This window comes from Ornithorhynchus anatinus, chromosome 7, assembly GCF_004115215.2.
Source record: "Ornithorhynchus anatinus isolate Pmale09 chromosome 7, mOrnAna1.pri.v4, whole genome shotgun sequence".
Lineage (NCBI taxonomy): Eukaryota > Metazoa > Chordata > Mammalia > Monotremata > Ornithorhynchidae > Ornithorhynchus > Ornithorhynchus anatinus.
In genome coordinates, this window is record NC_041734.1 from 51,383,001 (window position 1) to 51,455,089 (window position 72,089).

General features: G+C 44.6%; 1 long non-coding RNA gene and 1 other non-coding gene across 2 annotated transcripts; both read left to right on the plus strand.

Moving 5' to 3' along the window:
• Positions 1 to 33,414: 33,414 nt before the first annotated feature.
• On the plus strand, positions 33,415 to 33,487 carry TRNAF-GAA. Its single transcript has one exon. It is a non-coding gene; the product is annotated as a tRNA-Phe (tRNA).
• Positions 33,488 to 44,839: 11,352 nt separating this feature from the next.
• LOC114813331 lies at positions 44,840 to 46,846 on the plus strand. Its single transcript, XR_003761051.2, has 2 exons — positions 44,840 to 45,019; positions 46,592 to 46,846. It is a non-coding gene; the product is annotated as an uncharacterized LOC114813331 (long non-coding RNA).
• The last annotated feature ends 25,243 nt before the right edge of the window (positions 46,847 to 72,089 follow it).

Genomic DNA, 72,089 nt, shown 5'->3' on the forward strand with positions numbered 1-72,089 from the left:
TGTAAAATGGGGATTAAGACTGCGAGCCCCATGTGGGATATGGATTGTGTCCAACCTGATTATCTTGTATCTACCCCAGTGCTTAAAACAATGGCTGGAACAAAGTAAAGCCCTTAACAAATTCCATAAAAACAAACAACTACTCAGCAAAAAGTCTGCTCATTTAGCTACAGAGGGAAATCAAGACGACCTTAATGGGATCTTCCTTACAATGTCAGGTTGATTGTTGCTTAGTACTCTGTTCCAACACCATCTGCAACAACTGAAAACAGAGCAACCTTTTCTTATTCTCCAATTAATCCATTTTCTATAAATTAAGGGAAATATTTAGTCCGAGATTGAGCAAGTCTGTGCCAAATGAGTTTGCTGGTATTTTCTGGCTGGCTTAGAAACCTGGATAATAAGGGATTTATTTAAGCATTTGTAAATTGACGTATTTGTCTTTCTAATGCTATATTTCTGTGATCCTAACACCGTAGTAATTTGGAGAAAAGACACAGACATTCTTTACTGCAATATGAAAATGATAGAGAAAAATGTCCCCCAGAGGGATGGAATAACACCCGGGGGAATTAATGACAGGTCGCTTAACTTAGTATTGTTTAAGTCTTTGCCTATCCTAATGAGAGGCTGTATTTGATATCATCAGTGCCATCAAAATACAAGTGTGTTTAAGTGCTTCCGGTGTGCCAGACACTCTGCTAAGTGGTGGGGAAGATAGAAGCAAATCAGGTTGGACACAGTCCCTGCCCCAAATGGGGCTCACAGTCTTCATCCCCATTTTGCAAATGAGGGAACTGAGGGACAGAGGAAGTGAAATGACATGTCCAAGGTCACCTAGCAAAATGGTGGAACCAGGATTAGAGCCCAGCCCTTTCTGACTCCAAGGCCTGTGCCTTATCCACTAGGTCACCCAGTTTCTGCCCCAACGGAACTCACAATCTGCTTAGGGGGCGAAGAGACAAACCCTTAAACAATTAATAGCGTAACCTGAAACTTTTAAAACTGGCCCAGCTTGGCAACATTTCTCTGAGCAATCATTTTCCCGCCTTCTTCTCCTCCCCTCCTCCCTCAGGAGGCAGAAAAGTCTCCAATAATAGCTTAGGAAGGTCACAGTCTTCCTTTGTCACATCCCACTGCCCTCCAGAACTCTAAGTGCCATTAAGGGGCGATGGCGGGGGGGGGTTGATGAGGCCTCAGAGCCCCAGTGCTGACCAATCTCCTTCTTGTAGATTGTGAACTAAATAAGTCTTTTGGAGGAGACTCAGCTCTCACAACCACAAAGGAGGTTAGTGGACACAGCAATCTCAGAGATCTTCAACTTGCTATGGAACCGTCCATGAATAACTCCATTGTACTCTTCCAAGTGCTTACTTTAGTGCTCTGCCCACAATAGGCGTTCAGTAAATACCATCGATAGATTTAAAAAATTGAGACCCTTTTGGCACATAATTCCATGAAATGTGGGGAGCAGTTTTCACAGACTGCTCCCGGTGCCGTAGACATTCTATATTAAACACGAGTCAGGTGGATTCTCTGCTCCCATGCTGCGTGAATGGTGGCTTAAAATAGAACGGGTTTCAAAACTGGAGCCGCTTCTATTTAAAGCCCTGTTGAGGGGAGTTTTGTGACCAGGAAACCACCAAAGCTTTTTTTTTCCCTGGCATCCCCAGCTACCGGAGCCCCTTGGCTGCCCAACAGCCAGTCGCTGAGAGATGGCTAATCTACCTATATCATCTGGATCCAGATATACCTGGTTGTCCTTCCCAGTAGAAGACACCGTTGATGGTGACATTCACCTGCAAATGTGCAAAGTTGAGCAGGCCAATGGGGGACCCACAGTTCCCGACCTCATTGAGCACACAAAAAGGTTGCCCTTCATTGGGATGTGTTAAGGTTTTCAGAGCCTGGTGTATTTTCTCTTTTGCCTCCTTGTTTCTCATTTCTTACAAAACTTTTGCTGCCTTTTGGATGGCAGGGCCCCATTTAGGACTAACCTCAGAAGTTAAATCCCTGTTTGCAGCTGGGATGCAATATTGTTTGAGACTTTATTTGATCAAGTCTTTAAAATGTTTCCTCCGTCCTCTGCTTTGGACTAAAGAGCCCTTCTTAAAGGGGATGGGAGTAATTTTGGAGTCCCAAAGAGTAACAAGGAGGTTCTTTCTTGGGAATTCTTACTGCTACACCACCGCTGGGCTAGAGCAAAAAGCAGCCAAAAAATCCAAACTGAAACGAACTCCAGGGAGCGGAAGAAAGGTCCTACTCAGCCCGGCCACTTTCCTCAGAGAGTTGCCCAGAGAAAAGGGGTTTTAAGTGACAGCGGGGGCAGAAAGTGCAGGAGCTCTTTCAAGTGAATGAAAAAGTGGCCAGAAGAGACCTCCGTTAGAGAGCCAGCTCCTGGTAGGTAGGAAATATGCCACTTATTTGTGCTGTACCAAATTTACCAAGTATTTAATAGTTTTTATTGAGCTCTTACTGTGTGCGGAGCACTGGATTAAGTGCTTGGGAAATTACAATAGCATGGGTAGGCATGATCCCTGCCACAAGGATCTTTTAGTCTACAGGGCGAAACAGACTTTAAAATAAATTACAGATATGGGAAATAGTAGTGTACACAGGGTGCTTTGGGGCTGGGATGAATATCAGAGTCCTTAAGAAGCACCCAACCAAGTAGGCAGTCGACACAGAAGGGAAAGAAGACGGGTGAAATAAGGCTTAGTCAGGGAAGGCCACTTGTAGGAGATGTGATTTTAGAAGGACTTTGAAGGCAGGGTGAGTGGTGGTCTGTCGGATATGAGAGAGGAGAGAGTTCCAGGCCCGAGTGAGGACGTAGGTGAGGGGTCGGGGTTAGGATAGGCAAGATCGAGGTACACAGAGTAGGTGGGCACTAGAGGAACAGAATGTGGGCACTGGAGCGTGGCTCAGTGGAAAGAGCACGGGCTGGGGAGTCAGAGGTCATGGGTTCAAATCCCCGCTCCGCCTCTTGTCAACTGTGTGACTCTGGGCAAGTCGTCACTTAACTTCTCTGTGCCTGTCACCTCGTCTGTAAAATGGGCATTAAGACGGTGAACCCCACGTGGGACAACCTGATCACTTTGTATCCTCCTCAGTGCTTAGAAGAGTACTTTGCAAATAGTAAGCGCTTAACAAATGCCATCATTATTATTATTATTATTATTGAAGAGGGAGATTAGCGAGGGGAGGTAGAGTGGAGAGAGCTGATTGAGTGCCTTCAGAGCTGATGGTCAGGAATTTCTGTTTGATGTGGAGGTAAGTGGGCAACTAAATTCCATTACTGCTATTAGTTCTCATCCGAAAATATAAACTTTCCTATTGCACTGGTCTCTTGGAGGGGCCATGCCATACAGCCCAGCCAATGGGGAGGCCTAATTTGGGGGAACAAGACAGAACACAATGGGATCGGTCCCTGGAAGGTTTGTGATCCACCCTCTAATGGTTAAGAGGAAACTGAACTGTTGGGGAAATACCTTCGGGTCCTTGAAAGAGCTAATACTGGCAGACACCTCAGGTACTTCAAGGAACATAGTTGTAACAGTAAAATATCAGACTCTGACTAGTTTACCAATCGGTTACCGTAACTGTTGAGTGTTCACAGTGGTGACGAAAGATGGCAGAGTACAGTTTCATTCATTCAATTGTATTTATTGAGCGCTCCCTGTGTGCAAAGCCGCTATACTAAGTACTTGGGAGAGTGCAATATGACAATAAATAGACACATTTCCCACCCACAACAAACTTACGGTTCCTTGCCAACTCATTTTCCTCTCTCTCCACCCACCCCCACTTCCCTTTGTCCCCCTTTCCTCTCTTCTCCGGCCCTTCCCGGGCCCCACCCACCTTAAAATGGCCAGTGAGCAGGGCTTCCGTGATCATCGACATCCACAGTTGGCTGGGGAGGGGTCCCAAACCACTGAGTTTTCAGAGGAATTGCTGCCTGTTCAGGAGTCTGAGTAGCTGGGAGGTTGTGCTAGTCTTCGAGGTGTGTAACTGCAAAACTGTTTATCTCCTCTATTTATCTCCTCTGGTCCTATCTTTTCCCTGCCGTGGTAGGTCTTTCACATCGGAATGTGTTCTTACTGATGGCCCTAGGAACTTAATACAGATTCAATTTTTTATATCTCAAGCGTCTAACAACAGTAATAATGATGGTATTTGTTAAGCGCTTACTATGTGCCAAGCACAGTTCTAAGCACTGGGGTAGATACAGGGTAATCAGGTGGTCCCAGGTGGGGCTCACAGTCTTACTCCCCATTTTAGAGATGAGGTGACTGAGGCATAGAGAAGTTAAGTGACTTGCCCAAAGTCACACAGCTCACACGTGATGGAGCTAGTGGTGCTGGGATTAGAACTCATGACCTCTGACTCCCAAGCACATGCACTTTCCACTAAGCCACTCAGCTAACAAATATAAATAGATATAAATATTATATACTATATAATAAATATTAATAAATGTAATAACTGCAGTACTAGTTAAGTGCTTACTATATTCTGAACACTGAGTATATAATAATTGTGGTCATTAATAGCCTTTTACTATGTGCCAGGCACTGTACTAAGCGCTGAGTGGATGTAAGCAAATCGGGTTGGATGCAGTCTTAATAATAATGTCGGTATTTGTTAAGCGCTTACTGTGTGTAGAGCACTGTTCTAAGCAGTGGGGTAGATACAAGGGAATCAGGTTGTCCCACGTGGGGCTCACAGTCTTAATCCCCATTTTACAGATGAGGTAACTGAGGCACAGAGAAGTGAAGTGACTTGCCCACAGTCACAGAGCTGACAAGTGGCAGAGCCGGGATGCGAACCCACGACCTCTGACTCCAGAGCCCGTGCTCTTTCCCCTGAGCCACGCTGTTTCTCTCACAGTCTTAATCCTCATTTTACAGATGAGGTAACTGAGGAACAAGAGAAGTGAAGTGACATGCCCAGGACCACAGAGCAGATAGCTGGCAGAGCCAGGATTAGAGCCCAGGTCCTTCTGTCTCCCAGACCCATGCTGTATTCACTAAGCCACACTGTTTCTCTTGGGAGGGCCGCTTATCGCTTGAGCACTCTGTGGCCTAGTTCCAGCCCTACACTGGGAACCGGGGGTGGGACGGGCACGTGGCCTACACGAAAAAGGAGCAGTTCCTCAAACACAGTTTAATCACATCTCTTCTAGGTTTTCTGGCTCTCTCAGCAGTTTCACTCTCAAACGCAATCCTTCCAAAGGAGAGGCAAGGCCTCCTAAGATACTTGTTACATTTTCAAAATCAGCCTGCTCAGAGGGAAGGAAGGCTGTGAGAGAGTTGCCCTTGAGGTCGCTTTCTGCAGGCAAACTCTCTACTCTCTGAGGGGTCCCTGTCTGTTTGATCAGAAGTTCTTTCTTCAAGTGAGGCCCCCCTGACCATTTCTGTCCAGGCCCTTTTCCAAATCGATTTTGTTCCCAGATTTAGAGTGGAATGGTGTCGCCGTCTTTTAGATGCACTAGAAATCAATCCACATCTGTCCTGGAGCTTCCTTGCTCCTGTGGAGATGTTATGGGAAGAGGAGAGAGGTCCTTTAACTAGGCCAGATCGGGGCGAGGGCCTCGTGTTCCTGTCAGAGGATCATTCTTCCCGTGCTAATAATTGTGGTTTTTAAGCACTTATGTGCGAGACACAGGAGTAGAAACAAGTTTATTAGGTTGGACACAGTCCCTGTCCCCTTGGGTAGACTCTTCCCTCACTAAAGCCTTGTCCCAAATAGCACCTCTCTGTTTTTGATCTTCTTCTTTGTTTGCAAACCTTCAAGAAGCTTTAGTTTGAGGAGAGCAACCCCTCTCGCTATTTCTGCCCGCCAAACTGAATTTTCTACTACAACAGGGTGGCCCAGCAGAGAGAGCACAGGCCTGGGGATCAGAGGACCTGGGTTCTAATTCCAGTTCTGCCAAACCCTGCTGGGTGATCTTGGGCAAGTCACTTAACCTCTCTGTGTCTCACTTACCTCATCTGTAAACTGGGGATTCAATAACTGTTTTCCCTTCTATTTAGACCGTGAGCCCCATGAGGGACAGGGACTGTGTCCAACCTGATTATCTAATATCTACCCCAGCACTTAGGAGCATGATTGGCCCATACTAAATGCTTAACAAATACCACCGTTTATCATTGTTAATAATAATTGATCCAGGGTTATATTGCACTGTTTGAAACTGTGCTTCCCCATGTTTTAATAAAACATTTATTGTTTCCTCCTGGCATCAACATGACTCTTATCAGTTCACCATTCAGTAGCTGCTTGGTACTCATCAGTCATTCATATTTACTGAGTGCTTACTATGTGCAGAGCTCTGTTGTGAGCCCCACGTGGAACAACCTGATTCCCCTGTGTCTACCCCAGTGCTTAGAACAGTGCTCTGCACATAGTAAGCGCTTAACAAATACCAACATTATTACTAAGTATTGGGAGAGTACAATATAACAATAAAAAGACACATTCCCTGCCCTCAACTAGCTTACAGTCCAGAGGGGGAGGCAGACATAAATAAATTACCGATATGTACATAAGTGCTGTGGGGCTGGGAGGGAGGATGTGTAAAGCGAGCAACACAGAAGGGAGAAGAAGGGAGTTGAAGAAAAGGAAAAGAGGACTTAGGGAAGGCCTCCGAAAAGAGATATGCTTTCAATAGGGCTTTGAAGGTGGGGAGAGTAATTGTCAGATATGAAGAGGGCGTGCTCCAGGCCAGAGGCGGGACGTGGGCAAGAGGTAGGCAGTGAAATAGACGAGACTGAGGTACAGTGAGATGGTTGGCATTAGAGGAGCCAAGGGTGTGGGCTGAGTTGTAGTAGGAGAGTAGCAAGGTGAGGTAGGAGCGGGAAAGGTGATTAAGTGCTTTAAAGCCAATGGTGAGGAGTTACAGTTTGATGTGGAGGTGGATGGGTAACCACCGGAGGTTCTTGAGCGGGGAAACGCGGCCTGAATGTTTTTGAAAAAAAAAAGATCCGGGTAGCAGAGTGAAGTTTGGGCTGGAGTGGGTAGAGACAAGAGGCTGGGAGGTCAGTAAGGAGGCTGAAACAGTAATGAAGGCTGGAGAGGATAACTGATTGGATTAAAATGGCAGCAATTTGGATGGAGAGGAAAGGGCGGATTTTAGCGGCCTAGTGAAGGATTTGATAATGGTTTGAGTATGTGGGTTGAAGGAGAAAGAGGAGTCAAGGATAACGCCAAGGTTACAAGTTTGGGATACACGAAGGATGGTGGTGCTGTCTACAGTGATGGAAAAGTCAGGGAGAGGACTGGGTTTGGGTGGGAAGAAGTTTCGTTTTAGACATGTCTCTAAATGTTTGTTCTGTCCTCTCGCTTTGTGAATTACCTATTTCATTTTGCCATACAGCAGTTGCTTCTGTATCTTGCTATTGTCCATTCTCATCTGTCCAGATCTTTATGTACATTTTCTCTCTTATTCGTACCCGGTGTTAGGGTGTATGAGCAGATTTTTTATGGTATTTAAGTGCTTAGTACAATACCTGGCCCACTGTAAGTACTTGTAAGTACAAATAAGCTTTGGGATAGATGCAAGATATTCAGGTTGGACACAGTCCCTGCCCCACACGGGGCTCTCCGTCTAAATGGCGGGAGTGGGATTTAATCCCCATTTTACAGTTGAGGAAACTGAGGGACAGAGAAGTTAACTGACTAGCCCAAGATTACACACCAGACAAGTGGTGGAGTAGAGATTAGAACCCCAGCCCTTTGACTCCCAGGCCCGTACTCTTTCCACGAGGCCATGCTGCTTCTCGGTGGTAGCCATTCATTCTTGTTTGGGAATAGGAAAATCAGTCAGTCACTTGCACCTCTGAACATCTTCAGAGGCTTGAAACTGAGAAATGTCTGATGCAACTTTGACAGCTAAAAGATGTGACGTCTAAGAGGGCAATAACCCTCTCTAGAGGGGGTATCCAGCACCCGTCTCCCTCTGTGAGGGACCCTTCCTCAGAAAGTCTATTTTCACTCAGTGTCACAATGTCAACTCCACACCTGGCCACTTCACAGCCCATATGCCTTAGAGTGTCCTGATTTTCAATAGTTACATGCTGGATATTTGTTGGAGGATATATCAACCTTAGCGTTCAATAATGTGCTTCATATAAGTGTATTTTTTAGTGCCTTTTCCCTAAAGATCATACTTTGTGCTTGAAAATAAGGAGTGATGCTAATTTGGGGGTTCATATAGTTATGTTACTCTTAATTCTGCCATAACATGAATTTTCATGACACCTTTTGGCTAGAATGCTGGTAGGGAATTAGGGAATGAAAGAAGCCTGTTTGAACTCAGTCAGTTGGTTGTATTCATTAAGCACTTACTGTGTGCAGAACACTGTGTATTAAGTGCTTGGGAAAGTACAAAATAACAACAAAAAAGACATATTCCCTGACCAGTATCGAAAGAAATGGTTTCTGCTCAAGTTCTCTGGACATGAAAAGGACCTCGATGTGGACTTTCCTTAATGTGGGATTTTTCAAGAACACAGCCTTTATAGGAGAACTAGGCCTACTTTTTGTGTGTGTGTGTGAGTATAGGGAGGGAGGCTAGAACTCAAACAAAAGCAGCAATTTACCTGTTTCTCCACTTTTGAGAAACAACTCATTTTTCAGAGGACGGGTCTTTAAGCACAATCAGGATATCGATTTGATCATTGTTGTCAAAATTTCAAAGAATCCATAAAGTACCTCTGAATACTTTACCTACGACTGCCTATGGATTCGGGCTCTGATTTTCAGCACCCATGAAAGGCGATATCCAGACAGAAGTTTCCATTCAATCTCTGGTGTGTTGTACGTGATGGATTTCCAATCCTGGTATTTAGTGACTAGCAAAGTACAATGAGTCTCCCCAGTCAACATTTTAATATTATTGAAATATCTCCCTGAGTCCCCGGTACAATTTTCCAAATACGTGAGAATAAGAGAACAAAGGGCATCAAGCTGTCTCTCCTAAAACTTATCATCCATCTCTCCTCTCCAAAATAAAGCTCTTTTTGTACAGCCTGATGGGTAGCAAGAGAACTGATGACATTCTGTGTTTATTTAATCAAACTTGATCCATTATCAATTATTCATGCCCACCCTCCGGTAGAGAGATGCCACTTAGGTCGTTTTTCACCATTTGCAGATAGGCGATCCTAGATTCAATTGTGAATTAGCTGTATGAGAAAAGTCACGTCGAATGTGTGCCATTTCACGTCTTTTATGTAATTTAATGAAATTCAGCCTCATTTGGCTAAGGGTAATGTCATTCTCCAGATTTGAGAGTATACCAGTTACATATGATATGGCTCTCACTGATTCAAAATAACATAAACCAGTGGGTCCTGGTTGAGAATATTTTGCCTTTAAAATTGTAATTGTCTGTGTGTTTATAGGGGAGGGTGACACCCCAACTCCCTTAATCCCGTGCGGGGGGAGTAGTCTTTCTGACTTCACTGGTAATCAGTCTCTACCCTGAAGCCAGGGGACTTTTTAATATTTAAATACTGCTCTTTAGGTTTCCAATTATGCAGATTCCAAATAGAAGGTAAAAGTTAACAATTAATTAGCATTGGCCCACGTGTCTGAAGCCAGAAAGACTTTTGTAAGGACTTTTTGCCCTGTGCAAGCAAGCATTTGAATTAAAATGGAAATTATGGTCACAACCTTATCATCCTTTTTCAATCAACCTTATTTATTGCACACTTACTGTGTGCAGAACACTGGACTAAACATTTGGGGGAGCACAATAGAACAGACACACTTCCTGTCCACAAAAAGTCTAGAGGGTGAGCTTACAAACTGGCATTAAATACAGTACCATTCTGATCCAGATATGGGTGACAAGGGCTAGGTCTACTATTTGTGGGTCACTAAGAGTGCTAAATTCCAAAATAATGTCTGCAAAATCACAGGGGCATAACCCTTTCCCCGAGTAAATTTGGTGCAACCTTCTCACTGTGCCTCGATCTCTCCTGTCTCGCCGCCAACCCCTAGCCCAAGTCCTTCCTCTGGCCTGGAACGCCCTCCCTCCTCAAATCCGACACACAATTACTCCCCCCTACTTCAAAGCCTTATTGAAGCTGATCTCCTCCAAGAGGACTTCCCAGACTAATCACCCCCTTTCCTCCTCTCCCACTCCCTTCTGCATCTCCCTGACTTGCTCCCTCTGCTCTTTTCCCCACCTCCTCAGGCTCCATCGCACTTATGTATATATCTCTAATTTTATTTATTTGCGTTGATGTCCGTCTCTAGACTATGAGCTTGTTGTGGTCAGGGATTGTCACTCTTTATTGTTGTTTGTACTTTCCCAAGCACCTAATACAGTGGTCTGCACATAGTAAACATTAAATAAATACGATTGATTGAATGAATGAATGCAATATGAGGCTTTTTTTTTTAACGGACCATCATCTTTTCAGAAATCAGAAAATTGCTAAAAGTTTTTCAGTGCTATCGAATGCCTAATGCTCACAAAACTCAGGATGCGGTGCTAGGGAAGAGAACGGTAAATAAGATCGGATCTTATACGCCAAGCTCCGATGGATGGTGTGGAGAGGCCCGAAGAGGGTGCCATTTCCTTTCTAACACCCTCCCCAAGACCCTCTTTGGTCTGCGGGTGATGATGATCAGAACCTTGATTGCTTACTGGGTTGGGAGGGATGTCTTGGGGCTCTAGCATGTAACAGTGAAGAGATGGCTTATGGAATTCTTGGTTTTTCTGGTTTTGGTCATACCTTGCCAGCTCTCCAAAAATCAGCTCTTAGAGGTTCAAGGTTAGGGCTTTGATAGTCACTCCAGCTCCACAGCACTTATGGAAATATCCGTATTCTCTACTTATTTCCTCTGTATTTATTTTAAGGTCTGTCTCCACCATAGACCATCGCTCCTTGTAGGCAGGGATTGCATCTACCAACTCTATTATTATTGTATTCTCCCAATCAGTACAGTCCTCCGCACACAGCAAGTGCTCAATAAATACCACTGAATGATTGACTGGAAGAGAGGACCAGTGCAGCAGAAATGATATTCCAGGATATGCACTAAGAATAGAGGGAATGCTGTTATTAAAGAAACAGCGTGGCTTAGCAGATACAGCCCGGGCCTGGGAGTCAGAAGGTCAAGGGTTTTAATCCCAGCTCCGCCACATGTCTGCTGTGGGACCTTGGGCAAGTCACTTCACATCTTTGTGCCTGAGTTACCTCGTCTGTAAAATGGGGATTAGGAGTCCTGTGTGGGACAGGGACTGTGTCCAACCTAACTTGTACCTATCCCAGTGCTTAGAATAGTGTTTGACACATAGTAAGCACTCAAGTACCATTATTATTATTATTATTATTATTCCCGGGTTTGACCAATGATCCATTCAGTGGAGTCAGCTGTATAAGTGAGTATATACTGTGTGCAGAGACTGTACTAAGCACTTGGGAGAGTAGTGTTCTGCCTCTGGTTATTGCCACAGGATTATGATGATGATGATTATCAATAATATTTATTGAGCACCTACCCTGTCCTGAGAGAGTACAGTAAAATTTCATTCATTCATTCAATAGTATTTATTGAGCGCTTACTATGTGCAGAGCACTGTACTAAGCACTTGGAATGTACAAATCGGTAACAGATACAGTCCCTGCCCTCTGGCGGGCTTACAGTCTAATCGGGGGAGAGGGACAGACAAGAACAGTAGCAATAAATAGAATCAAGGGGATGATTTGCAAGTATGATCCCTGACCTCAAGAAGTTTACAATCTAAGAGAGAAGTTAGACATTAAAATAAAACATAGGAGGAAGCAATAAAGTATATAACTATGTAAGTGCTCTGGGCACCTGTGAGAATTTAAGTGCTTTCAGTGGCACAGAAGTTCTGAAATGGAAGTTTGGGGGCTATAAGGTAGGCTATGAGGTTTAGAAGCAATATAAGCTTTATATTAGGAATATAAGATTTTATATATGAGATATGAAATAATTTTCACATTTACTACATAATTATTATGTACCAAGCAATGTGTTGATCTCTGGGATGTATACAAGATAATCAGAGCAGGCACAATCTTTGTCCCATCAGGGGCTCAAAAGCTAAGATGTGGAGACACCCGGTATCTTATACCCATTTTACAGATTGAGATGGAGGTCCAGAATGATTGGTGAAACGGAATGATGGTTATCCAACCTCCATATTGTCAATTAGTGTTCTTTCATTTTCTAACCAGGTCATCCATCCATTATTCCTCTCTCTGTTTTTTTTTTCTTGTGAGCTATACTATGGAAACAATATTTCCATGTACACCATCTACATTCATATTGATTTTTCTCAAATTAACTCTATTTTTCTCATAGATGAAAGCTCACATTAAACTGTGCCCTCTTCTGTGTTTTTCTCCTTCCCTTGGGGAATGGTTGGGAAGAAGAGGTCTATCCAGCAGAGTTTGCTCCAGAGAGCACAGTTGTTGAGCAGCGGGAGCTTTTCAAGCGACAAAAGAAGCCACAGGATCCAGGAAGTTGCTATTAGTAGTTACTGGCAGCTGCTTCTCCTGTTAAGAGACTCAGGCCAGGGTCTGAGAACAAATATTTAAATAGAAGCAGTGAAAATTAAATAGCCTAAAAACAAATTTTTGATACCTTCAGAAATTGAAATCCGTTCCAATTTAAAAAATCCCAAAAAACATTTTGGGGGGAAAGTCATGGAAAGCATTCATTTGAGGGTATTTATTTAATGCTTCCTGTGCACAAAGTGAATAAGTGAATGCTTAACTCATAGAGCATGCGGGCCTATATGTACCCAGGGGCTTTAGGGGGTTATGACTACAGTGAAAAACAATAATTGGGACGGGGGCCTCAGTTTGCAGACTTCTTACTGCTCAAGCTGTTCAAAGTCCAACCGACATAACCTCCTTACCGTGGGCTATAAAGCACAAAAGCAGCTTGCCCCTTCCTACTTTAACTCACTGATTTCCTACTAGGAAATCCTACTAGCGTGGCTTAGTGGAAAGAGCCCGGGCTTGGGAGTCAGAGGACTCCACTTGTCTGCCACTTGTCTGCTGTGTGACCTTGGGCAAGTCGCTTAACCTCTCTGTGCCTGTTACCTCATCTAGTAAAATGGGGATTAAGACTGTGAGCGCCACGTGGGACAACCTGATTACCTTGTATCTACCCCAGTGCTTAGAACGGTGCTTGACACTTAGTAAGTGCTTAACAAATACCATAATAATTATTATTATTACTACAGCCCGGCTCTCATTCTTCACTCCTCTGATGCCAGCTTGCTACCTGTGCCTTGATCTAGTCTAGAGAAGCAGCGTGGCTCGGTGGAAAGAGCCCGGGCTTGGGAGTCAGAGGTCATGGGTTCGAATCCCGGCCCGGCCACTTCTCAGCTGTGTGACCGTGGGCAAGTCACTTCACTTCTCGGTGCCTCAGTTACCTCATCTGTAAAATGGGGGTGAAGACTGTGAGCCTCACGTGGGACAACCTGATTCCCCTGTGTCTACCCCAGCGCTTAGAACAGTGCTCGGCACATAGTGAGCGCTTAACAAATACCAACATTATTATTATTGTTATTATGGGTTCAAATCCCAGCTCTGCCACTTGTCAGCTGTGTGACCGTGGGCAAGTCACTTCACTTCTCTGGGCCTCAGTGACCTCATCTGTAAAATGGGGATTAACTGTGAGCCTCACGTGGGACAATCTGATTACCCTATATCTACCTCAGCACTTAGAACAGTGCTCTGCACATAGTAAGCTAGTAAGCGCTTAACAAATACCAACATATATATATATGGTCTATCTCACAACCTACACCTTTTCCGTGTCTTCCCTCTGGCCTGGAAATCCCTTCCGTTCCATATATACCAGACCACCACTCACCTCCCTTTCAAAACCTTATTAAAATCACATCTCCTACAAGAGGGCTTCCCTAATTAAGCCTTCATTTCCCTACTTCCTCTCTCTTATGAGTCGTCTATACACTTGAATCTGTATCCTTTAAGCACTTGGCATTCGTCCCACCCTCAGTCCCACAACACTCACGTACGCCTCGTCTTTCGCTGTCGAGTCGTCTCCGACCCATAGCGACGCCGTGGACACATCTCTCCCAGAACGCCCCACCTCCCTCTGCAATCGTTGGTGGATCCGTAGAGTTTCCTTGGTAAAAATACGGAAGTGGTTTACCACTGCCTCCTTCCACTCAGTAAACTCGAGTCTCCTCCCTCGACTCTCTCCCGTGCCGCTGCTGCCCAGCACGGGTGAGTTTTAACTTGTTGCAGGTGGCCTTATGTTGGTATTTGTTAAGCGCTTACTATGTGCGGAGCACTGTGGGACACAGGGGAATCAGGTTGTCCCACGTGGGGCTCACAGTCTTAATCCCCATTTTACAGATGAGGGAACTGAGGCGCAGAGAAGTGAAGTGACTTGCCCACAGTCACACAGCTGACAGGTGGCAGAGCTGGGATTCGCCCTCATGACCTCTGACTCCAAAGCCCGTGCTCTTTCCACTGAGCCACGCTGCTTCTCTTCCACTCGCTAGCCACTGCCCAAGCTAGGAATGGATTGGATATGCCTCTCCGTAGTCGAGACTGGTAGACTCCTGGAAACTCTCCAGGTGTGACCCTGAGAGGGGACTTCCGTACATATCTGTAGCTCATTTAAATGTCTGTCTCCCCCTCTAGACTGTAAACCCGTTGGAGACAAGGAACGTGTCTACCAACTTTGTCGTATTGTACTCTCCCAAGCATTTAGTACAGTGCTCTGCACATAGTGAATACTCAATAAATACCGCTGATGAAGTGATTGATTGATAACCTTTCTTTCCAATGTTCTAAAATCTACTGAGGCCACGCATTACCTCAGCTTAAATCCCTTCTGGCCCCACTCTTTCAGGACAGATCAAGTCCAAAGCCCCAGGATGATGAGGTGGGAGGGCGGCATGACTCCTACCCTTATTTTACCTTTTTCAAGTTTTCCAGATCCCTTAGATGATTTTTTTTCCCGACGATTTGGTTTTGGTTGCCGGATTCCTGAAGCTTTCTTTCGGGACCCAGCCCTTCCCCATTATCACTGAACTAAAGCGGGGCCGTGTATTTAATCGTATTCCACATAATTGACTCAGCCATGCTTGAGAACGCAAGCTTGGCCTAGTGGCTGATGCACAGGCCCGGGAGTCGAAAGGACCTGGCTCCTAGTGGTATCAAACCTGAAACCGAAGGAAAGATCTAGAGAGCAACTGGATTGTTCGATTCTTCTCTACCAGTATGAAACTTGGGGTTTACTGGTGCAAATTCAACTGCTAAACAGTGACTTCCTTGAAATTCTGTTGGCTACCACTGGAAACGTGTTCACTGCCTTACATTTTCGCTGAGAGAGAGCGATGAAGAGAATGGATGACAACCGCATGTCCAAACGAATGTTGTTAGCAAGTTAAAGTTTGGGAGACGGAAAACAAGAGGAATAGAAGAAACCCCGCGAAGGCAGACCGAAACAAAAAAATCTCCTGATGAATTAGAGCCACGGACAACTGGGAAACAGCTAGAGCAGACAGGCCGGCCTGGAGTGTGGCAATTAGAAATGAGGGTGACTTCTGTTAAAACGGAGGCTTTGAGACGATCCCAATGCCGAGAAGCAATTTAAAATGCTGCCAGGAACTGCTTGGGGGAGGGGAAGGGGGGGGGGGATTTTACCGTACTACAAGGGACAGTCTTTGCCTGCGTGAATTTGGAAGGGATTGTTGGTCACACGCAGAGCTTTTCTCACGTACGCACTTAGATAAATTCTCACCATCAGTAGCATTGTCTTCAAACCCCAAAGGATGGTTCGGTTTAATGGAGATCGCGGAGAGCGGAAGATGAACAGGGAGTAGGCTGCTAAGATTCCCCAGGAGGAAAGAAGGAATTAAGAAACAAAAGGATCAGCTCTGTAACTCAGCCCGGGCCTAACCCTAGCCTTTCCCATCAAGGAGATTATTTCTTGACAGGTGACTGTGGAGTATAGTTGAACTCTCCAAATGAATCTTAGGCCCCAGAACTTTGCAGAGTGAAGAACGTGTGAGAATGAAAAGAAGGAAGTTATTAGTCATTTGTCAATCTTCCTGCGTATTTCTCTTGTGACCTCATATCTTTTTTTAAAATTGTATTACGTTCTTATTTTACATCAGGCACTGTACTAAGCACTGGAGTAGATACAAGATGATCAGGTTGGACACAGTCCCTCTTCCACATAGGTGCTCACGGTCTTAATCCCCATTTTACAGATGAGGTAACTGAGGCACTGAGAAGTTACGTGACTTGCCCGTGGTCACACAGCAGATGTGGCAGAGTCAGAATTAGAAGCCAGGTCTTCTGACTCTCGGGCCTGGACTCTTTCCACTAGGTCATGCTGCTTTTCTCTCATACCTTCCTCAAAACTTCGAACGTATACTACTTCTGCTTGATTTGGGGACCTAGGAAAAGAGCCACATTCCGTAAACTTCAGTCATTTCAACTCTGCTGCTTTGTTTTAAAATGTGAAATGGAGAAATAGAACAGGGCCCCTGAGTATCATGGAAAAACCACACTAGTTGCTAGTTTCTCTGATTTTAATCATAATCAATATTGAGGCCTTTAATAGGATCTTCAAAGTTCAGCCCTTATGCTGCCGCTGGAAACATTTCATTTCTCATAACCTCACCCCAGAAATAACTGAAGATTTAAAAGTATGACTTTAGTTAATGCTCTTTTCTATGATCTAGTTGAAAATAGTTTTCTACAGCACGTAATTTTCTCTGTAGTAACCCAATTAAAGCCTAATGAATGACCAGTAGAATATCAAAGGTTTTTCTTTTAGACAGTGAGGATTTGAGGATTAATGTTTCACTGCATTCATTCAGTCGTATTTATTTAGCGCTTACCATGTGCGGAGCAATATACCGAGCACTTGGAAGTACAGTTCAGCGATAAAATTGCGGAGTTCAAGTCCACAAAACCCAATGTCACTTTCAAATAGACATTCGAAAGGCTCAGGAATAGTTGGGACACTGTGCTTAAGGAAATAACGTTCATATTTCTATAGCTTATTGATGTCTAAATTCACAGTGGAAGTCAGTTCTAGATTGCGTGACTCATTTGCAGTTATTCGAGCACACATTGCGTGCAGACCACTGAACTAAACACTTGGGAGAAAGCGACAGAGATTAGTTTATAGGATCCCTGTGATTACGGAGGTCACACTCAAGTCAGAAAAGCAGGCACTTAGGAAGCCTGTACTTAAGATAGGAGGAAGTGATAGAATATAAAAGATATATACATAGGTGCTACAGGCGGTGAATACTTAAATGCTGAAATGGCAGTTGGGAGATATAAAGTGAGAGATTAAATGAATCAGGGAAGGCCTCTTGGAAGAGCAGTAAATTCAAAAGGGCGAATGTATCTTCTGAGAACAACCAGTAGTACGTTTTGGAACTAATATATTTTCAGACTCTCTCTCAATGTAATGGCATTCTTTCAATTGCTTTTGCAGGGTGATTAAACTTTTTTTGATGGTAGTTGTTAAGCACTCATTTCGTGCCAGGCACTGTACTAAGTGCTGGGGGAGATATAAGTTAATCGGGTTGGAACTGGGGCTCACGGTCTTTATGCTCACCGTCTTTATCCCCACCGTACAGAAGAGGGACCTAAGGCGTAGGGAAATGAAGTGACTTGCCTAGAGTCACACGGCAGACAAGTGGTGGAGTCGGGATTAGAACTCAGGCCCTTCTGATTTCCAGGTCTGTGCTTTATGGGAACTCCATTATCTAGACTGTAAACCTATTGTGGACAATAATAATAATAATAATGTTGGTATTTGTTAAGCGCTTACTATGTGCCGAGCACTGTTCTAAGCGCTGGGGTAGACACGGGGGAATCAGGATGTCCCACATGGGGCTCACAGTCTTAATCCCCATTTTACAGATGAGGTAACTGAGGCACAGAGAAGTTAAGTGACTTGCCCACAGTCACACAGCTGACACGTGGCAGAGTGGAATTCGAACTCATGACCTCTGACTCCAAAGCCTGTGCTCTTTCCACTGAGCCACGCTGCTTCCCAAGACAAGGAATGTCTCTGCTTACTCTGATGTCCTGTACTCTCCCAAGCGCTTCGTACAGTGCTCAGCACGTAGTAAGTGTTCGGCAAATACCACCGATTGATTGCATAGTCTTTTCCTTTGGATTAGGGAACAAATGTTCTTTCTGGAAATTTGCCATTTATTCTTCCATTTCAATTATAATCAAGTCACTCCCCTAAATTAGGAGGTGAGGATATATTAGTGCATATATTTATGTGTTGATATAGTTTATCTACTGCATTTTATATTTGCCACATTGACATGAAAATTCTTTAGAATTTCCTTCCCTCTTTCTTGGAGAAGAGTGAAAAACTCTTTGAGTTCATGTGACAGCAATGCAGGGTATTTTTATCGATAATTTAGGAGATTAGTCAAATTTATCATTATGAAATATAGTGATAATTGAGTATTTTTCTGCTCATTCTGGGCTCTGAATGCCATCATTATCTCTTAACTGTCAGCCCTCTGTGGGCAAGGAACGTGTCTACCAACGACGTTGTACTGTAATCTACCAAGCACTTCTTACAGTGTTGAATAAATACTGATTATCATGTTGATTATCCTATTGATCATGAGATTGTAAATCAGGCAGGGATCAATGTCTACTATTTCTGTGATTCTTTTGCCAGTGCTTAGTATGATGTTTTGCACTCGGTAAGTACTCAGTAAGTGTTGTCGATTGATTGAACAACGTTGGTTGATTGATTCATAGATTCAAACTCTTTAATAACGTTGGTATCTGTTAAGCGCTTACTATGTGCAGAGCACCGTTCTAAGCACTGGGGGAGATCCAGGATAATCAGGTTGTCCCCTGTGAGGCTCACAGTCTTAATCCCCATTATACAGATGAGGGAACTGAGGCACAGTGAAGTGACTTGCCCACGGTCACGCAGCTGCCAAGTGGCGGAGTCGGGATTCGAACCCATGACCTCGGACTCCCCAGCCCGTGCTCTTTCCACTGAGCCGCGAGTGAGCTCTTTAAGGAATCTGATGGTCCCAGCCTTGTTGATGAGCTACAAGGGATGAGTCTGCGTTACATCAGAAATGGAAGAATATGGCAAATTTTCAGAAACCACAGCTTCTCACTAATCCAAAGGAAAGGCGATATAGTTGAGTTCCCACGACAAAATGTTTATGCAGCACTGTGTAAAAGTGATCAATCAGGCAACCAGTCATTTGTATTTATTGAGTGCTTACTGTATGCAGAGCGCTTTTACTAAGTAATAATAATGTTGGTATTTGTATTCGTTAAGCGCTTACTGTGTGCAGAGCACCGTTCTAAGCGCCGGGGTAGAAACAGGGTCATCAGGTCGTCCCACGTGAGGCTCACAGTTAATCCCCATTTTCCAGATGAGGTCACTGAGGCCCAGAGAAGTGAAGTGACTCGCCCACAGTCACACAGCCGACAAGTGGCAGAGCCGGGAGTCGAACCCATGACCTCGGACACCCAAGCCCGGGCTCTCTCCGCTGAGCCACGCTGCTTCTCTGTGAATGGATGAACTTGGGAAAGTAAAATACAACAGAGTTACAGATAGGTCCCCGGCTCACAGTGACCCTTCGAGGCTAGAGGAGGAGACGGATGCTAATGTATAGAAATAATTTATCATATATAATTTAAAGATATGTACATGAGTGCTATGGGGTTGAGGGCCGGGTGAATATCAAGAAGCAGCATGGCTTCGTGGCTCAGTGGAAGGAGCACGGGCTTTGGAGTCAGGGGCCATGGGTTCGAATCGCGGCTCGGCCGCTTATCAGCTGTGTGACTTTGGGCAAGTCACTTAACTTCTCGGTGCCTCAGTGACCTCATCTGTAAAATGGGGATTAAGACTGTGAGCCTCAAGTGGGACAACCTGATTCCCCTGTGTCTACCCCAGCGCTTAGAACAGTGCTCGGCACATAGTGAGCGCTTAACAAATACCAACATCATTATTATTATCAGTGGAAAGGGCACAAGCTTGGGAGTCAGAGGACGTGGGTTCTAATCCCAGCTCTGCCACTTGCCTTGGGCAAGTCACTTGACTTCTCTGTGCTTCAGTTACCTCGGCTGTAAAATGGGGATGAAGACTTTGAGTCCCACGAGGGACAACCTCACTGCCTTGTATCTACCCCAGTGCTCAGAAGAGCGCCTGGCCCGTAGGGAAGCACTTAAATACCATCGTTGTTATTATCAAATGCCCAAAGGTCACAGATCCAAGTGCAATACCAGAACCGAAACACAATCCCTTAAGTTTGGGAAAAGAGACATTGAGGGGCTTTGGGGTGGATGGGTTACCTTTAGGATCTCAGGGGCTTTAAAAAGAACAGATAAAAATCTGCTTTAACGATAGATCCTCCAGTCCTCTACGGCTCCGAGATCTGGTCTCACGCCGATCGCAAGGCTGGGTTGCAGGCCTGCCCGGTGGCCAAAGTATCCAAGCACTTTCCACAGCAGAAAAGACCCAGGTTTAATTGTAAGAGATTCTGCTGCTCACGTTTGATTGTCCTGTGGGCGGTTAGGAGTTACAGACGCAGGATTCTGGGGAAAAGTGCTCCTGTTTGGAAGTACCTGCTGCCCATGGGTAGCACTGCCTCGTAGACCAGACCTCATACGGTTCCTCCTGGGGGCTTCCTGAACCGATCTGAACTCAAATGGGCTCAGCTGTGTCCCCGTCTGACCTGGCTCCTTTTATCTCGGCATGAACAAGGCGCTACCATTTCCATCCACCACCAGCAGCTGCGGGAATATTCCCTTGGTCTTTCGGAACCTCGGTACTGAGTCTGAGATCCTCTGAGATTCCGATCGGTTTAATCTCTCCGTAAATGGTAGAAGAACTAGCCGTCCAAACAGATGACCGACAGAAAGCAAATCTCAAATCCTCAAGGTCAAATTTAGTCAGACTGTCGGTCGGAGTTAGTCCCGGAAAGACGCAACAGGACGGTGTCTGAGAGCTCTCGGAAGTGCTTCATTCCTTCGGAAACTTTGGCCGTCAACCCTTGTGACCCCCTTCTTTGAGGTAATGCTGTCCATTTAAAGATATGTACATGTATTATACTCAAGGCACTTGACTGTGCTGATGATGATCATCGTCGCCATCATCAGTAACATCTCTTACGATAATAGTGATGGTATTTCTTAAGCATTTACTATGTGCCAAGTAATAATAATGTATTTAATAACGTTCGCATTTGTTAAGCGCTTACTATATGCAGAGCACTGTTCTAAGCGCTGGGGCAGATACAGGGTAATCAGGTCGTCCCAAGTGAGGCGCACGGTCTTCATCCCCATTTTACAGATGAGGTCACTGAGGCACAGAGAATTGAAGTGACTTGCCCAAAGTCACACAGCTGACAGGTGGCAGAGCCGGGATTCGAACGCACGACCTCCGGCTCCCAAGCCTGGGCTCTGTCCACTGAGCCATGCTGCTTCTCGATTTATTGAGCACTTGCTATGTGCAGAGCACTAGACTAAGCGCTCAGGAGAGTACAATGCAACAGAGTTAGCAGACACGCTCCCCGTCCATGCGGTATCATAGCAGAAGGGAACAGGGAGCTCCCAGATATAAAGACCTTAGTTAGAGGAAACTGAGCAAGGAGGGGAAGAAGCACAAACAGGAAGGAATTTGAGAGTTTCTGGGGAGAGAAAACGAAAGGAACGGCAAGGAATTTTGGTGTTGCCTACAGAACAGGCACTCACCAACAAAGGTGAGGTAATGCTTAGTACAGTGCTCTGCACATAGTAAGCGCTCAATAAATACTATTGAATGATTGAATGAATGAATAATGACCATGGGCTTCCAGGTTCTCTAGGTATCTTTCCTTCTGAAATACCCACTCCCCTTCCCCTACTCCCGTTCTTCGCTCCTCCCAAGCTAATCTTAACCTTTCCCGTCTCTAACCCATAGCCCGGAACCTTTCCCTTTCCTGGAACTCCCTCCTCTTTCAAATCCACCAGTCCACAGTTCTCCCCCTCTTCAAAGCCCTCTGCCCTCAAAGTCCTCAAAACTACACCTCTTCCGGGAGGCGATTCTCAATTTATGGCCCCTACCCTGGGTCCCAAAAGCCTCCCTTAGCAGTTTGGTATATCTTGATTTAAATTCACTGTTCCATTTATTATTCATTTATTTCTTTTTTCATCTTTTTACCGTTACCAGTTGTCCCTGCCCTTGTTTATGGCATTCGTTAAGCACTCCTGTGTCAACCACTGTTCTAAGCACTGGGTTGGATACGAGATAATCGGTTTGGACGCAACCACATCCGCGTAGGGCTCACAGTCTAAGTCAGAGAGAGGAGGGTTTAATCCCCATTTACAGGTGAGGAAGCTGAGGCACAGAGAAGTGAAGTGATTTGCCCAAGGTCACCCAGCAGACTAGTGGCAGATTTGGGATTAGAACCCAGGACCTCTGACTCCCAGACCCGCATTCTGTCCACTGGGCCATTCTGCCTCTCCATTCTGCTCCCAATGTGTGTATATAATGCAGGTCTATCAGGCTCCCACATTGTCCCTGGAGGAAAGAGACCATGTCTCCTATTTTTATTGTACTCACTCAAGTATCTATTACAGTACCCTGCTGCCAATAGGTGCTCAGTAAATATTACCTAATGAGCGAACCCAAAGGACCTTGGGTTCATTTACGCAAGTGTGGATAAAGTTAACTTTTGCTCAGAGTTTCCCCAGTGCTCTACCAAACATTGATTTTCATTTAGCTGCAGGTAGAAGTCTACGCGGACCGTATGAATCATTCTGATCTAATGAGGGTAAAAGTGAGTCACGTATAAAATTAATTTAAGATGTCTGCACCCAATTTCTAGGCTATGTGACTGTGTTCCACAGAGTGATCTAATTTACCATTAACTCCAATTTCTAGGACAGACTATAAAGATTAGTAGATCTCATTTTGATCATCTTGGGTGTTTTTGCCTGGGCCGACATGAAAATTCGACTACATATATGAAAGTCGATAGCTAGATACTTTCACCGAATAAGCAGTAAAAGAGACAGTATACGCTGGTTCCTTGAGAAACAAAGTAACCATAAATTTGATTCACATCCTGTCCTCCTTGGGCCATATGTACCAAATGAAATGTGCATTTGACTATTAGGATCGTAAAGGAATTGCCAACCTAAGGTTTGCTTCTGCAGCTTGAACCGAAAACAACGTTCCAGCAACCGAGATGGTTTTCCACCGGCAATTTTGGCTCTCTGCGAAAGAGCAAGCTCATAGAGATGATTGAACTAGATAATTTGTTTCTCTGAAATGATTTTGCTTTATTTTGAATCTACTGTTCTTCTAATGTGCCCCTGAAATCTTCATTTGGCAAGGGGAGGCGGGAACCGAATACGGCAGATTTCACGTTTGATCGAAGGGGATGAAAATTGCGGGGTTTGAATCCCCTCGCATCTTTTAAACCGAATAAGGGCCTTGGGGTTCTGACGGGAACCTGGGATCTCTATTTGTGCTTCCCTTCAAAGAGCCTTCAGATTTAATTAGATGTATTCTAAGTAAGGTTTAATGATACTGAAGTATTTTTCGACCGCGTATGTCATTTTTTGCCTTGTTACATCTTTCTCCTTGTGGCTGTCACTATAGCAACATCAGGACAACATAATTCATATACTGTTTCCTGGATTTTTGTGTGTGCTACTGTTTGTATATTTTCTTAATGATGACACGCTTCCATACCTCTCCGTAGAAATGAACAGAATCAAAATAATTGGCAGAAAAAGGAAGTATAGATTAAAACGCACACGTCCTTATATAGAAAATTAATACGTCTATTCACGCGGGTGTGTTCTAAATCTTTATACGCCTATAGAAATGAAGATGAAATGTAGATCCCCCTGTAGAAATGGGGATGAAGTAGAATAAATAGAACGATTGACGGGAAGAAAAGAAGCACTACCTGTATCCCGAAATGCCATTTAATATCTGAAGGGGAGGCACTGTGGCCTAGTGGAAAGGACACAGGCCTGAGAGTCAGAGGACCTGGGTTCTGATCCTGCCTCTGCCACTCGTCTGCAGCGTGACCTTAGACAAGTCACTCAACTTCCCTTTGCCTCAGTTCCCTCAACTAGAAAATGAGGATTAAGACTGTGAGCCCCAGGTGGGACATGGTCTGCATCCAACTGGATTATTTTGTATCTTCCCTAGCATTTAGAGCAGCTCCTGGCACATAGTAAGTGCTCCTTCGGGGCAGGGATTGTGCCTGCTAATTCTGTTGTGTTGGACTCTCCCAAGTCCTTAGTACACTGCTCTGCACAAAGTAAGTGCTCGATAAATAATAATAATAATAATGTCGGTATTTGTTAAGCGCTGACTGTGTGCAGAGCACTGTTCTAAGCGCTGGGATAGATTTACAGGGTAATCAGGTTGTCCCGCGTAAGGCTCACAGTTAATCCCCGCTTGATTGATTAAGAAATACCACTAAAAAAAAAAAAAGAGGAACTGATTTATTTTTGTCTAGTAGTCAGAGCTGTGGTATAGACAGCTGAGTGCAGATAAAGATTAGAGGTGAGGGAACGGAGACTCAGAGAGCCTCTTGTACCGACGCTTCTGCCCACCCCTCAACCTGGGGCGGAAGGATCTTGTCTGCCACGACGGTGGACGGCAAAATGGGGGTGGCCCCGGTGGTGGGCTCTCTTCCCTATTTAGTTTACTAATTGCCGGGGTGGTCGACGATGCTCATTATGCTTTAGTTTTCCTGGCGAAATGTAGCATCGTTAAAGAAGATAATCATTATATATAAATGAATGAATCAATCGTATTTTCTGAGTTTTTAGTGTGAGCAGGACACTGTACTAAGCAGTTGGGAGAGTACGGCGTAACGGAGTTGGTAGACCCATTCCCTCAACGTTTTGAGTCGGTTCAGCTAGTCAGAGCTTGATTTCAGCACCTATTTGGAAGGAAACAGTTCATTTTGCTGATATCAGTGGCAGGTCGGACTACCCTGGGCCTCAGTTATCTTATCTGTAACGTGGGGATAGAGACTGTGATCCCCATGCGGGCCAGGAACTGTGTCCAACTGGATTTGCTTGTATCCACCCCGGTGCTTAGTACAGTGGCCGGTATATAGTAAGCGCTTAATACCGTAATTATTATTGTTACTCCGTTTCGCTTTGCTCTCAATTGATAAAGAAAACGGAGTCCTGATAAGTGGCTCTCTCCTCTAGTTCAATCTTCCGATCACGAACTCGTGGGGGCGGTCGATTCAGAGAAGTCGGCTTCCCCTTGCCGACTCGAGGCGGCCGACGAGCCATCATGCTGGGATTGTACTTTTTAAATTCATTCTGCCTAAGGGGGGATCAGGCTACGTTGTCTGGTCAATATAAAATTCCTGCAGTTGACACAAGTAGAATGACTTCAGTAATCACTGTCACTCTATCCTACAGCCAGCTGGGCCTTTGTTTCCATTCCTCCCGGTCCTGCCGGGAGGGAAACAACCAGAGTCAAGGAAGGCGGCCAAAACTCTACCCCTGCAATCAGCCTGTTGCCACTGAAGGATTCAGAATACGAGTCCGGGGGGATCATTCGTCTTCCATTTTCCATCCCAGTCGTGCTTTTCCTCATGTTAAGTGGCTCCGTGGAAAGAGCACGAGCTGGGGACTCGCAGGTCATGGGTTCGCATCCCACCTCCGCCGCTTGTCAGCTGTGTGACTCTGGGCAAGTCACTTAACTTCTCTGTGCCTCAGTTCCCTCAACTGTAAAATGGGGATGAAGACCCGTGGGCCCCACGCGGGACAACCTGATGACCTTGTATCCTCCCCAGTGCTTAGAACAGTGCTCAGCGCCGAAGTGAGCGCTTAACAAATGCCGTCATCGTCATCGTGTCCTTAAGCCATCTCTCCATTCTCCCTCACAAGGCATTCTTAACATTACCTATAAAGGACAAGATCACAGCTAACGAAGTCCTGGAACGTAGCCGTCTCACAAGCCCTGCAAGATTTTTCCTGCTGTGCAACCCCGCCGGCGAATATATGCTTGGACGACGGACGAGTCGCGTAGACTGGCGAAAAGAGCACGGGCCTGTGAGCCAGAGGACTCGGGTTCCAACCCCGGCTCTGCCACCGACCTGCTGGGCGACCTTGGACCGGTCACTTAACTTTTCTGTACCTCAGTTTCCTCATCTGTAAAATGGGGATTCGATTCATTCATTCATTCAACAGTATTTATTGAGCGCTTACTATGTGCAGAGCACCGCACTAAGCGCTTGGAATGAACTAGTCGGCCACAGATGGAGAATGGTCCCTGCCGTCTGACGGGCTTACGGTCTCATCGGGGGAGACGGACGGACGGGAACGATGGCGATAGATAGAGTCGAGGGGAAGAACGTCTCGTAAAAACGATGGCGACTAAATAGAATCGAGGCGATGTACGTTTCATTAACAGAATAGATAGGGTAATGAAAATACGTACAGTCGAGCGGACGAGTACTGGGAGCCTCATGTAGGACAAGGGACTGTGTCGGACCCGATTAACTTGTACTCCGGTGTTTAGAACAGTGCTAGGCACGTAGTAAGCACCGAATAACTACCATAACAAATAGCTTAATAATGACAGAAGCAAACCGAAATACAGTTGCTGTCGGAGCAACGGAAGTGGAGCAGAATAATAATAATAATGTTGGTATTTGTTAAGCGCTTACTATGCGCAGAGCACTGTTCTAAGTGCCGGGGTAGATACAGGGGAATGAGGTTGTCCCACGTGAGGCTCACAGTTAATCCCCATTTTACAGATGAGGGAACTGAGGCAGAGAGAAGTGAAGTGATCGCCCCCAGTCACACAGCTGACAAGTGGCAGAGCCGGGATTCGAACCCATGACCTCTGACTCCAAAGCCCGGGCTCTTTCCACTGAGCCACGCGGCTTCTGGAAAGAACAGAGCAAAACCAAATAACGTGGAATGGAATCGCTCTAGTTAATGAAGGTCTTAACATAGATTATGGGTCAGAGAAGAAGTCAAAGGCAACAGAAGACACTACGGGACATTTATATTTGCACGACGTGGAGGGAACTCTTATTCGCACATTGATTTTTTTTAAAAATTCCAGGCCAGGCTATAAGTGTAGATGGTCATTCACCGTCGGGAATATGTTCCTTTTGGGAAGAGCAATGTGGAGTGGGTATCGGAAGGTCATGGGTTCTAATCCTGGCTCCACCACATGTCTGCTGGGTGACCTTGGGTAAGTCACTTCACTTCTCTGCGCCTCAGTGACCTCATCTGTCAAATGGAGATTAAGACCGTGAGCCGCCGGTGGGAAAGGGCTTGTGTCCAACCCGATTTGCTTGTATCCACCCCGGTGCTCAGTACAGTGCCTGGCACATAGTAAGCGCTTAACAAAATACCATCGTCATTATCGTTATAAAGAAGCACCGTGGCTTAGTGGAAAGAGCCGGGGCTTGGGAGTCGGAGGACGTAGGTTCCAATCCCGGCTCCGCCACCTGTCAGCTGTTTGACCTCGGGCAAGCCACTTCACTTCTCTGAGCCTTAAATATCTCATCTGGAAAATGGGGATTAAAACTGTGAGTCCCACTTGGGACAAGCTGATGACCTTGTATCTACCCCAGCACTTAGAACAGGGCTTGGCACGTAGTAAGCGCTTTAACAAATACCGTTATTATTATTATACTCAAAACCTCAAACTAAGGAAAAATGGTAATCCTAGCCTGTCCCAATACTGGGTGCATGAGTGCGAGGAGTTTCTTCAATAATGCAGCTTGCCCAATCCCATTCTAGCCAAAACGCATATCGAGAACACATGCTTTGGCTGAACTGAGTGTCCCTCTGTGCTCAATATGCCTCTGGGATTCTCTGGGTGCACACGTTTATGACAAGAGGGTCAATTTATCCATTTGAAAGTAGAGATTAATAGCGGGCTCAGGGTTGGTCGTCTTAGGGAGCAGAGCGTCGAGGAAGTGGAGCTAGAAAAAAGCACTAGTAGCTGGTCCCCTCCCGCTAAAATGCAATCCCCCTGAGAGCAGGGATCGTGTCTCCTAAATCTTTTGTATATTCCTGAGCACGGAATAAACACTCATAATAAATACTGCTCTTTTTCCTCGGGTCCATTCTGGAATGACCAAGGGGTCGGAGGAGCTTGAGCCTGATCCCGGCTCTGCCACCTGCCCGCTGGGTGATCTCTTGAGAGGGTCGTTTAACTTCTCAATGCCTCAGTTGCCTCATCCGTAAGATGGGGATTCGTGGCTCAGTGGAAGGAGCCTGGGCTTGGGAGTCAGAGGTCGTGAGTTCGACTCCCGGCTCTGCCACTTGTCAGCTGTGTGACTGTGGGCATGTCACTTAACTTCTCTGTGCCTCAGTTCCCTCATCTGGAAAATGGGGATTAAAAGAAGTGTGAGCCCCGCCTGGGACAACCTGACTACCCTCCATCTTCCCCAGCGCTTAGAACAGTGCTCGGCACCTAGTAAGCGCTTAACAAATACCAACATTACTATTACCTGTTCTCCCTCTTAGACTGTGAACGCTGGGCAGGGATTACGCCTGACCTGATTATCCTGTGTCTACTCCAGTGCTTAGTGCGGTGATTGGCACATAGTAAGCACTTAACAAATATGATGATAATATGGTGATTTTTATTATTTAGATGGAGTGAACCAGGCTGCTCCCAAAAAGATGGGAGAGAGGCACCGAGTTGAGGACTGAATTAAACTGACAGGTTAGCACAGTTTAGTTTTCTCTGCCACTTGTCAGCTGTGTGACGATGGGCAAGTCACTTAATTTCTCTGTGCCTCAGTTACCTTATCTGTAAAATGGGCATTAAGACGGTGAACCTCACGTGGGACAACCTGATTACCCTGTATCCACCCCAGCGCTTAGAACAGTGCTCTGCACATAGTAAGCGCTTAACAAATACCAACATTTTTTTTTTCTCTGGCCTCCTCTCCTTCGCTCACCTAATTTAGGGAGGGGTGAGGAGAGGGTCTCCCAAAGAATTTGCTGTTGGTTCCCGTTTCCTGGAGTTTCATCTGTAGAAACAAAACAACACCCTTACCCTTTGGGCTTTTCACTCAAGAGGAGTATTCCCTCCTCACCCTCCCTGAAGATTTGATTTCTTTTAGATGATCTTAACACAACCACTTGAGAGTTGGATTGATTTTTGTTTATGGTATTTGGTAGGTGCTTACTATATGCTAAGCACTGGGGTCAAAACAAGTTACTCAAATTGGATAAAGTCAGTGGCTCACATGGGACGCACAGTCTTAATGCCCGTTTTACAGATTCAATAGTATTTATTGAGCGCTTACTATGCGCAGAGCACTGTACTAAGCGCTTGGAATGAACAAGTCGGCAACAGATAGAGACGGTCCCTGCCGTCTGACGGGCTCACGGTCTAATCGGGGGGGGGACGGACGGACGAGAACGATGGCGATAGATAGAGTCGAGGGGAAGAACGTCTCGTAAAAACGATGGCGACTAAATAGAATCGAGGCGATGTACAATTAATAGGGTAATGGAAATATATACAGTTGAGAGATATACAGATGAGGTAATTGAGACACAGAGAAGTGAAGTGACTTGCACAAGGTCACGCAGAAGACAAGTGGTGGAACTGGGATTAGAACCTAGGTCCTTCTGACTTCCAAGCCCATGCCCGATCCATTAGACCATGCTGCTTCTCTTAATTATATTGAAACATTATTCAATATTAAATTTCCAATCAAGTCTTCACCATTACTGGCTAAATCACTCACGTGTGTTTTGGGGCCTCTTTGCCCCAGGTAATTTATTCATCAGAGTTGGAATTAATCAAGTATCCCTTAGATATTTCTATTTTCTCTTTACAATGGCCAATCATAGGTTTTGTTAAAATATTTGTGTGAACTGACCGCCTTTTCACTACTATTCAGAAAACTAGCTCCTACAATCCAATAAAAATGCTTTTCTTTTGAGAAAATGCAACAATGTAAACAATGTAATTGTTATTTATATTTTCATTTTTAAGAGTGTGACTCTTTTCCTCAATTAGAAATCTCATCAACATGATACTTGCTAATCGCCCTATGCCTTTTCTTTTTTGGTATTAAATTTTGCTTTGATTAAGAAAGTTGATGACAGCATGAACAAATAAAACTTTTTTTCAGTGCAAAACCCAACAAAAGGAAAGGGGAGACAAATAAATCCCATTTCTAGATACAATGAAGTTATCAAATTGAAGGTTAATTGATTTTTTTTTTCAGAGCCAAAGATGAAAACTACTCAAGCTTCCACATTCAAAGCTCTAAGGAACTGGAGGGAGAAAAAAGGGGGGAGTCAGGGGCTCTCCTCTTCTAGAGAAATTAAAGAAGTATTATAAAAGAAGTATTATTAGAGAAGCAGCATGGCTCGGTGGAAAGAGCCCGGGCTTGGGAGTCAGAGGTCATGGGTTCGAATCCCCGCTCCGCCACTCGTCAGCTGTGTGACTGTGGGCAAGTCGCTTAACTTCTCTGTGCCTCAGTTACCTCATCTGTAAAATGGGGATGAAGACCGTGAGCCTCAGTGGGGCAACCTGATTACCCTGTATCTATCCCAGCGCTTAGAACGGTGCTCTGCACATAGTAAGCGCTTAACAAATACCAATATTATTATTATTATAAAAACACCACATCCCCATTTGAACACCTCACACTCCAGTTACCTTATTCAAGGGACTCTGCTTCTCTGAACAGCTAGAGCTCTTCTCCCACTCCCTTCTACATCTTCCTGATCTGCTCCCTTTATTCATCACCCCTCCCAGCCCCACAGCACTTATACATATAACTGTAATGTATTCGTTTTATTAATATTAATGTCCATCTCCCCCTCTAGACTGTGTACTCGGCAACATGCCCGCTTAGCGTTGCAGTGTACTCTCCCAAGCGCTCAGTACAATGCTCTGCACACAGTAAGCGGCCAGTACATACGATTGAATGAGCGAATGGATGAGCTCTTGGGTAAAGGGACCAGGTTTTTTTTTTTAATATAGAATGGAATAAGGCAGGGGATTTCAGGGAGCAAGACTAGCCATTCAGCTGGTGCACATGAAGCAGAAGAGAAAGGAAAAGGAGACACAGACAGACCGACCAAGAGAGACAGACACTGGCAGAAGCAGAGACAAGGAGAAACAGGGGAGATGTCTCCCATCTTCAGACACACGCACACACACACACAACACACAGCCTGCCCAGCCAACCAGCCATCCCCCTCCCCTCATCAACCAGTCTCACATACAGAGTACTTTTTAAAATTTTTTGTAGCATCTGTTGAGTGCTGATCCCCCTCCCCCCATCAACCAGTCTCACATACAGAGTACTTTTAAAAACTTTTTGTAGCATCTGTTGAGTGCTGATCCCGCTCCACCCATCAACCAGTCTCACATACAGAGTACTTTTTAAACATTTCTGTAGCATTTGTTAAGTGCTGACTATTTACCAGACACCACAGAAAGCGCTGAGGTAGATACGAGCTAATCAGGTCGGACACGGTCCATGTCCCACCTGGAACTCACGGTCATAATCCCCATTTTACAGATGAGGTAACTGAGGCCCAGAGAAGTTAAGTGACTCAGCCCAAAGTCACCCAGCAGGCAAGTGGCAGAACCGGGAGGGGACCTCGCTAGTCATTCCTCTTTCTTTTAATCCCAGTTCTCCACCACCCTGTCTCCGCCTTGCTCCCAGTAGCATCATAGCAATTCCCTTGGACTCTGAGGTCTGAACTCGAGGCAGTGAGCAAAACTTGGTCTGAGACCGAGGTGGCGAGCAACTACTGAGCCTAGGACTCAGTATGGCATGGATTTCCACTGTCATTTTCCCCGTGGCTCTAATTGGACTACAGTGTTAAAGGCTCAAAGTAATTCTACTGAATTTATAATTCAAATACAGTTCTGAATTCTAAAGGGGGTTGATGGACTTGCTGTATAACATGAAGATCGATTATTGTAGTAGTACCCTAATTTCAGGATGGATGAACACTTTTAAAGGGTGGCATAAGATCAGGATTTTCCAGGGTATCTGATCAAGAACAGAGAAAAAGCTATTTGGAAAGGCTCCATTATTGGAACTGAGGCAAGGTAACGGGGGGAAGTAAGAGGAAAATCCAGGACTTCTTCTCCTTCTTTATTAAAATTTTGCTTTGTTCCAAGTCAGAAAATTTAGCTTAAATGGAATACGTAGTGATTCATATAAATACGGTGTGCATAAAGGCACAGATAAAATGGCTGCTTCTCTCCGTGACCACGGTTTGGTTTCCCTTTCTGAAGTTCTGCTGCTGGTGGGAGGCAGTGTTCAGCCAAAAAGTGCCCGATGCGTATGAAAGAAACGGTTTAAGCCGGTTGATTGAGGGACTTCATTCCCCTCTCCCCACAGGCAGTACTGAATTCAAAGTATCCCTATTCTCAAAATTCTCCACGAAGCGGATTGAATAACATCCCTGAGCAACCTTCTCCACTGCCTTCTGGTCTAGTGGAAAAAGCACAGGCTCGGAAGTCAGGGGACCTGGGTCCTAATCCCAGCTCTTAATTAATTTAATTTAATTAACTTAATTTCTCTCTGCCTCGGTTTTTCCTCATCAGTGAAGTGGGGATTCAATACCTGTTGTCTCCCTCTAAGACTGTGAGCCCCATGTGGGGTAGAGACTGTGTCTTACCTATCTTGTATCTACCTCTGCCCTTAGCACAGTTCCTTGCACATAATAAGCTCTCGACAAATAACGTCATCATTATTGTTATTACTTGGGAAGATAGTTCATTAGTTGTAACGTGTTTAATCTGCTGTGATTGTTCCTGCCCAAACTTGACTTTTCTTCAGTAGGAATGAGCGAATCTGGCTTCTGCCCTTTTTATCTAGGTAAGAACAATCTCACTTTGAATACGTTGACCTTAAGGATTGTTTCACTTGGGATTTAGGTTCTCATATGGGGGAAAGAGAGAGGGTGGAAAGGTGCAAACTCTACATGCTCTTCAGAATAGACTCCTCACGTTTTCTACCTCTGACCTATCCATCAGTTGTTAATATTTACTGAGCTCCTACTGGGCACCGAACACCCTGCTTAAGCCGTTGGGTGAGCACATTTTGAATTTGTGAGCTCCTTGAGAGCAGGGATAAATTAGCACAGTAATAATAATAATTATGGTACTTGTTAAGCTCTTACTATGTGCCAAGCACTGTTCTAAGCACTGGTGTAGATTCGAGTGAGGGTGGAGGCAGTCCCTGTCCCACGTAGGGCTCACTCTCTTAATCCCCATTTTATAGATGAGGTGACGGGCCAACAGAGATGAAGTGACTTGCCCAAGGTCACACAGTAGATATGTGGTGGAGCCGGGATTAGAACTCTTGACCTTCTGACTCCCAGGCGCGTGCTCTATCCGCTAAGCCACCCTGCTTCCCCAGGGACAGACACCGAAATAGCTCAGTTGGGATAGCGTTAGATTGAAGATCTAAAGGTCCCTGGTTCGATCCCGGGTTTCGGCACTTTATGCATTTTACATCTCAGCAAATCCTTTTTCCGAAGGCAGAGAAACCGTTTCAGCTCATTCATTTTCTCTTCCCCCAATTAGACCGTAAGCCCGTCACTGGGCAGGGATTGTCTCTATCTGTTGCCGAATTGTACATTCCAAGCGCTTAGTACAGTGCTCTGCACATAGTAAGAGCTCAATAAATACTACTGAATGAATGAATGAATATATTGACTCCTACGGACCAGTATAATCCCAATAACGGATACGTAGATTTCTTATGAGTGAATCAAAAAGCCCATTTGGCGTTCGGACAGATTCGTACTTCAAAATCCTGGGGAGTAGCAATGGAGATTTCTTTCCTTTCCTCTCCTGTGTCCTCACCTGTAAATTGAAGATAAAATTGATTTTGAGCCCCGAATAATCCGGGCCTTAGCATATAGTAAATGCTTAATAAATTCCATCATTATATTACGATTACTCTTGTAAGGTGAGAGATAAGGAAGTAAGTTGGAAAGTCGGATATTCTGTACCTCTTCAATACATTTTGGCTAGCGATGCTTTATTATTTACTTCATTTTTCTAGCCCCCTGTAACCATGACAACTAAGAGTTTAAAACTGACCCGAACGGAGGCCAAACTTCCCACTTCTTTTTCCGAATAACGTGACGGCGAGTAGGTGGAAGAGCTTATATTTGGTTCCGGAAGGGTGCGGCGTCTCTTCTCGTGATGGTCTTATTAAAAGCTAAGGATTTGCGGAGAAATGGCATGAAGAGCTGATTTGCATAGTTGTTAACAATTTAGATTGCCTTTATAAAGCATTTGTCGTGAAAGCTTTTCGGCCACAGGACGGTTCTTTTTCAAGAGTTTTATCTGCTGTGAAAACAAACATGTGCTTAGGTCTGTAGTGAGTCAGTCAGCAACAGGCCTCAGAGAAATCTCATTCCAGGTCGGTCTTTTCTCTATTTGTATCTGTGTGGTTTTCATAGGGATCTGTGTCTGTGGGGAGACTTGGAATTTATTTGCGGCAGGCAGATTTTTGCCTTCATATGGTAAAATTCCAAATGGATCAGGAAACAGAATTTAATTCCTAAGTGGCAATAAATTGCCTTGTCTGAGGGTTTATCAGCCAGGCCCATAGAACTTCCCTTTCTATCTGATGCTAAGAGCAGCCCTAACTGTGGTTCACGGTGAGTGTTGCAGGCATGTCGAGCAAAATCTGTCTTGAAATTTATTGTGAAATTGCCGCCAGGTGTCTAGAGAAAACTTTTTATGGATTTTTGTTTACTTATCTCCTTACCCCCACACCCTCTGTCCCTCTTCACCCCTCCCTCCTTTAGGTCTTTAAATTTCTGCTCCCCTGGTTCCCCTAAATCCTTCCCCACCTCACTGGCTGGGCCCCACGCCGAGCATTCAGTCAATCAAAGGTATTTATTGAGCACTAACTATGTACAAAGCACTGGACTAAGTGCTTGGAAGAGTACAATATGTCAGAGTTGGTAGATTTGTTCCCCGCCCTCAACGACCTTACGATCTAGAGGGGGAGACCGGCATTAATACAAAGAATTTATAATATGAAATTCATAGATATGTAATGTATGTGGTTTTCTTTTTAACCGCGCTTTCCCCGGATGCCCTTTTCTTTGCCCCGCCGCACGGGTCCCTTTCAGCACCCACTCTCCAAAACTCCCAAAATTGTGAGATTCTGGGAATGGGGCTGGATAAAAAAGAAGTTCTGGGCGGGGCCACTGCTGCGAATCCCAGTTCTGCCACTTATCAGCTGTGTGACTGTGGGCAAGTCACTTAACCTCTCCGTGCCTCAGTTACCTCATCTGTAAAATGGGAATGAAGACCGTGAGCCCCACGTGGGACAACCTGATTCCCCTGTGTCTACCCCAGCGCTTAGAACAGTGCTCTGCACATAGGAAGCGCTTAACAAATACCAACATTTTTTTTTTTCCTTTGACCCTATGTTGTACCCTGAAGTGCCTTTTTAGAGGCCTTAGAGAGTGGGAGCTTGGATCAGACCTCTGTCTTTTTTTCCCTTATGTCTTGAGTCTTAGGGAAGCAGCATGGCCTCGTCAGTCAGTCAAGCATATTTATTGAGCGCTTACTTTGTGCAGAGCACTGTACTAAGGGCCTGGGAGAGTCCAATATAACAAATTAACAGACACAGTCGCTGCCCACAGTCTGAGGAGGAGAAAGACATTGAATATATAGATTATAGATAGGTACGTAAGTGTTGTGGGGATGGGAGGAGGGATGAATAAAGGGAGCGAGTCAGGGCGATGCGGAAGGGAGCGGGAGACGAGGAAAGAGGTGCTTAGGGAAGGCCTCTTGGAGGAGATGTGCCTTCGGTAAGGCTTTGATGCGGGGAGAGTCACTGTCAGCCTAGTAGATAGAGCACATGCCTGGGAGTCAATGGTCTGGGTTCTAATCCTGTCTGTTAAGCACTTACTATGTGCAAATCGCTGTTCTACGCCCTGGAGAGGATACAAGGCGATCAGGTTGTCCCACGTGGGGCTCACGGTCTTAATCCCTGTTTTCCAGATGAGGTAACTGAGGCACAGGGAAGTTAATAATAATGTCGGTATTTGTTAAGCGCTTACTACGTGCAGAGCACTGTTCTAAGCGCTGGGGGAGATACAGGGTAATCAGGTTGTCCCACATGAGGCTCATAGTCTTAATCCCCATTTTAGAGATGAGGTAACTGAGGCACAGGGAAGTGAAGCGACTTGCCCAAAGTCACGCAGCTGACAAGCGGCTGAGCTAGGATTTGAAGCCACGACCTCTGACTCCCAAGCCCGGGCTCTTTCCACTGAGCCTCACTGCTTTCTCCTGTGACCCTGATCAAAGCACTTAACTTCTCTGTGCCTCGGTTTTATCACCTTTAAAATAGGGATTAAGACTACGAGGCCCACGCGGGACAGGAGCTGTGTCCATCCCAGCACTCAGTACGGTGCCTGGCACAGAGTAAGTGCTTAATACCACAAATATTATTATTACTGAGGCAAATTTGACTACCTAAACGGCACAATCCTCTGTACGTCTAAGACTCATCTAACGCCAAGCATCGGGGCTCTGTCCTGATGCCTTAGTTACATGTACAGTTACTCAGAAATCTATAGTGTTACAATACTTTAGACATTTAAATAACATCACAGAAAATGATAAATCCTTCATTTCAATAAGAAAGCAGGTAATCTCCTTCAAAATCTAAGGTTTGCATTGTATAATGGTAGTTTGCAGTTGAGGAAAACAAAAGGGAATATGGGTTTCTTAATCATCACTCTCATCAGTACTTTTTGAGTTCTGACTTTTAAACCCTCTGTTGTTGACATAAAATGGAATAACTAGAGACATACGACAGGGTCCCCAACCTTAAGAAGATGACCTTGTGAGTGCTCGGCACATAGTAAGCGCTTCACAGATGCCAACATTATTAAAAATGATCAGTCAATGGTATTTATTGAGCGCTTGCTCTGTGCGGAGCACTGTACTAAGTGCTTGGGAGAGGTACATCACCTTGATTCTATTCATTTGCTATTGTTTTGATGAGATGTTCTTCCCCTCGATTCTATTTATTGCCGTCGTTCTCGTCTGTCCGTCTCCCCCGATTAGACCGTGCGCCCGTCAGAGGGCAGGGACCCTCTCTATCTGTTACCGATTTGTCCATTCCAAGCGCTTAGTACAGTGCTCTGCACGTAGTAAGCGCTCAATAAATACTATCGAATGAATGAATGAATGAGAGTGCAATTCAGCAGAATTAGCAGACATGTTCCCTGCCCATTTTGAGCTTGCTGACCAGACCAAATAGAAATACGACCATTCGGATAAAGAAAATAATAATAAAAATAAGGTATTTGTTAAGCACCTTCTTCGTGCCAAGCACTGTTCTAAACGCTGAGGTAGGTACAAGGTAATCAGGTTGTCCCGAGTGGGGCTCACAATCTTAATCCCCATTTTATAGATGAGGTAACTGAGGCACAGAGAGGTTTAGTGGCTTGCCCAAAGTCACACAGCTGACAAGCGGCGGAGCTGGGATTAAAGCATTCAATATTGGAAATACCTGGATTATTTTACGAATTGATTCTTCAGACTGATTTTCCCAAGATCAATGGGAAAACTGGTAAGTGTTCAATAAGCATTTATGAATTAATGCCATATAAACCCCATAGTAACAGCATCTGGGACATATTTTGCTATCCTACCCTACAATAATAATAATAATGATAATGGTTTTTGTTAAGCGCTTACTATGTGCCAAGCACTGTTCTAAGCACTGGGGTAGATACAAGGTTATCAGGTTGTCCCATGTGGGGCTCACAATCTTAATGCCCATTTTATAGATGAGGTAACTGAGGCACAGAGAAGTTTAGTGGCTTGCCCAAAGTTACACAGCTAACAAGTGGCGGAGCCGGGATTAAAGGATTCAATTTTGGAAATATCAGGATTACTTTACGAATTGATTTTTCAGATTGATTTTCCCAAGATCAATGGGAAAACTGGAAAGTATTCAGTAAGTGTTTATGAAGAAATGCCATATGACCCCTAGAATAACAACATCTGGAACATATTTTGCTATCCTACCCTATATCATGCATAAGCCTTTTGATAACAGCATGGCACGATTCTTGAAAGTCTTAACAAACCTCTAAAGGAGCAATTAGCCTTTGATATTATGGTTATCTACAAATGTAAGCAACTTTCCTTCCGAAATAGGTGATGCCCTCTAGTCCGCCTTTCAACGTGAAAATATTCTGGCATCATTATTCCAGCAGGCTGGCACATTCACATGAGTCGAGTCATCATTGAACACTTTTTTGGTAAACTTTTTCCAATAAAGGAGAAATCCTTAGAGGGTTCTCTGCTGGCAGAGTTATTATTCAATATGTCAAGTAGTTAAGGGAAGAAAATTATCCTTTTCCATTTCTACCATCCCCACAAAATCCAGTATGATGAAACGTAAAGCCATGTATAACGTATGTGTGTGTGAGCATCATCCGTGTTCGTCTAAGTAATCTTAAAGTAGCCGCTAAAGTTAAGGAAATACCAAAATGCATGCTTTCTCTAACTGAAAATGTTTTTTAAATTGCTCTGCTATGGAAATACATTTTTAGTGGCCTTCTTTTTTTTGGAAGAAAAAATCGATTGTACTTCAAAAAAGCCACAGAGTTCAAGATACTTCTGATTTACTATTTATAATGATGATGATAACAACCTGGATCAAGGCTTAATCTTTAACTCAGCTAACAGAACATACCAAGGAGTGGCAAGCAGTGAAGGTTCATTTAATATACTCTGTTCGGTGTGACTTGTTATTTTATCTATCTATCCTGCGTAAGCTGAAGGTTTCAGAAAATAGAGTGGCAGAAAGGACTCTCTCTTCTGACTCTCCCCTTTATGTCTCCTTTCCTTGTTGGTATTTGTTAAGCGCTTACTATGTGCAGAGCACTGTTCTAAGCGCAGGGGTAGGTACAGGGTCATCAGGTTGCCCCACATGAGGCTCACAGTCTTCATCCCCATTTTATGGATGAGGGAACTGAGGCATAGAGAAGTAAAGTGACTTGCCCACAGTCACCCAGCTGCCAGTTGGCAGAGCTGGAAGTCGAACCCATGGCCTCTGGCTCCCAAGCCCGTCCTCTTTCCACTGAGCCATGCTCTGTTGCGAAGAGCTAGTAAGGGATCCCAGAAATTGTTTGACATAATGTACCGGAGGAAGGTCGGAGTGAGTTGGTGGACCCGGGCGTCAAAACACTGAACCATTTTGTTGAGACTTCGAAGAAGTGGAAAGAACATGGGCCTGGGAGTCTGAGGCTCTGGGGTCTGATCCAGGCTCTGTCACTGGCCTACTGTGTGGCCTTGGACAGTCACTTCATTTCTCTTTGCCTCGGTTTCCTCATCTGTAAAATGGGGATTCAATGCCTAGTCTCCCTCCCATTTATACTGTAAGTCCCATGTGGGACAGGAACTGTGACCAACCTGATTATCTTGCATCTACCTCAGCCCTTACTATACTGGAACATAGTAAGTGCTTAACAAGTACCGTCACTGTCATCATTATTATTATAATCATTACTATTATTATTGTTATATGCTGGTACAGGGTTTGCAGAATCATCATCATCATCATTGTTATCATTACTATTGTTATATGCTGGTACAGGGTTTGCAGAACCATCGTCATCATCATCATTATTATCATTACTATTATTATTGTTATGTGCTGGTACGGGGTTTGCAGAATCATCATTATCATCATTATTATTATTATTATCATCATTACTATTATTATTGTTCTATGCTGGTACAGGGTTTGTAGAATCACCATTACCATCATTGTTATTATTATCATTACTATGATTATTGTTATATGCCGGTACAGGGTTTGCAGAATCATCATCATCATCATCATTACTATTATCATTACGCATTTTATTGTTATATGCCGGTACAGGGTTTGCGGAATCATCATCATCATCATCATTACTCATTTTATTGCTATATGCTGGTACAGGGTTTGCGGAATCATCATCATCATCATCATCATCATTATTATTATCATGACTATCACTATCGTTACATGCTGGTACGGGGTTTGCAGAATCATTCTTTCATTCAGTCGTATTTACTGTACGCACAGCCCTGTACTGAGAGCTTGGGAGAGTATAATATAACCATCGAAACATTCCCTGCCCTCGGCGATCTTCCGGTCTTAGAGGATTAGACACCCCGGCAAAAACTAGGCCGGCTACACGCTCCCTCCTTCACAGATGTGAGAATTGGGGCAGAATCGGTCCTTCTCTGTCGACATGCCCCTGTAACGTTAGAATGTATGGGTGGAACTGGCCACTCTCTTAAGGAAGCGCAGACTCCATATGCCGTGGAAACAGTTTGGGCTTCATTTCTTTCGATGAAGCGATTTGCGTGGGCCGTGACTGACGGCTGTGAGATTACTTGGGCCGGGCTTTGATTAACATCGTGCTCTCGATGGATTCTCTAAGCTTGTGTAAATGTCAGGCAGCCAGTTGGTAGTTATTAGCTTCCCTCTAACAGTGACTTCACTCTCGATCTCCTCGAGAGGAAGTAAAAACAAAAGCCAAAAAAAAACCAACAAAAAGAAAGCGGCGTCTTATCAGACGATGTCACTGCTGATTGCGGTCACTCTCCGTCGGCAACGTTCCGGGGTCCCTGTAGGAGGACCTCCACGAAGGCCACAACCTTTGTGCAAGTCCCTTTGGGCAAGTCACCTGTCATCTCTGGGCCTCGGTTCCCTCATCTGTAAAATGGGGATTAAGACTGTGAGCCCCGCGTGGGACACGGGATAAACGCTTACCCAAAAGAGATGCAGCATGGCGCAGTGGATAAAGCACGGGCCTGGGAGTCAGAAGATCATGGGTTCGAAACCTGGCTCTGCCGCTTGCTAGCTGTGTGACTTTGGGCAAGTCACTTAACTTCTCTGTGCCTCAGATACCTCATCTGTAAAATGGGGATTAAAACTGCGAGCCCCACGTGGGACAATCTGATCCCCCTGTATCCCCCCCCAGCGCTTAGAACAGTGCTTTGCACATAGTAAGCGCTTAACAAATACCACCATTATTATTATTAGAAGGTCATGGGTTCTAATCCTGGATCTCCCACATGTCTGCTGTGTGTCCTTGGGCAAGTCACGTCATTTCTCTGTGCCTTAGTTACCTCATCTGTAAAATGGGGATTGAGACAGTGAGACCCACATGGGACGGGGACTGAGTCCAACCCGATTTTCTTGTATCCACCCCAGCACTTAGTACACTTTTTGGCACATAGCACTTAACAAATACCATTATTATTATTATTAGTTTGTATCTACCCCCAGTGCTTAGTACGGTGCCTGGAACATGAAAAACACGGTACAAAGAACAGTGCTTCGCATATAGTAAGTGCTAGAAGCAGCGTGGCTCAGTGGAAAGAGCCCGGGCTTGGGAGTCAGAGGTCATGGGTTCGATTCCCGATCTGCCACGTGTCAGCGGTGTGACTGTGGGCAAGTCACTTCACTTCTCGGTGCCTCAGTTCCCTCATCTGTAAAATGGGGATTAAGACTGTGACCCTCACGTGGGACAACCTGATGACCCTGTATCTACCCCAGTGCTTAGAACAGTGCTCTGCCCATAGTAAGCGCTTAACAAGTGCCAACATTAGTATTATTAAATGCCATTATTATTATTATTATTATTAGTTTGTATCTACCCCAGTGTTTAGTACAGTGCCTGGAACATGAAAAACACGCTACAAAGAACAGTGCTTCGCATATAGTAAGTGCTTAAATGCCATATTATTATTATTATTATTATTATTCGAAAACAAAAGCAAAAAACAACCTCCCGTGGTCCGGCACGCCAGTTTAGGTGCACAGAGAATGAGCTGATGCATTAAGAGGTGCAAGGCAATGCCGTTTATTAGAGGCAGGTGTGTTGGAGCGTGGCCAAACCACATTAACACGCCAGTCAGTGGTCCCTTCAACCTGAGGAGAGGGGTCAGGAGACTCCCTGTCATCCCCCAGACTTCCCTTTGCCCCCGGCAACATCCCATACTCTTTCCTCGTTCTGCCCCGAAGGCGGGTCTCCCCATCTCCGACGTTGTTCCTTATTTGGTCTCAGGTGCTCCGGGGGGGTGTCCAAAAGGTTTGGGGTGTATGCAGGCCGAGACTCTGTGCAGTTGTCATAGGAGGACACGATCAGCTCAGCTGACGTGACCTCTATACTTGAATTTTTTTCATATCTGGCGGTCATTCTCTGGCCCTTCGTGATTGCTGTTTTCTCTCAGCGAGACTCCTCTTTTTGTTCTTTTATGCTGATGATCTCTCCCCTTGAAGGATCGGATCATCTTGGCCTTCGTCCAGTTCTTAGTCTACTTAGTTCTAAAGATGAAATTCCCTCCAGCCTCCCTGCTGCCAAAAGTAACTGCCCCGATCCAAACACACTGCCCTTTTCAGTCCTTACTCCTTTGACAGTGTCAGTAACTGTTCCACCCAGATCCTTCTGCTCCTTTTATTTTGTTTCCCAAGAATTTATGCGGGCATCAGGCCTCTTCTGTCGACTACCCCGGTGGTTGTTATTGTTTCGGATAGACTTGAAGTGTTGGGGGAAATGTTAAAATGTCAGTGTAACTTCAGAATCAGTAGCGTTTGTCAATGACATTGACGTTTTAAGCAATTTCCCTGAGTATTCCCTTTCCTAAACTGTTTGCAGATTAGTTTCATGATGTGCAAGTCCACATTCAGCTGAAAGTCAGGCATTAAAGATGGAGCGGCCCGTGCTCATCTGACACCGGTTGCTAAGTACCGGCCGTTTGCAACACGTGTCATCGTGACTCCGAACGCTGCCGGTTGCAATTCAAGATGGCCGATCGATCATCCCGTTAGGATCAGACCACCCGAAAGGAACGAAATGAGAATTGCCCAGATTCTCTGGGGTGATTCTGCCCGATAAGAGGAATCTGCTCATTTAGCAGTGAAAATCAGAAAACGTCCGGCTGCTGTGGCGCATACCCTGAGTCGCCAAGCCATACTGAAACTGTATCTGCGCAGTTCTGGCTCCTCCAGCCTACGCAACCATTCCCGACCATTGTTGACCCAGCTCCAGTGTCACTGTAAAGTATTTGCCCCAGTTTTAACAATGGGGGGTGTGAAGAAGCCGCGTGGCCTAGTGGAAAGAGCTTGGGCCTGGGAGTCAGAGGACCTGTGTGCAAGTCCTGGCTCCACCCCTTGCCTGCTGTGCGACCTTCCGCAAGCCACTTGACTTCTCTCTGCCTTCATTTCCTCAGATGTAAAATGGGATTCAATACCTATTCTCCCTCCTACTTGGACATGAGCCCCATGCGGGCCGACGACTCTCCCTGACCTGATTGATTTGTATCTATCCCAGTCTATAGAACAGTGCTTGACACATAGTAAACATTTTACAAATACCACAGAATGAACGATTAATTTTGGTGTCTGCCTGTCTGGTGCTTTTTGAGAGGATAATAGTAATAATAATAACTATGGTATTTGTTAAGTGCTTACTATGTGCCAGGCACTCTACTAAGTACTGGAGTGAATGCACGCAAATCGGGTTGGACCCGATCCCTGTCTCACATGGGGCTCGCAGTCTTAATCCCCATTTTACAATGAGGGATCTCAGGCACAGAGAAGTGAAGTGACTTGCCTAAGGTCACACAGCAGCCAAGTGGCTGAAGGGGATTAGAACCCGTGACCTTCCGACTCCCAGACCTGGAGAGGATTCAGAAGAGGGGGGTTCAGGCTGACACCGACTGGGGTGATATCCAGGCAAGTAGGGGCGCAATCCAGAGTCTGGAGGAGGGTTAAGGAATCTACGACAGGCAGAGATGTTACTGGAAAATGGAAACCTTTCTTCAAAGTTGTGAGGTGAGGATAAGGCATGTATAATTTCAATCTCAGGGGGTTTGGAGAGGAAATAAGAACAGACCAGGGGTTTGGGGCATAGAGAACTCAGGCAGTCAGACAATTGTATTCGTTAAGCCCTTACTGTGTGCAGAGCACTGTACTAAGCACTTGGGAGAGTACAATATAGCAATAAACAGAAACATTCCCTGCCCACAGTTAGTTTATAGTCTAGAAGGGGAGACAGAGGGCTCGATGGGAGTGTTTGGGGTCTGGGCAGGTTCCCAGGTGGCTTGGTAATTAGGGGTTAAAATAGTTTAGCAGCCCAGGAGGGGGGTGTACATGGCAGTTGCCCAGTCCTGTCTTTGGCTCATTGATTTTCACTTGAAATCAAGCAATTTTCATGCCATTGTTGGAGTAATCACTTTCACTTAGTCAATAGAGATTCCTTCATTTTCCTCTGACTTAACTTTTGCACATTATTAAGGGGGCATCGCCCTTGATTGATTGACTGATTCATTCATATTTATCGAGCCCTGAATGTGTGCAGAGCACTGTACTAAACGCTTGGGAGAGTACAGTGCAACGATAAACAACCCTCCCTGCCCACCACGAGTTCACAGTGGAGACAGACATCATTATAAATAAGCAAATTCCAGATACGTACATAAGTGATGTGGGACTGGGAGGCGGGGAGAACAAACGGAGCAAGTCAGGGCGATGCAGAAGGGAGCGGGAGAGGAGGAAAGGGGGTGCTTGGACTGGGAAGGCCTCTTGGAGGAGATGAGCTTCAGGAAGGCTTTGAAGGAGGGGAGAGTAATTGGCGGATTTGAGGAGGCAGAGCTTTGCAGGCCAGATGCAGGATGTGGGCGAGGGGTCGGAGAAGAGATAGATGAGATTGAGGCAAGGACTGACGATCGAGTTTATGGTTTATGCAGTTCCAATTCTTTCCTATTGATTTCCACTGAACTTTTACACTCCTTGTTAGTACCTCCACCCAGTTGGGGAGGAAAGAAAATGAAATCCCAATCAGTCAAGATGCTGCTTTCTTAGTACCTCGGATAAGAAGTGGAGAGGAGGGCGTTAAGACTAATGGCGATAATGACGTTTTTGGACAAGCTGTGGGTTCATTTATTCAAGCTCTCCCTGTTCCCAATTTTTAAGATGGTGAGTTGGCTTTAGTTGAGTTCATTTATTCCCCCAACTTTAGAATTGAGCTCTTATACAAGTCTGGAACAGTTCTCCTCACAATTTCCTCCCTCCAATCGTTCCTGATTTGTAGAGGAGCCCCTCTACGAAACCGTATTTGAGGGGCTTCTTTTTCCCCGTAATCCCCTGCACACGAAAGGGAGAGTACAAATGTGGGAAGACATAGAAAATTGTTCACCAATTTCAAAGTATTCTGCCTTCTGTTTTCAATTCAAGTTCCTTGTTTAGAGCTACATCATGGAGGCACTAAGCAGATGTCATTCGAAAGTCTAAACTTCTTTAAATAGAGAATATTCTTTCTGAGTCATGCTTGTCATTTTAATATGCAAGTGTTTACTACAGGTATTCCGTTTTTTTTTTTATATGTTTGGAAAATGTAAATGTATTTGTAATTGCTCCAAGAAAGACAGCACCTCTTGGGAGTGACTGCAAGGAATGACGTGAGTTTAAATCATCTTTCAGGGTAACTCAGAATTTCCACAAATCAGGAAAAAAGAGAATATTCCCTTTTCCACTTTCATTTTATTAAATAACTGTGTGGCTTGCTGCATTAGATTTTCAAAAACTTTTAGGGTATTTGTTAAGCGCTTACCAGGTGCCAAGCACTATAGTAAGCATTAAGGTCTAAACAAGATCATCAGGCTGGACCCATTCCCTGTCCCACATGGGGCTCACAGTCTTAATCCCCATTTTACAGATGAAGTAACTGAGTCACAGAGAAGTTAAGTGACTTGCCCAAAGTCACATAGCAGACAAGCGGCAGGGTCGGGATTAGAACCCATGTCTTCTGACTCTCAGGCCTGTGCTCTTTCCACTAGACCACGCTGCTAGATCCCACCTGGTCAAATTGCATAGTTAATTAATTAATGTTGGTATTTGTTAAGCGCTTAGTCTGCGCAGAGCACTGTTCTAAGCGCTGGGGGAGATACAAGATAATCAGGTCGTCCCACGTGAGGCTCACAGTTAATCCCCATTTTACAGATGAGGTCACTGAGGCCCAGAGAAGTGAAGTGACTTGCCCCCAGTCCCACAGCTGACAAGTGGCAGAGCCGGGATTCGAACCCATGACCTCTGACTCCCAAGCCCGGGCTCTTTCCACTGAGCTTGGGCTCCGGTACACAGCACTCAAATCTGCAAGAAATTATTTGGAAAGGATTTTCAAGTGGAAAAAAACATCCATCCAAGTCTGTTTAGGACAAATTTAACTATCGGCCAGAAGCTAACATTAGCAGGGATTTGCTTGGGCAGACAGGGAGATGTTTCCGCACCCATGAACCACAAATTATGCCGTGGGAAGCAGCTCTGCTTTACTCAATCAATCAGTGCTATTTACTAAGCACTTACGGTGCACAGGACACTGTACTAAACACCTGGGAAAGTACCATATAAAAGAGTTGGCGAATGTGATCCCTGACCACAAGAAGCTTACCGTCTAAAGTATTCTCCCAAGCATTTGCTCTGCACACATCACGTGCTCGATAAATTCTTTTGGCTAACTGTGCATCATCTGTTTTGGTCCCAAACCCACAGATATATCTCCTGGTATCCAGACTAATTTCAGAAGGTATAAAGAAACGAAGCGTATTAATAGCCAGAGAAAATCATTTCCCCAAGCGAAGACCTCTACCTTCCTACCTGATGGCGGGAACAATAAGCCCACCAAGCCGGCTGTGTTTATTTCCATCTTTGAAGGCCAGCCAGACTTAGAGACGTGCCACGACACTGGGCTCGGCAGCGGAGAATTCACGGGAAGATTTACCTGGAATAAATGAAAGTGGAAAAATTTATACGGTGCCCATACCCTCACAAGGCAAGCCCAACATAAGGTGGAAGCATTTTTCTAGATTTCGTTTTGGTTTCAACAGGCTTAGCCTTAGTGGGATCTGCTTTGATAGCAAACTCGCTGGAGGTTTGCCTAAGGTAGTGTGGCCTAGTGAAAAGAGTGTGGGCCCAGGAGTCAGAAGACCTGGGTTCGCATCTGGGGGTGAGAAGCGGCGTGGCTCGGTGGAAAGAGCCCGGGCTTGGGAGTCAGAGGTCATGGGTTCGAATCCCCGCTCTGCCACTTGTCAGCTGTGTGACTGGGGGCAAGTCACTTCGCTTCTCTGTGCCTCAGTTCCCTCATCTGTAAAATGGGGATGAAGACTGCGAGCCTCACGTGGGACAACCTCATTCCCCTGTATCTACCCCAGCGCTTAGAACAGTGCTCTGCACGTAGTAAGCGCTTAACAAATACCAACATAATCCCAGCTCTGGTGCTTGCCTGCTCTGTGTCTCTGGGCAGGTTCCTTCACTTCTCTGTGCCTCAGTTTCCTCATCTCTGAAATGGGGATTAGTACCTGTTCCTTCTCCCTCTTAAACCGTGAGCCCCTTATTTACCCTACTGCTTCGTTAATACGGTGACATAAAAATAATTTACCACCATTTTATTGTTATCATTAGAAGCAGCATGGCCTACCGGAAAGAGTACAGGCCTGGGATTCAGAAGACCTGGGTTCTAATTCAGGCTCTGCCAGTTGCTAGCTAGGTGACCTTGGGCAACTCACTAAAGTTCTGTGAGCCTCAGTCACCTCATCTGTAAAATGGGGATTACATCTCCCTCCCTCCAATTTAGACTGTGACTTCCCTGTGGGACAGGGACTGTGTCCGACCTGATAAACTAGTATCTACCCCAGTGCTCAGAACGGTGTTTGACACATAGTAAATGCAGAAGACAGGATGTTCTGGAGAAAATATATCCATCGAGTCACTGTGAATCGGAAGCGACTCGACGGCACTTGATAGTAATAATGTACTTAAATACCATAAAGGTTCATTTTTGTCAAAATTTGGCTTAGAAGATCTTGAGCTTGTCCTGCTTGTGGATCTTTGAATCCTGGAGGGCAGTTGATAACTTAGAAATTGGGTCTTAGATGATTTACCTATTTGAGGAAATCAAATGGAGGATTGTACCATCCTCCCCTTCTCTTAAGCTATGGAGTCTCAGGCTTTGCTAGAAAACTATGGCTGTGCTTCATACATTGACTCAGTCCATCCAGGGCATGGCAGCAATAGAAAACTCCCTCCTAAATAGCTGGACCCAGTGGCTAGAGCGCAGGCATGGGAGTCAGAAAGACCTGGGTTCTAATCCGGGCTCTGCCGCTTGTCTACTCTATTACCTTGGGTAAATCACTTCATTCTCTGTGCCTCAGTTACCTCATCTGTAAAATGGGGATTAAGGCTGTGAGCCCCATGTGGGACAGGGACTGTGTCCAACCCGATTAGTCGTAAACTCACTGTGGGCAGGGAATGTGTCAGTTTACTATTATATTGAACTCTCCCAAGTGCTTAGTGCATGGCTTTGCGCACAGTTAGCGCTCAATAAACGTGATTGAGTGAATGAATTAGCTTGTATCTATACCAGCGCTTAGAACAGTGCTAGACACATAGTAAGTGGTTAACATATACCAACATCATCACCATCATTGAAGTTGCCCTCCCAGTTCTGAGTCTGCAGGTGAGCACTTATGCTCAAAAATCACATTTGATTCCAAGAAGATCCGTATATAGCTTGTGAGCTTCCCAACCCTTGCTTTTTAGGCTAGACTTGGACTTCCACTGGTGTAAAGTAACAAATAATAGTGGTCATAGTAAGTAAAAAGAGCCTTTAAATTGATCTTGCTTCAGGGGGCAGGCATATCTATTTTTAATTTTTTTTAAAAAAAATCTATGTGTTTTAAATAACCTTAATAATTACAGTCCTGTTTTCAAGAGGGATTTCCCACAAGTCTTTTTGTCATAAATTATTTAGATTAGATATAAACCAGCATATTGAAATCATTTAGACTTTTTTTTTTCCAAATTATCTGAGATTTCATCCTCAAACCTGATTCCCAATTGGTTTAGTAGCCTGACTGACATCTGCTTCCCAGGAATGCTGTTTCTTATCCGCTTTTATTACAGATCTTCTTGGGGTTTGCAAAAAATTTCCACTGGGTTTCTAGATGCTGAGCCCATTTAAGAATGGAAGAAGTCCCTTCCTCCTCTTCCTTCAGTCTCATCTCCTTTATGGAAGAAACGGCACTTTTTCCCCTTCAGGCAATTTATCTTCATGGGTTGGAGTCATTCAGCTCCTGTGGTGTGTGTTAGTCAAGAACGAACAGGTCTTCCTTCTAAAAAGAGGGACTGAACCACTCTCCCAGTAACACTGCATTTTCTCTAGATCGATGTGAAGGGGCCGTTGAGTGTTCGAAGTGGGGAAGAAATCACTTTTTGTTCAAATTCAGAGCAAATTGAAACTGCTGTATTGCATTGGATGGGGAAGTAGCTCCATCCTTTTCTTCCTAGCCCAGCTGCCCTCATTCCCAGAGGTTTCCCAGTCCCTCCCAAAGGAAGAACTAAAAAGAGGAGGGTTCTCCATACCCCTTCTTCTTCCCCATCCTGCCCCAGAGAGGTATATGGCAGTGTCTGACACAGTGGAGTTGTGGAAGCAGGGCATGGAGAAGCTGGAGAGGAAGGAGTATTGAAGAGGTGGGATTAGAGTGCAGAAAACTGTGAGGAGTTAGGTTTGGAGTGCAGAAAATGGGGAATCAATTGGGAGGGGAGAGGGTCTGGGGCACATCTAGACACAACTGTAGTGAGGGCAGGACTACTCATAATTGTGGTTTTTGTTAAGCACTGACTATGTGCCAGGCACTGTACTAACCGCTGGGATGGATACAAGCAAATCGGGTTGGACACAGTCCCTGTCCCACATGGGGCTCGCAGTCTCAATCCCTATTTTACAGATTAGGTAACCGAGGCACAGAGAAGTAAAATGACTTGCCCAAGATCGCACAGCAGACAAGTGGTAGAGCCAGGATTAGCACCCATGACTAGCTCTAGGATTAAGCAGCATGGCCTAGTGGAAAGAGCATGGGCCTGGGAGTCAGAGGACCTGTGTTCTAATTCTGGCTCTGCCTCATGTCCGCTGCGTCACTTAAATTCTCCGTGCCTCCTTTCCCACATCGGCAAAATGGGGGCTTAAATCCTACTCCCTCCTATTTAGACTGTGAGCTCCAAATGGGACAGGAACTGCGTCCAACCTGATTAACTGGAATCCACTTCAGTACCTAGAGCAGTGCTTGGTACATTGTAAAAGCTTAACAAGTATAATTGTTAATTATCATTATTATTATTATTATTATTAACTCTAGATAGACTGGAACCAGTCAAAGACAAAATCAGCGAAAACTGATCCTCTGACAGGTAACGTTGAGAGGGAAGATACGTCTGAATGCAATCTGTCAATCAAACCTGAGAGCGGACATTAGGGATCCCCACTGCAGGCTCGGACATGGGAAAAGTGGCCTATGACTTCAAATCCATTGGTTCTGCCTGCCCAGGATGGTCTCTATTAACATTAATTTGATGCCAAAAGCTGACGGGGGAGAAGAGGGATTTTCCACCATGAAAAGTCCTCTTCAAAAAAGAAATGCCAAAACAAAGCCAGCCGATTTATTTGAAGCAAACCTCCAGCAGGAGCGAATCACGTTACACTCTGTTTTGTGCTGTCTTGACACCGCTTGAATGTACATTTTGAAGGTTTTTTTCTCTGTCAAATGAGTTAATTCGGTCTGGAGCCCGAGGAATTCACAGGCAGCCATTACAGTTTAAGTTGTCTCAGGTTGAAGGCTGCTTCTTAAAAAGCAGGGTGGCATAGAATAAGATGTGTGTAGAAACTTGAAAAGATTTGTTAAAATGCATCTCCAAGAAGTGAATTTAGTCTGCACTGGTCTAATCAAATATTCATGTACAATGGCTTGGACTTATTTCATTGTTAGAAGTGGAGCTTATGCAAGGATGACTAGTAGGAGTTTTTCAATGTATTTGTTAAGCGCTTACTATGAACTAGTCACTGTATTAAGCAGGTATTGAACTGAGCAAGTACTAAGAAGAACAGGTATTGAAACCCCACTTTACAGATGAGGAAACTAAGGCACTGAGAAGTTAAGTGACTTAAGTTGAGGCCACACAGCAGAAAAGTGGCAGAGCTATGATTAGAACGCAGGTCAATGAATCAGTCAGATTTTTTGAACGCTTACTGTGTGCAGATCACTGTACTAAGTGTTTGGGAGAGTATAATATACAACATAACAGACGCGTTCCCTGCCCATAGTGAGCTTCCAATCCAGATGGGGAGACAGAAATTAATATAAATAAGTAAATTGTGTACATAAGTGCGTTGGGGCTGAGTGGGGAGTGAATAAAGGAAGCACATCAGGGTGACGCAGAAGGGCGTGGGAGAAAAGGAAATGAGGGTTTAGTCAGAGAAGCCTCTTGGAGGAGCTGAGCCCTCAATGAGGTTTTGAAGGTGGGGGAAGGAATTGTCGGTTGTGAAGAGGGAGGGCATTCAGTTCAGAGGCAAGACATTGGCAGCGAGGTAGACGAGATCGAGGTACAGTGAGTAGGTTGGCATTAGAGAAGCAAAGTGTCTGGGCTGGGTTGCAGTAGGAGAGTAGCAAGGTGAGGCAGGAGGGGGCAAGGCGATTGAGTGCTTTAAAGTCAATGGTAAGGAATTCTGTTTGATGTAGAGATAGATGGGCAACCACTGGAGATTCTTGAGGAGTGGAGAAACATGAACTGAATGTTTTTTGTAGAAAAGTGTTGAGGGCAGCAGAGCCAATGAAGTATGGACTGGAGTGGGGAGAGACAGGAGGCAGGGAGGTCAGCAAGGAGGCTGATGCGGTATTCAAGGCGGGATAGGATAAATGCTTGGATTAAGGAAATCGCAGTTTGGATGGAGAGGAAAAGGTGGATTTTAGTGATTCTGTGTAGGTTGACCCGATAGGATTTAGTGACAGATTGAATATGTAGGTCGAATGAGAGACGGGAGTCAAGCCTAACGCCAAAGTTATGGGTTTATGAGACAAGAAAGTTGGCGGTGCTGTCTAGAGAAGCAGCGTGGCTCAATGGAAAGAGCTCAGGCTTAGGAGTCAGAGGTCACGGGTTCTAATCTTGGCTCCGCCACTTGTCAGCTGTGTGACTTTGGGCAAGTCACTTAACTTCTCTGTGCCTCAGTTACCTCATCTGTAAAATGGGGATTAAGACCGTGAGCCCCATGTGGGACAACCTGATGACCTTGTATCCCCCCAGCACTTAGAACAGTGCTAGGCACATAGTAAGCACTTGACAAATGCCATTATTATTATTATCATTACAGTGACGGGAGACTCACGGGGAGGACAGGGTTTGGGTGGGAAGATAAACAGTTCTGTTTTGGACATGTTAAGTTTGAGGTGATGGCAGGACATCCAAGCAGAGACTTCTTGAGGTCAGGAAGAGATGGGAGACTAGAGAGAGGGAGAGAGATCAGGGCTGGAAATGTAGATTCGGGAATCCATCCGCACAGGGGTGATAGTTGAAGCCGTGGGAGCGAATTGAATTATCCAAGGGAGTAGGGTGTTGATGAAAAGTACAAGGGACCCAGAATTAGACCTTGAGGTACACCCACAGTTAGAGGTCCTTTGATTCTCAGGCCCGTGCTCTTTCCATTAGGTCACACTGCTTCTTTGGTTGTCGTTTCTTTACTCCTTTAACAATAGTCCTTCTAAAGAGAGGAACAAATGTAGAATTTCTCCAGGAAGACTATCTTCTAGCTCCAGGCAGTACCTAGAGAGCCAAATAATTTTATTTAACTATTCTCAAGAACATGAAGTAAAGTATTGAAGAAGAAAGAAATATCTTTTACCTCGATTTTCCTTCCCTGGGATCTTATCAACCCAGGCTACTTCCTACTCTTCCTCCTTCAAATGAACAAAGAAAAAAAAGATTTTGGAAGTTTTCTTTGGAAACAAGCACAAGCCTTTAAAAGAAGATATTTTTAACGGTACAGTGGAATAAGCAGAAGTATGTGGTTGTATTTTTACGGGAATCTTCTTGAACTTATTTGCCTTCAAGATTCTTTCTGTCCTGGCTTTATAGGCTGCTAATTACTTCAGAGAGTTTCTTACATAGAAATTCCACTGAGTAAGGAAATATACCCTTTCACCCTCATTTTCTCTTCATCCCTGAGATGCCGAGAACACTCTGTTTTCTCTCAATAATAAATACTTTCCCTGATGACAGTGCTGTTCATCCGTGGCCAAAACAAACCCAAACTCCTTCACCTAAAGATAATGTTAACTTTTCTACCAACTACTATTTTTCTACCAACTACTGTATTTATATAAATGTCTTCCCCCCCCTATAGACCGTAAGCTCGTTGTGGGCAGGTAAGTGTCTACCAACTCCAATGTTCTGTACTTACCCAAGCACTTAATACGGTACCGTGCCACCGCTAATGATAATAGTAATGGCATTTGTGAAGCGCTCACTATGTGCCAAGCACTGTACTAAATGCTGGGGTATGATACAAGCAAATCAGGTTGGAAACAGTCCCGTACTCTACTAGACCTTGCACAAAAAATTAAGACCATTCTTTTAAATATAAATTAAAATCTTTTTGAACTACCCTTTGGAATGAGCAACTCATTTAGTGTTTCTGGTGAAATCTTTAATACGTGTTTTCTGCCTATTTGTTATATTCTCCTTTCAGTTTTAGGGGAGTATGACTCAGATTTATTCATTTTCTCATTCCCCTAAACTAGGTATTTTTATGACTTTCAATTCAGCTTTGTGATACACAGCAGAGCTGCAGTAAAGATAGTTTAAACCTGCAGGCTCCCAGGAGACTTTTCTTTGTAGGATGATATATGTGACCCATTTGCCGTGTGGGTGTATAGATATTAATATTTATATTTGACATTAGCAGTAGTTTGAAGTGCCCTCAGCTTCTCATCTCACTTCCTGAATGACTCTATAAGAAACCAGGATCATTCAAGACACTTAAGGGATGACTCTGTTGTGGTTGCTGCCCTTCTTTAAGAAGAATCATCGAAATTCTCTCATTTTAGATTACAGATCTGCAAAATGGCAGCAAAGTTGAAGGACCTTTACTTAAATAGGTTTTCTTGAAGATTTCAGAAGAGCCTGAACGGGCTGAAGGTTTTATTTGACCAGGAAAAAATAAAGCAGAATATTTATAGAGAAGCCCTTGAAAGAGGTCAGAAAAAATGATGATAGGGAGTACATCATGTCTCCTTCTACACTTTGAGATGATGGAGAAAACAAGAGATCAAATGACTCACCAGGATAGGAAAGACTAAATCCTGAGGGAGTGTTATCTAACTCGTACGTGAACTTACAAAGCAACTTCAGAGTCTTCCTTCTATGTTTTTGTGAAAGGGGATGGAAAATGTCAGTTTTCCTCACAAACTTAGCAAAATGTGAAAGAGTAAACACGTTTATTTCTTACTGTTTCCAGTTGATCTGGGGGCGAGGGGGATTCGGCACCGAGGGAAAACAGTTTCCATGACATAGTAGTACTAGGAATAGAACTAAGTACTTTATGTGTGCAGAGCACTGAACTAAGCACTGGGAGACAATACACGGATGGGAAGGCGATACGGTCCCTGCCCGTCAGGGGGTAGGTTGTAGTATTCCATTTTTACTTCCTTAGAGAACTGAACTACATCACCCAGGCTGACGGCGTAGAAAAGGGGAAGACGCTTACAGAATACAGTCTACTATGTCAGAATTGACCGACTGTCCCCAAATTGGGATTGAAAAGAAGCATTTGGGGCTTTAAAATGTCAACATTCCCATTAGCAGAGAGGTTCAGGGCTCCTCTCCTAAAGTATGTTTAGATACAAGGTCCAGTGCAGAAATATATTTTTCTAGTGCCCACATCCTCCCAGGTGGGACCCAACTAGTAACAGGCTATTAATTGAGCACCAGTGAGGAGTGAGTGAGTGAGTGGTTGTTTGAGACACTAAGCTCCTTTAGAACAAGGATCATGTCTTCCAACTCTATTGTACTGTACTCTGCCAAGTGCTCAGTACAGTGCTCTGTATACTGTAAGTGCTCATTCGTTCATTCAATCGTATTTATTGAGTGCTTACTGTGTGCAGAGCACTGTACTAAGCGCTTGGAAAGTACAGTTCGGCAACAGATAGAGACAGTCCCTACCCAACGAAGGGGTCAGTCTAGAAGGGGGAGACAGACAACAAAGCATAACAAGTAGACAGGCATCAATAACATCAAAATCGATAAATAGAATATAAATATATACGCATCATTAATAAAATAATAAATATGTACAAATATACACAAGTGCTGTGGGACAGGGAAGGGGGTAGAACAGAGGGAGGGAGTAGGGGCAGGGGGGAGGTGAGGAGGAGCAGAGGAAGAAGGGGGGCTCAGTCTGGGAAGGCCTCCTGGAGGAGATGAGCTCTCAGTAGGGCTTTGAAGGGGGTAGAGAGCCAGATTGGCAGATGTGAGGAGGGAGGGCATTCCAGGTCAGAGGTAGGACGTGGGCCAGTGCTCGACGACGGGACAGGTGAGAACGAGGCCCAGTGAGGAGGTTAGTGGCAGAGGAGGGGAGTGTGTGGGCTGGGCTGGAGAAGGAGAGAAGGGAGGTGAGGTAGGAGGGGGCAAGGGGATGGAGAGCTTTAAAGCCAATAGTGAGGAGTTTTTGCTTCATGCGAAGGTTGATAGGCAACCACTGGAAATTTTTGAGGAGGGGCTGACATGTCCAGAGCATTTCTGAGGAAAGATCATTCGAGCAGCAGAGTGAAGTATAGACTGAAGACGGGAGAGACAGGAGGATATGCCACTGGTTGATTGCTTGTCTGGGACCGTTTTAAAGATATTTCAATCCCCATCTAAGAGTACTGAAGAAGGAGATTCAATCTTTCAAGAAGATAAGATTTCTCTTTCCATTTCTATAGAGTTTCTGCATTTTTCCTTATGGGGAAGAAGGCTTTCATTTTCCCAGCTATATAAATGAAGATAAGACTGGATGAGCCTGAAACTTTTATTTTTTGTCAGTGTGACAGAACATGGGAGTTTCCAAAGACCTTTAGAGTGAGTGTAAACAACACTCATAGTCACCATTTCAGATACAGACTCCCCATTTACTTCTATTCACTGTTTTTGTTACTATTTTTAAGCATTTGCATCACAAGAAGCTATTTTCTGATTAATTTAGTTCTCATTCTTCACTGCGTGACTAGCATTCACATATATATATACATATATATATATATAAAACAAACAGGAAAAGAAATGAATAGGATTCAATAGTATTTATTGAGCACTTACTATGTGCAGAGCACTGTACTAAGCGCTTGGAATGAACAAGTTGGCAACAGAATGCAGAACTGATAATATGCATCCCCCACAAGGATGGTTACAATATAGGGGTAACCCTTCCGGTAAAAGGGTAATCATTTAAAATGGTCAGACTGCTTTGCCTATGCTGAAGCTATTCTATATGATTCAATAAATCCCACAAAATTGTTTTCCTGGAAAATGCTTAAAAAGAGTTCCACTAAGACATTTTCCCTAATCTAAGTTCAACAGCAAATTTACTTTTCTGTCAAGTACTTTCTGTTATTTTGACCAAGCCAAAATCTGATAGGTAAGTAAATCTTGCTAACAAAAATATCCATGATGTCTCACTTTCATTAAATGAGATACCATGACTCAGGTCCCTTTTATACTTTGTGCGCTTGCAGGTATTTTGTTTTCTTCAAAATTGACAGAGTTAAATTCCCTGATGCTGCCCATTCCCCAAAGATTTTCTTTGTTAGTTTCTTAGCATCCGGAGATCACCGATAGCCTTCTCTCTTTTGGTAATGCTGCATTATGGTCTGTTTCTGGTTATCCAAAAGACCCTGTTGAAGGTGGCCAGGGAGTTTTAAGGAGGAAAAGGAGAAATCTGTATTTCATAGGAAGCAAAGAGGCTTGACTTCTGACCTCCTTAGAGCATGGGACTGGTATTATTATTATGATATTTTAAAAATGTTTACTATGTGTCAAGCACTGTTCTCAGTGCTGGGGTAGGTGCAAGTTAATCAGGTCAGACCCAATCTCTGTCCCACATGGGGCTCACAGTCTTAAGCGGGGAGAACAGGCAATCCATCTGTCAATCACATTTAACGGAGTTCTTTTCTGCATGCAGAGCACTGTACAGGCTCTTGAAGAGTACAATATAACAGAGTTGGTAGACACATTCCCTGCCCTAAACCTACTTACGGACTTTAATATAAATAAATACATTACGGACACATACATAAGTGATGTAGGCCGAAGGAGGGGTGAATAAAAGATGCAAATCCAAGTCTAAGGGCAGCATAGAAGGGAGTGGGAGAAGAGGAAATGAGGGCTTATTGGGGAAAAATGGACTGAACAGTTTGGTGGAAAAATGATCCGGTTGGCAGAGTGAAGTATGGGCTCGAGTGGGGAGAGACAGGAGGCAGGGAGGTCAGCAAGGATAGTGTACTCTCCCAAGCGCTTAGTTCAGTGCTCTTCACATAGTAAGTGCTCGATAAGTACGACTGACCGATTGCAGTAATCGACGTGGGTTAAGATAAGTGCCAGGATTAACATGGAAACAGTTTGGATGGAGTGAAAAAGGCGGATTTGAGCAATGTTATGAAGGTTGAACTGACAGGATTTGGTGACAGATTGAATGTGTGGTTGAATAAGAGGGATGAGTTGAGGGTAACATCAAGGATCTGGGCTTGTGGAAAGGGAGGATTGTCTACAGTGATGGGAAGGATCTAAAACGATCAAAGAAATTCCACCCAGGATTCCATTAATAAAGCTTTATAGGCCTCATTCACTAATATGATTTAGCTAACCTAATAGACAGGTGAACGAACAAGATTTAATTCAGAAGCCGAATTAGATTTGGGTGGGAATTTGAGCGGTTCAATTTTGGACACTTCAGGTTTAAGGTGTCAGTGGGACATCCAAGTAGAGATGTCCTGAAGGCAGGAGGAAATACAAGACTGCAGAGATGGAGAGAGATCAGGGGTGGGAATGTCGATTTGGGACTCACCCACACAGAGGTGGTATTTGAAACCAGGGGAGCGAGACACTGAATATCCACTTTACACGTGAGGGAACATAAGCACAGATAAGTTGTGACCTGCCGAAAGTCACACAGCAGGCAAGAGGCAAAGCCAGAATTAGAACTCTGGTCCTCTGACTCTCAAGCCCATGCTCTTTCCACTAGACCACACTGTTCCCCCTTGATAAAGGTGAAAGGATTTTGGGGTTTCCTTGTACGCGCTCTCTCTCACTCTGTCTCTCTCTCTTTTCCTCTTGTACGATGAGTGAGGAGCCTCTTCAGACCTGGCCCCAAAGGGGAAAACCCCATCTCCCCTGATTATGCCCTTGAGAAGGTAGGCCAGAGAAGAGGAATTGATGATCTGTTGGGAAGTTTTCTGGTGTAAATCTTTCTGGTGTTCTTTGTATTCGGGTTCTGAATTAAATCTTGTTTGTTCACCTATTAGGGTAGCTAAATCATAGTAGTGAATGAGGCCTATATAGCTTTATTAATGGAATCCTGGGTGGAATTTCTTCGATCCTTTTAGATTCAGGATGGCTGGAATTGACTGTGAATTATGAGTACATAACAAAACCACCCCAAATTCAGGCCAGGGAGAAAAATTCTGGAGTCTAACACCCTGAGATGATTACAGTATTGTAGAGCATGCTACTTAAGCAGCTGAATCAACATTGATAAAGTGAGGATGTGTACCATATTGAAATTAATTTTCATGATGTTCTATTTCCTCCAGTAAGATCTAGCTCCATATCAGCGCATGTATATATATCCAAGACATATGCTGCATTCTTGGATGCCAAGAATACACAGCTTCTATTGCAATGCCCTGCCAGCAGGAGACACACAAAGTGGGGGAGTGAAAAATTGCCTACAACCAAATGTCTAAAATTCTAGTCAACAAATTTCAACAAGAAACACTTCCAAAAATGGAAATCAATCTTTGACGATCTCTATTTTCAAACCCGTATTAACAGTGGAACGAATCTGAAAGCCAAGTTTTAGGCCGGGATTAGGGTTATCGCTGTAGTCAGGTCTGGGTGAAGGTTAAGGTTAGAACTGAATTTGTGACTGGAGATTGGAAATTAGGGTAAAGCAGGGGCCACATTTGTGTTTGGAAAGAGGATTAAGAATATGTACTGAGATTAGTTTTGATTACGATTAGGCTATCAGTGGCTGAGTATTAGACAATTAATTTGACCATAACTGACCTTTAGCTACTTGTTTTCTGATGGTTTCTAATTTGGCTTTTTGAAGTTGACGCTGCAATTTAGTGTAAAACATTCTGGGTCAATACACCTCAGCTTGTCTTTACTGTGGTAGAAATCCAAGGAACTCTGTCCCCATCTGACAGTATCCTAGGGTCCCATACGGGGGAATAACCCTTAATCTCAGTCCATTTTGTCTGTCTTCATCAAAGCAAAGAAATATTTTGTTTGAAAATCTCTCCTCAATATGATGGAAGAAGCCACTGTGAGAGATAAATTTGTATGCAATTGTACCTCACTTCAGATTGGTCAGCCCCTCAGCACTTACGTTCATATTCATCGTTTATTTTAATATCTGCCTCCCTCTCTAGACTGTGAGCTCCTTGTAAGTAGAGAATGTGTCTACTATCTCTGTCATATTGTACTGTCCCAAGCATTTAGTAGATTTTTTTCCCTCTTACACTGGCACTTTTTAAAAAAATTAGACTCTTTCCCCCAACCTAGAATCATGGGATCATCCTAGAAAGAACCTTACAAGATCATCTGGGCAATCTCCAGGCCTCCAGTTTGGCTTAAACGGTCTAAATTTGGGAAAGAAGATCAAGGGGCATAGAAGACAGAGAGAGAACGGCCGGCAGGGAGGCTGGCCCTGGGGAAGGACCGGGGAGTAGAAAGTGAAGCAGTATGGCGTAATGGTTAGAGCACAGGCCTGCGAGGCTGGAGGACCTGGGTTCTAATTCCGGATCCGCCACTTGTCTGTTGTGTGACCTTGGGCAGGTCACTTCACTTCTCAGTGCCTCAGTTACCGCATCTTTAAAATGGGGATTAAGACTGTGAGCCCCACATGGGACAGGGTCTGTGTCCAACTCAATTTGCTTGTATCCACTCCAGAGCTTAATACAGTGCCTGGCACATAGTACGTGCTTAACAAATACCATAATCACTATTAATTATTAGTTTTGGTCCTGAAGCCAGGCCAAGGAGATTTAAATAACCCCCAAGTCCTGGATCCCAGCAGGAATGCAAAAATCCTTGCCTGGGTCTGGGAGGCCAGCAAGGTGAACAGCCTGGGAACCGCACCAACTCCGTACCTCACTGATCTCCAACTCAGCCTGAACTCTTCACTTCTCTAACACCAACCTATTCTCTATACCTTGATCTCATCTATTCCACCACCATCCCCTTGCCCGTGTCCTCCCTTCAGCCTGAAACTCCCTCCCCCTTCTTATAATAATAATTATTATCATTATAAGTGTGGTATTTGTTAAGCGCTTACTATGCACCAGGCACTGTACTAGGGTAGATAGAAGGCAATTGGGTTGGACACAGTCTCTGTCCCTCATAGGGTTCCCATTCTTAATCCCCATTTTACAGATGAGGTAACTGAGGTACAGAGAAGTGAAGTGACTTGTCCAAGGACACACAGGAGACCAGAGGCAGGGCTGGGATTAGAACCCAGGTTTTGACAGACTTCCTCTCTCCCAACTTTCAAAATCTTGCTAAAGTTACATCTCCTCCAAGCAGCCTACCCTGACTAAGCCCTCCCTTCTGGGTCATATGTATTTGGATCTGAAATCCTTAAACACTTGACGTTCACCCCATACTCAGTCCCACTGCCCTTATGTACCTACCCTTGTACTGTGCCATTTCCCGTGTCTGTGACTTATTTTAGTAAGTCTTCCCCTCTAAATTGTAACCTCTTTATGGACAACGATTGAGTCTCCCGCCTCTATTGTATTATGCTCTTTCTACATGCTGTAAGCGCTCAATAAATGTCATTGGTTAAGTGATTAATTCCCAGTCCTGGAGCCTGATAGAACCCCCAGCTGGGCCCTGTACTGCCCTGAGAGACAGTCCAGCCTTGTGGGTGGTAAACTGATCTTGCTCTTGACTATGGCTGTGTGAGAGCTTGCTCTCCGCTATGACCCGGTGTCAGAGAGAAGCTCAAAATCTCATCTTTCCAAACTAGGTCCATAACGCACCACAATGTAGCTGTTTAGAGAAAATTCAATCTTAGGAAAGCCTAGGTGCATCCACTAAATTCTGCAACTTTCTCAGTCTCTGAAGTCTTCCTGCCTTGTAAATGGAGTCCACACCAGTTTGAAGTACAAAGGCAGGAAGCTAAATCCATTAGAAATATTGAAATTCTTCTCTGTTGCCTCATTAATGCTAACTGATTTGCCATCTTGCCATGCATCAGTGACGTATTGTGTCACGCCATGTAGGTCCACAAAACAACAGAAACTCTCCCGGTGGAGACCGGTAGGCAATTTGAAATCACATGACATACGCAGCCTACTGTGACAGGCTCCCAAAGGATGGTTTCGTCTAGCAGTAGCTTTATAAATGCTCAGTAAACAAGCAATAATAGGAGATCAGACAGGAACTAAAGAAGAAATATCATCTTTCTAAAAATCTGAATCAACTTTGACTAATAGACTTTAATCAAGTTAACACTTCTTTAACAAATGGGAGAAATGTAAAGCCTGCAGTTGAATTTAAAGGGGTGCACTTAGTTCTCCTATAGAGCAGGGTTGAGCTGTAGAAGCTCACATTAAGGAAAATCTATATTATCGTGTTTATGTCCTGTCTAGCATCGCATGCATGAGGGTTACCATTTCTTCTGTCACACTGTGTTCCACCCAGAGAGGTGTGTGTTATTGGAAAGCATTCCCTGATTCGTTAACAGCATTGTGTCCGAGATGCATCTGAACAGCAATATGGACAACAATAAATATTTATTTATCTATGTATATTAGTCTCTCTTTTCCCCTCTAGACTATGAGTTCATTTTGGGCAGGAACTGTGTCTGTTGGTGTATTATACTCACCCAAGTGCTTAGTATAGTGCTTTGTGTCCAATAAGCACCCTCTGTGAATGACCTCAAAGTCACTGTTTTTCTCCCTTATTTGCTCAGTCGCTTCACGTAGAATTAGCAGCTGATTATTTTCTGGTTTGGTTGTCAGGTCGGGAAAAGGTGTATTTGGATCTGAAACCCTTAAACACTTGGTGTTCACCCCATACTCAGTCCCACTGCCCTTATGTACATATCCTTGTACTCGGCCATTTCCCGTGTCTGGGACTTATTTTAATATGTCTTCCCTTCTAAAATGTAACCTCTTTATGGACAGCGACTCTGTCTCCCGCCTCTATTGTATTGTGCTCTCCCAAGCACTTAATACAGTGCTTTCTACATGCTGTAAGCGCTCAATAAATGTCACTGGTTAAGTGATTAATTCCCAGTCCTGGAGCCTGATAGAACCCCCAGCTGGGCCCAGTGTTGCCCTGGGAGACAGTCCAGCCTTGAGGTCCTTAGACCTCAGCTGTCAGTCATGCATTTTCACAGACAAATCAGGAGAGACCCACAGTGAAGTCATCTCATCATAATAATAGTAATTATGGTATTTGTTAAGCACTTACTATGTGCCAGGCGCCCTACTAGGCACTGGGGTGTATACAAGCAAATTGGGCTGGACACAGTCCCACATGGGGCACACAGTTTCAATCCCCATTTTATTCATTCATTCATTCAATAGTATTTATTGAGCGCTTACTATGTGCAGAGCACTGTACTAAGCGCTTGGGATGAACAAGTCGGCAACAGATAGAGACAGTCCCTGCCGTTTGACGGGCTTACAGTCTAATCGGGGGAGACGGACAGACGAGAACGATGGCACTAAACAGCGTCAAGGGGAAGAACATCTCGTAAAAACAATGGCAACTAAATAGAATCGAGGCGATGTACAATTCATTAACAAAATAAATAGGGTAACGAAAATATATACAGTCGAGCGGACGAGTACGGTGCTGTGGGGATGGGAAGGGAGAGGTGGAGGAGCAGAGGGAAAAGGGGAAAATGAGACTTTAGCTGCGGAGAGGTAAAGGGGGGATGGCAGAGGGAGTAGAGGGGGAAGAGGAGCTCAGTCTGGGAAGGCCTCTTGGAGGAGGTGATTTTTAAGTAAGGTTTTGAAGAGGGAAAGAGAATCAGTTTGGCGGAGGTGAGGAGGGAGGGCGTTCCGGGACCGCGGGAGGACGTGACCCGGGGGTCGACGGTGGGATAGGCGAGACCGAGGGACGGCGAGGAGGCGGGCGGCGGAGGAGCGGAGCGTGCGGGGTGGGCGGTAGAAAGAGAGAAGGGAGGAGAGGTAGGAAGGGGCGAGGTGATGGAGAGCCTTGAAGCCTAGAGTGAGGAGTTTTTGTTTGGAGCGGAGGTCGATAGGCAACCACTGGAGTTGTTTAAGAAGGGGAGTGACATGCCCAGATCGTTTCTGCGGGAAGATGAGCCGGGCAGCGGAGTGAAGAATAGACCGGAGCGGGGCGAGAGAGGAGGAAGGGAGGTAACTGGATGACAGAGAAGTGAAGTGACTTGTCCAAGATCACACAGCAGACAAGGGGCAGAGCTGGGATTAGAACCCGTGACCTTCTGTGCCCAAGCCTATGCTCTAGCCAGTACACCATGCTGCTGCTTTTTCTTCATGGCCCTGCAGCAAGGAGTTCACAAACACCAATTAATGTTCTTCAATCATGTCGAATGCAACAAAAATGACCAATTACCATTACCCCTTGGAAATGAAAGCTGGGAACCCTATGGTTGCTTGGAGCAGGAAGAATTCACTTAGCCTTGCTTAATTTGTTTCAAACCGCTCTGTGGTTTGTTTATTGGAGGTATGAAAATGGGCTGATTTCTAGAAGATTATTGCCCAGAGGAGACCAGATGTACAAAGGGAAAGTTTCACGGCAAATTGTTTTCGCTTTGATCACATTTTGAAGTTTGGATTGGGATTTTATTTTGACCTTTTAAGCTTGCTATCCTTCAGGAATAGAGATTGTCCTTTTCCTTGGAGTCAGTCACCCAGTTAAACGTAGCTTTGGAATGAAGAGGAAAAAATATTTGACTACTTATCGCTGTCAGAAACAGCATAGCCGTAAGCAGGACATGCTATTCGAATTTCTTTTTTAATTACCTGAATGTAGTTTAACACCTGGGCAAAAATGTATAAGTTAATAATTTCTTTATCTTCCAAGCTTGGGAAAAAATGCCTAACCTTGCCAAATCCAAAAGGAGAAATCCCAATGCTTTTGGCTCCCAGGCATAGGGCCTGTTCTAAAAGATTTAGTAATGCCCAAGTGAAAAGAGAGGAGCTCTGCTCTCTGGTCCTCACAAACCCTTTCAAGAACTGAATTTGCACAGGTTTTTTTTCCCCACTTCTGATTTTTGGGAAACTTCCATTTTGTCCTAAATCTTCATTGCGCAAACAAACCCAAAGGAGCATTCCCAGGCAGAATCCCGGGAAGGGAGAGAAGCTAGCTGTGAAAGTACTGCCCCAGACATTCACAGTCCCACATTGGTCTTTCAAACCCATATTCCCACCCAAATCCACTCCACCTAATTTTCGCATCACATTTGAAGATACATCCATCATCGCTGTCTCTGAGCCCTGCAAGGTCAGTTTTACCCTCTCAACTGTAAGCTCACCATGGGCAGGGAGTGTGCCTGTTTATTGTTATAGTCTCCCAAGCACTTAGTACAGTGTCCTGGACATATTAAGTGCTCAATATATACAATTGAATGAATCCTTGATTCTTTTTCAATGGTCTTCCAGTTCTCTCCACATCAAGCAAGAACTCTGGCCATTGGCTTTGAAGTACTGCATCATCTCTTTCCCTCTTATCATTGCAAGAGACAAAGGGAATTTGGAAAGGGGAAGGGGTGACAGACATTAATCTAAATAAATTATGAAAATATACACGTGCTGGGGGTGGGAGGGAGGAGCGAATAATCCTAGTCCAAGGGCAACACAGAAGGGAGTGGTAGAATCTGAAATGAGGGCTGAATCAGGGAAGGGAAGGCCTTCGGGAGGAGATGTGCTTTGAAAAAAAGATGATAGCCTCAAACAAAGAAAGTGTTTTGTTTTTTTCAAATTAAACTGGAAGTTCCTTCAGAGCAGTGATCACGTCTACCGATTCTGTTGTACGGTACTCGCCCAAGCGCTTAGCGTAGCGCTCAACAAACGCCATTGATTGATTCACACAGCAGGTAGTAAGCGAATTGAATGTATTGCCACAGGAAATTATGCAGCACGAAATGTCAGTAAATTCAAGAGGCATTTTGATAAATTCGTGGATAAGATGTCTATAATGGGAGAGGTCAATTAGGGATAGCGAAGGAAAAGTTAAGGATGTTAGCTGTTCACCCGTAAACATTAGGATGGAAGGCAAGCAAGGCAAATTATCACTCTGGCCCTCCAAGAATCTTTTATGCCTTTGGTAGATAGAGACTCTTAGGCTGAGTAAACCCAGTAATGGCCTTTATGTTCTTACTCTCATCATGAGCCGTTATTTACTGAACACCTACTGGACACAGTAGACATCAAGAAGTTTCCATATTCCCACATGATCTTGAAACCTAAAATGTGAACAGCGCCCTCAAGATCTTACTTCTTGTCTCAACACCTCCAATATTTTCACTACAATTAGAAATTGGAAATTTCTAATACATTTAGAAATACATTTAGAAATAATACCTTCTGTGCTTGGAAGCAGAAACCTCTAAGCGTTCGGCAGTTGGTCTATTTTTCAGCCCAGATTTAAGAGTCTTAAAGGTAGGGATTTATTGTACATTCGTTTTGAGTTGCTTAGGAGGGAATTGGTAGCACTGGAGTGTCAGTGCATAGTCGCAATATTGTTACATAAACCTAATCCATCAATCAATGGTACTTATTGAGCTCTTTCGGTGTGCAGAGCTCCGTACTGAGTGCTTCCAACACAACAGAGTTGTTCGACTCTCTCCCCGCCCACAAAGAGGGTCTGTCAGCCAAAGGAGAAAACTGTAATTGAGGTCGGTTGCCCAGGGTGAGGCCAAAGGGAAGTGCTCAAGAAACATGAATAAACACAGCATGGAATAGATCCCTGTGCAACTTTCTCATCTTCACAGATCCAGAGAAAGAGGAAATCAAATGAGGAGTAAAAAACTCAAGGCTTCTGTTTGAGTGATGGAGAAAATTCCGGTTGTGTTTGGTTGGCTTTGCTGTCCTAACTACTCTCACATTTTCTGTGTGCTGAAGAGAAAGAAGATTATCTTGAAATGATCTCTTCCTTGCAGAGGAAATTAAATGCAAACTTCGGGCTTTATTGCTAAATCGGCACCATACCGTTGGATTAAGGGATGCCGCTGGCAAGGTATCAGAGTGGAAATCTGAAAATGCGCAGATGTGCTCTACTATGGAGTGGATATTACTCAGGCAGGGCAATTGAGGCTTTGAAAAAAACGCAGCGGAGAGGTTTTTAATAGGTTAATTGTGCATGTTTTCGGGTGAGTCAGCTTGTAACTGCTGGCCTCAATCTGTTCACTGCATGCAGCAATTAAGGATCCTTGAATGAGTCAGGTGATGGAAATGCAGATAAGGTTTACTAATTTCTTAAAATCAGAGACATTCAATGAAGAATAAGGGCTCTATCACCAATTATGCCTAACATTTCCTAAACACAAAGGGAATGGTGGAAATTGACGGCTGGTTATGACAAACGGCGACCAGATGATTATCCGTCTTCACAGGGGTAAAAGTTTTGGATCTACCGAGGTTGCGGTCTATGCCTTTCCCTCCAACTCTGCGCTCTGAGAGATGAAAAAAACCAAAGAGCAGATTTGACCTTGGCGGTCTGTCTGCAGATCAGAACAGGAAGAGCTTAAATATGTTGCCTTTGGGGCAAAGATGAATTGCCTCAAAATAATCTGCCTATTTTTGAAAGAGAATGGTTCGTGCTGTTAGTAACAGCCCTGGGTCATTTTCAACCCCATCGCTCTCATCATCGTTCCTTGGGGATCAGTGTGAACAAACTTGAAGAGATTCTAAAAAAATCAGGTCTTTGTAAGGGTCCCAGCAATTGCATTCTCAGGGGGCAAAATAGCCTGGCTTTTCTGTCTACAATCCAACGAGACACTGCTCTAACTCCATCTCAGGTCCGTGTTGAGATTTAACATGGGGAAAGGAAGGAGACAAACCACCCAGGTGTGAACCAGAGTGGCTGGTTGGATTCCTGAGCTTTAGGGTGGTCAGAGGGACCGTGTTATCGGCAGTCCAGGGTTGTGATGGACCTGGGAGAAACACTCACAAAATACACCAATCCTGAAGAGTCACCTCTTTAATCTCCAGGAAATTCTGTCTTTGAATAACAGGCTACAAGTTTGGTTCTCAATCCACCACGATTGACTGCTCATAAATTCAACTCCCTTCAGATTTAGCTATTCCAAGCATGAAGCGCCTTTCTCTTTCTCCAGTTGGGTAATAAAAAGGCACTCGTGAGTCATCTCCTGCTGTTGTTATTCTGATAGCGTAACCTGTGTGTCCAACTCGGGATAGCTGCCGGCAAGGGTTAGCATCCATTGAATAATCCGTTCAACTTGGCTTTAGAGAGTAAAAAGAGTGTAATTTTCAAAGAGAGTCAGCATAATATTTTGCCGCACCCACTTTTCCATTGCTACAGCAAATGGCCATTTTACTGAAAGAAAAGTTAAATACGCAAAACGCAGGGTGTTTTGCAGAGGTGATACTGCCCTTTCAAATGGGTCTGCTTTTCTTCATACTGGAGTGCGACTCGGTTGCTAAGGAAGGTTTCTATGGCAAAGACGGACCGAACAAGTGAGGATTACATACAGTAAATATTCACTGCAGATGAACTCCACACAGAAGGCGGCTGGATTCCTCAAAGGTGGCAGAATAGAGGAAGGATCAGCTCAGCCTTCTGTGCGAGCTTCATGTTTGTCTGTGAAACCTAGATTTAAGTCCTATGGCCACGTCTATATTCGGTGCTGAAACATGACTCGAGAGAATCTGGGGAATGTGTTAGAGGGAGGAAGGAAGAAGGAGGTCGATTCACCCCTACTGAGAGCTCACCTCCTCCAGGAGGCCTTCCCAGACTGAGCCCCCCCTTTCCCTCTGCTCCTCCTCCCCTCCCCATTCCCCCCATCCCGCCCTCTACTCCTCCTCCTTCCCCTCCCCTCGGCACTGTGCATATTTGTATATATTATTTATTATCCTATTTATTTTGTTAATGATGTGTATATCTCTATGATTCTATTTATCTTGATGATGTTTTGTTTTGTTCTGTTTTGCTTTGCTGTCTGTCTCCCCCCTTCAGACTGTGAGCCCATTATTGGGCAGGGATTGTCTCTATCCATTGCTGAATTGTACATTCCAAGCGCTTAGCACACTGCTCTGCATATAGTAAGTGCTCAATAAATAACTAATGAATGAATGAATGAATGAATTTAAGAGAATCTAGAGAATGTATCTGAGGGAGGAAGGGAGAAAGATATGGACTTATTAGGCTGATCAGATATGAGTGTGCTTGGAGTCAGGTGGTAGTTTATTCCAGGTGGCTTGGAGATTGCCTGGGTTTACAGCTAAATTTCCATATTTCCTTTAGTGATGGGGTTAGTGATGGATAGCTCTGAAATAATAATAATGCTGGTATTTGTTAAGCGCTTACTATGTGCCAAGCACTGTTCTAAGCGCTGGGGGAGATACAAGGTAATTAGGTTGTCCACATGGGGCTCACAGTCTTAATCCCCATTTTACAGATGAGGTAACTGAGGCACAGAGAAGTGAAGTGACTTGCCCAAAGTCACCCAGCTGACAAGCGGCGGAGGCGGGATTAGAACCCACGACCTCTGGCTCCCAAGCCCGTGCTCTTTCCAAATGAAATGAGAGCCAAGGTTGCCCCCCGCTATTTAGGCTATACCTAAAAATAGATTTCACAGACATATGAGCCACTCTCGGTCTCCCCTTCCTCATCTGGAAAATTGGAATGATCATTTTCAACTCTAGGAGTGGCTAAGTTCCCCCAAGGAGGTGGGTGCAGGAGAAAGATAGAAGACCCAGAAGTGAGCCTTGTGAAGGACCCATAGCTAAGGAGTAAGGAGTCGATGAAGAGCCTGTAAAGAAAAGTAAGAAGTCAGAGAGGTAGGAAGGGAACCAGGAGGGCACAGTGTCAGTGAACCTGAGGCCGGAGAAAGTTTCTAATCAAAGGGTATGGTCAGCGGGGTCAAAGGGCAGCTGAAAGAAAGGTCAAGGAGGATTCAGTCATTCAATCGTATTTATTGAGTGTTGTCATTTATTCATTCATTCAGTTGTATTTATTGAGCACTTACTGTGTGCTGAGCACTGTACTAGGCGCTTGGAAAGTCCAATTCGGCAACAGATGGAGACAGTCCCTACAACGGGCTCCAGGATTGAGTAGAGTCTGGTAAACTTAGGCAACAGGAGGTCATTGAAAACCTTTTTGAACATGATCTAAGTAGAGAGTGAAGGGCATAAAATCAGCTTGCATGGAGCCAAGAAGAGAATTGGTGGAGAAGAAGTGGTGACAGGGGTATGCGGCCCATTCAAGGAGCGTGGCCAGCAATACGAGCAAAAAGATCAGTTCGGAGGGATTGCTCAGCCCTGCAGAATTCAAAACCAACAGCCCTTCAAACCCTTACACATTTTACAACCCCCGATCTACCAGCTAGATGACTTTCCCATTACTTGGCTACGACCATCCACCCATTCCTTCGGCTCACCCTCTCCTACCCATTCCACTGCTTCCTAACCACTTCCATCTTCTAATCAATCAATCAATCAATCAGTGGTAGTTATTGAGTGCCCATTATATGCAGAGCACTGCAGTAAGCATCCAAATCTCCCTAGAGAGCTCTTCTAAAACATAAAAGGAGTTACTCTTCAGGTTCCAAGAGGATGTTGCCGCAGGTGAGATATTAACGGTGTGTGCAAGTGTAATGAGCGGTGCTTTTCTGACAGTCTTTTCTTACTGTTCCTCAGCCCCTTCCAGATTTTTCCACACTGCGCTGTAGCATTTGTTAGTCAAAATGTTGTTTTCATAGTGGAGAGAGCCCTGGACTTGGATCAGAAGACATGAGTCTTAGTCCCAGCTCTGCTACTGATCTGCCTTGTGATCTTGGGCAAGTCTCTTAGCCTCTCTGAGCCCCCGTTTCCTCATCTGGGAAATGGGGATAAGATAGATTGTCATGCCAATGTGGACCAGGAAGCGTGTGATCCGAAAACCCACCCAACACGTAGCAGAGGATAAGTACCTGATAAATGTTATAATTATCATTTATAGTTTGCTTCATTGGATCAGTACAAAATTACTTCTGTCCTCTAAGTGTGCTGTTTATCCATTTCTCCGCTCTCTCTTTCAACCGCTACAGTCAGTCAGTCACCAGATCCTCTCAGTTCTCTCTTCGCATCATCTCCAGAATCCACCCCTTCCTCTCTCTCCAGACAACCACCGTGTCGGTCCGAGCACTTGTCCAAATCTCAATGTGGACCAGGAACCGTGTGATCCGAAAACCTACCCAACACATAGCAGAGGATAAGTGCTTGATAAATGTTATAATTATCATGTATAGTTTGCTTCGTTGGATCAGTACAAAATTACATCTGTCCTCTAAGTGTGCTGTTTATCCGTTTCTCCGCTCTCTCTTTCAACCTCTATAATCAGTCAGTCAATCAGTCACCGGATCCTCTCAGTTCTCTCTTCGCGTCATCTCCAGAATCCACCCCTTCCTCTCTCTCCAGACAACTACCGTGTCGGTCCGAGCACTTGGTCCAAGTCTCAATGTGACTACTGCATCAGACTTCTCACTCACCTTCCTTTCTCTGGTCTATCATCTCTCCAGCCTCATTCTGCTATCTAGATCCTTTTTCTAAATCATCGCTTTTTGCCTGTATCCTCAGTCCTTAAAAATCTCCAGGGGTTGCCCAGTCCTCCTATAGCCCTTATGTACAGAGAAGCAGAGTGGCTCAGTGGAAAGAGCACGGGCTACGGGGGTCAGAGAATAGGGATTCTGATCCTGGCTCCATCACTTGTCTGCTCTGTGACCTTGGGCAAGCCACTTACCTTTTCTGTGCCTCAGTTACCTCATCTGTAAAATGGGAATTAAGACTTTGAACCCCATGGGGGACAACCTGATTATCTTGTAATAATAATAATAATGTTGGTATATGTTAAGCGCTTACTATGTGCAGAGCACTGTTCTAAGCGCAGGGGGAGATACAGGGTCATCAGGTTGTCCCACGTGAGGCTCACAGTTGATCCCCATTTTGCAGATGAGGTCACTGAGGCACAGAGAAGTTAAGTGACTTGCCCATAGTCACAGCTGACAAGTGGCAGAGTTGGGAGTCGAACCCATGACCTCTGACTCCGAAGCCCAGGCTCTTTCCATTGAGCCACGCTGCTTCCCCATCTACCCCAGTGCTTAGAACAGTGCTTGGCACATAGTGAGCGCTTAACAAATACCATAATTATTTTTAGTATTATTAAATGCTGTTGCTTCCCTCTAGCTCTAGTGAATTTCAGTGACTGGCTTCCCCACTAGATTTTTTAGGTTCCTGGGGGCCAGGGTTCATGTCCATTTGGTATGTTGTTATTATTAATAATAATAATAATAATAATGGTATTTGTTAAGCGCTTACGATGTGTCAAGCACTGTTCTAAGCACTAGGTGGAGACATTGTCTCTTCCATATGGGGCTTACAGTCTCAATCCCCATCTTACAGATGAGGTAACTGAGGCACAGAGAAGTGAAGTGACTTGTCCAAGGACATACAGCAGACAAGTGGCAGAACCAGGATTAGAACCCAGGTCCTCCTGATTCCCAGGCCCATGCTTTATCCAACAGGCCATGCTTCCAAGCACATAGAACACTAGTGCTCTGCACGAAGGAAGTGCTCAGTAGCTGTTACTGATTGATTTCAAGTCAAACTACTGCAGCGGTTTGAGGGTTCTGCTGTTCCTGTTCTCCTTTTATATCCTACCCACTTTAGGTGGGAGGTGATAAACATTGCTTCGGGGCTAGTCAGCTGTGCTCCAGACCCTCATTGTATATAATTCTATCTCGTCATATCAT